This window comes from Schistocerca gregaria, chromosome 1, assembly GCF_023897955.1.
Source record: "Schistocerca gregaria isolate iqSchGreg1 chromosome 1, iqSchGreg1.2, whole genome shotgun sequence".
NCBI classification, from domain to species: Eukaryota; Metazoa; Arthropoda; class Insecta; order Orthoptera; family Acrididae; genus Schistocerca; species Schistocerca gregaria.
Window position 1 is genome coordinate 742,705,630 of NC_064920.1, and position 72,089 is coordinate 742,777,718.

Genomic DNA, 72,089 nt, shown 5'->3' on the forward strand with positions numbered 1-72,089 from the left:
GAGAGAGAGTTGCTATCGAGATGGCGAGGTGTGTGGAGCTGCGCTGCCCGCCGCCCCCTGACGCTGCCTAACCACCGACAAGGTAATGAACGCACGCGATGCCGCATTTTTGAGCGCAAAAGCCTTCACTCAGAACTGCAGAAGTCTCATCTGTTACATCCCCTTTTTACGTAATACTAGTGTCTATCGTCAATTAAATCTCATGGTGTTCACATTTGCTACTTGAAATTAAAATCTGAAACGCGATGATTTTTCTGTTATATAATTATTGAGAATCCACATAAGCCACTGTAATTTACGACAAGTTAAATAAGTAATTAAAGATAATTCAGGGTCACTGTAGACCATTTTTGATAGTTTTCTCCTTTATGAAACTCAATTTAAACCTAGATTATAGACGTGATATGGCATAGGTCATCTTTCGATCCATTACAGAACTTGAAAACCCATTCAAGGAATATTCGTTCACATTTTTGTTGAACGCAGTTGGTTTTTATTATCCTGTATTAAAATATTTCCTTTCATCAATAGAGCAATTTATAAACAATGTTTTGTGAGAAGAATAAAAATTCCAATGGTAAACTTGACTGCTTCTTTGGCGTTATTTTATCAGCTAACTAAAAATAGGAAAGATTTGAACCCCTTCCACTAAATTTAGTTAGTATTAAGATTCTTTTACAGGGAGTGCAGTGGAGCCGACGCTGAAATCATTAAGTATTTGATTGTATCATCGCTAGTCTCACTGAACTCTTCTGAACTCTACATGTCATGTGTGGTCTGGCGTCTCCTTACCAGCAACAGGTCCTAGGTTCAGACTAACAATATGTTGTTTTTTTTATACAATAAAACCCACCACCTTATGAATTAGTGGGTCATGATATAATACATTAGTTTGGTACAGCATATACATTTCTAGTTCTAATCTACACACAGTATTATTAGCTGAATGGGCAGACCTACTAATTAACAATCTACTACTACCTAATATTACTGCTTACACTAGTCTCTACTGCCTGCAGCGTTACAAACATGCCAGTAAATATACAATCCTACTTGTGTGCCTTGCTCACCGAGCTAACCCCGGTGAACGCGCCCTGGCACAGGGCAGGCCAATACTTTTGTCCGCTGCAGGTTTCTATCTTAATTCCTATTCTAATTTCCTAACCTAATGAACTATTCTAAGTCAGAATCGGTGCGTTGTCAAGTCCGGTATAATCGCCCCTCTCCCCCTATCCCGCACGTGGCGGATTCCAACTTTACCAGTCGACCAGTCCACGCACAGGCGGTACGGGATTGGGGTATTGACTTAGTATGTGATTTCTTTAAGTCTTAAAGCTCTCTCAGATATTGTGTTAGGACCTTTCGTGATACCTCATTTGCCAACTGATTTAGCAGTCGAAAGGTCTCGTCTTGTCTTAATAACATATAAGTGTCATGGTTGGGTAGTTGTTGTCTAAGTGTAGCTGCTACATCATCGAAAAGGGGGCACTCGTAGACCACATGGTCGGGAGTTCCCTCCGATGCACCACAGTCACACGTAGGCGTTGCCCTCTTCCCAAACCGACATAGATACGTCGGGTAAGGCCCATGTCCAGTGAGAAAGTGGAACAAACCCCTAGTTGGTTCAAAATAACCCATGCTCATTCTTTCCCTCACATTCGGCAGGAAGCTGAAAGTTCTTCTGCCGGATTCCTCTGCCTCCCAAACTTCTTGCCATAGCTCTTCACCCCTCTTCCGTATCTCGCCCTTATCCCTAACCCTTACTCCCAAGATTTCTTCTACTTTCTCTATGTCCCCTTTCTTTGCCCAATACCAAGCACCCTGTTCCCTGATTTTGATGTCCAGAGGACAAAGCCCCATTATTACTAATAGGCCCCCCCCCCCCCCGGAGATGTTCTGTATGCCCCCACAGATCTTAATATCATGTTCCTTTGAACCCTTCTCACCGACATGGCGGGCACAACCCTCGTGAGCCTGTGTGCCCAGACTCCCACGCCGTAACCCACTATTGATGTTAATATGCTATTGTGATACAATTTGGTGAGGTGAGGGGGGAGATGAAATCTTTTGTGACCTATGGTGATGAGGTTATTGAGGATTTGCAGAGCTCTTTGTGTCACGGTTTCAATGTGCTTTCCGAAGTTCCACCTTTCATCGATGATGATCCCTAAGTAACGTCCCTCTCGTCGTCGGAGTACTGGTGTGCCCTCAATTCTTACAGTCGGGTTTCTTATTAGCTGTCCCTTTAGTAATAGATAGGTTGATTTGGTCGGTGAGATGGTTATCTTGGTGTTACGGCACCATGATAATAGTTGTGTCATGGCTCTGTCTATTTTAGGTTCAATATCCTCGCGACTTCGGCCGCCAACCAGTAGAAGGAGGTCATCAGCGTAGGCTATCACCTCTAGCACATCTTCATTCTGTTGTAATGTATTTAAAAGTGGCTCCATGTGGATATCCCAAAATAGGGGACCTAAGACGGAACCCTGGGGACATCCCTTTGTTATGGGTTTTCCAATCCTCCCGCTAGGGGATGATAGCCAGACCTCCCGATCGACACAATAGCTCCTAAGGCAACCGTATAGCGGCCCTGGGCACTCTTTCTCCCGCAAGCAGGAGAAGAGCGAAGGCCACCACAGGTTGTCAAAGGCGCCACTAATGTCCACCATGATGCCGACGATGTACTTGCACGGGGCCGAACCACAGATCTCGGCTGCCAGGGCGATCGCATCAGATGCGGAACGCCCAGGCCTGAAGCCAAACTGTCTGTCGCTCATCCCGTGCAGCACTCGGTGGGCAGTCAGCCTATCAGCAAGCAGCTTTTCAAGGATTTTCCCGAACACATCCAGAAGGCAGATGGGTCTGTAAGACTTTGCCTCAGCTGGATCTTTATCAGGGCCTTTCTTAATGATTACAACGTTTGCTGCTTTCCAGGTCCTCGGGAATTTACCTTGCCGAAGGCACTCGTTGTACAGCTGGGTTAATGGAGCGACCAGTTGTGGGGCCAAGAACTGCACCACCTCCACCACAATGCCGTCTGGCCCGGGGGCTTTCCCTCTCTTTATTGTCTTTATGAGGGCAGCGACCTCCTCCTCCGAGAAAGGGAGGACTGCCTCATCATTTGTATAGTCGTCCAGATCCAAATCCCGCAACCGTCGCTGTTCCTCAGTATCCTCTGTTCTGTCGTCGTCAGGCAACAGGGATCGGAGTAGGACCTCAGCAGTCTCCTGCCATGAGTCCGTCATCCCATCCCCATGCCTGACTGTGGACAGCATCATCGGGCAGCGGATCTTTTCTCTTACTAGTTTGTACGGAATCCCCCACGGATCCAAGGCCAGCTGATTGGTCACGAAAGTCTCCCAACTTCTGACTCGGACCGCTTTTAGTTCTTTCTGAAATCTTTCCTTTGCCTCCCGGTATAGCAGTAACCATCTCTGCTTCTCCCACCAGACGACACTGCGCTGGTAGTGCCTCCGCAGCCTCCTGACAGACTGACGCAGCTCCTGCAGCTCAGCAGACCATGGTGTCGGCGAGGCCGCCATGGCCCTCCTCCTAGTTGGCACGGCCGCCTTCATCGCTCTAGTCACTGCACACACCAGTTCCTCAGCTCTGTTGTCAATGTCAATTTGTCTGTCACCTTCCGGTAATGGAGGAATGTCACACTCTCTGGCTAAGCGTTCCCAGTTGGCTTTTCTGAAGTTTAACTGCACTTCCCACCCCATGGCGCAGTGGCACTCCCTGCTCCCTAAGGTAAAAGTGATAAGGTTATGATCGCTTGTGGTGGCACTGTCTATCACCTTCCAGTTCTGTATTAGGTTTGCCGCATTTGGCGTGACCAAGGTCACATCGATGTTCATGCCTTGCCCCCCTCCCGCCGCATAGGTGGGAGAGTTTCCCGGTTTGTTTGCCACCACAAGCTGCAACGACATAATCACTTCTTCCACCTTTCCACGATTTTCGTCCCTTGTGCCACTGTACCATAGGGGGGACTTCGCATTTATGTCCGCAGTTATGACAACTCTCCGTCCCTGCAACGCCATAGCTACTCTTGTTAGATGGTCTAAATGTATGTCAATATCATCTCCATATTGGAAATACATGTTGATGAGTATTATAGTGCCTGCTGGAGATTGCAGTTCTATGACGTTGCAGTGACTGTTTGAGTACTGCGAAAGTAAGGTTGCCTGTAGTTTTTTATTGGTGATTACCACAGCTGCTTTGGGGGCATCCCCACAGCTGATGACTTGCCATGTGGTGGCCACAAAAGCAATTTTGCCAGCCAGAGAGTAAGGCTCCTGCAAACAGAGTACATCCAGTCTCCTCTCCTCCACTTCCCTACGGAGTTCCTGCATCACAAGTCGACTGTTGTGCGTATTTAGTTGGCCAACAGATGTCCTAGTCGTCATGGGTAATATGTGTGTACTCGGTCATATGGCCAGGTCTTGTTCGGATCGAAAGTTATTCTTCCATTTTCCAACACTGGTTGCACGTAAATATCCTCTAAGTCAAATTTCTCTCCTCGTCTTTCAAACAGTTTCTTTAGCAGGTCACGCAGGGCTCCGAAGTCCGTGGGGAGATTCACCGACTTTAGCTGTATTCTATCTACAGCCTCCATCACCGAGAAGGTTACCTTTCTACCGTTCTCATGTCCAATTCGGACCACATGTCTCAAGGCAGTGGTCAGGGTTGCCGGCTGCTCCAGTGTTGCCAGTTGCATCGTAAATTCGAGGTTTGGGTACACCCTCACCGGATCAACAGGCGGAAGCCTGACAATTGATGTATCAGTGGTGCAACTTACACTCGAACTTGTGACTACATTTTCTTGTATAGGTGGTTTTTCAGTTTTCTCCTTGGGGATTGCCCTTGCCGTGGATGGTCTGTTTTCGGCTCAGATCCCCGGCTTCGAGGGGAGGGAGCCATGAGTGGCATGGGAAATTCAGTTTGCTGCCCTTTGTCTACCATGTATGCCTCTGTCTGGACAGCAGTGTCTGCTGTTTCGACTTCTGAGCTCGAAAGCGATCTCAAAAATTCCCTGAACTTGTGAGCCCTCATAGCATCCCTCCTTCTCTTGCTCGGGGATTTTCGCTTTGGCATCCTGTAGGTTGGGTCAGACTCAGCCATAATCAATTCTAGATATTAGGCGTTGTTCTAACATCCTGTATGTAGGGCAACTCCGTCCTGTAGCTCCACATGGTTTTTTCCCTCTACTCTTACAGGGAATACAAACACTGGCAGCCTTGCAGTCCTTTCGTACATGTCCGTTTGCACCGCACTTGGAGCACGCCGACCCCCTGGTGCAGTGCCTGAGAATGTGGTCCAAGTCCCCACAATTGTGGCAACGAGGTACCACGATGTAATCTCTTACATTAATTGCATGAAACCCGACATATAGTCTGCCCATTCCAGTGATTTGCTTCCACATTTGCGGATTTACCTCGGCCATGATGGACAACGTCCCGATCACGGGGTCCTGTTTTGAATTTGAGTTTAAATTTATTATTGAATTCGTCAGCATTCATACTTTCAAAATTTTGTCCCCTTATTGTCTCGCTTAACTCGTCGTTAGTCATGATAGTTGGCACATCGTACAATATCACCAAAGGATTCCTTTTCCGTGGAGGTTCACATTTCATTACTGCATTTAGTTTTTGGTTTTTTAGTAGTTTTTCTTTATCTTCCTCTGAGGCTACTTCTACTATTACAGAGTTCTTGCTGGGTTTAACTTTCTTGATTCTTATTTTATCCTTTACAGGATCTATTGTGGTAGTTAAAAGTTCTTGTAACTTTTTTACACTTGTGTCCTGTCCTGGCAGCGTCCGAAGAAAAACTGCCGTGTCTTGTCTCTTGGCTACCCTGTCGATTGTATCTTTTGTGGTAGTTGGCTTGATGGACGCTTGCGCAGCCACTGCCGCCCAGGATTTGGCTGGTTGTTTTCGCAGCGTGCTGTTTTCTTTCTCTAATTCCTCTAAACGGCCTTCTAATTTTGCATGGGCAACAGCCCAGGCCGAGAGTTCATTCTTAATAATGGTCAAGGCCGCCTGACTGATCTTACCATTTTTTACATTCTGATCAATCAGCAGGGCGATTCTATTATGCCTCTGTGCGACGGTTTCAATATCAACATCTGCCTGTCCCACCTCGTCTTGTGGAGAGGGATCAGGCACAGCGGAAGCCCTCGAAGGAGCACCCGAATCACTCGTTATAGTTGTCGCCATGATTAACGAGTGATAAAGAAGAAAGTGGGAGCCCGTCTCTTGCCCCGGACCGGCTCCTCTGGCATGGGGGGGGGGGGGGGGGGGGGGGGGGGGACTTCTTGCAGCTCGCCCACCGACCTCGCCCCAAGGTCAAGGGCCCTATCGAACTGCCGGGTTCAGCGCGCCGTTGCCAGCGCACTGGTCCCCATCGATGGCTCCGTCATCGGCGATTTCACGCGACGCTCCTCGGCAACTGCACCCCGCACTCCGGAGAGACGGATGCACCTCTCGCCCTTCGCCGCCTACTAGCCCGAGTTTCCACCTTACGGCCAGGGACCCACTCCTACTCAGGTGGCGGGCCGGTCCCCCAGACGTTCGGCGGTCTGGACCCAGTTAACCTGGCCCAGGCGATGTCACCACCTCCTGGGTTTGGCAGAACACGCCCTGGTTACCCAGGGGCGCGGCGAAGCACCCTTGCCGACTCGCGCCGCGATCCCACGCCGACAAACGAAGTCGCCGGCATGCAGAGCTCCTGCTGGTCTGGGCCCTGCGAACAGAAAGGGACAGATGTTCGTCCCTCGACACAGCTCCCCCAGTGCCACGCACCCTTCGCTTTCGCATCGGGTTGGGTCGCAGCTCTCCCTTTTGTCGCAAGGCAGAATGCCGAGCTTAACGTCTGGCACCACGGGAAGGCGGAAAGAGCCACTTGGGAAGGAGAGGCTATAAGAGACACATCACTTCCCCTGTGAGGACTGCCGCGGCACGCCCGTCTGGAAGCGATACGCCCCAGTGCGAGCCTCCGTGCCTTACGGCGCGCCGGCTACGGGCGGGCCCGCGCCGAACGCGCCGTCGAGCGACCGACCTCACGCCAGACTACTCAATTCCCTAAAAAACACGCTCTGAGCGTCGTTGCGCGAAAGTGGTGGTCTAAAACTTCAAAGCCAAAACTGTCCAATAAATCGCGGGTCTGACCTGGAGTGTGAGGTCTTGCATTGTCATGGAGAAGGACAATTCCCTTTGTCAGCATGTCGCGTCTTTTGTTTTGAATCGCTCTTTGTATGCTTCTGCATTGATAATGGTTCTTCGTTGCATGAAGTCCACCAACAAAATACCATGCCTATCCTGAAACACCGACGCCATGATTTTGCTTTGAGACAGAATCTGTTTGGCCTTCACCTTTACAGGCGAATGTGTGTGTGTCTCCATTCCATTCTCTGTTGCTTCGATTCGGGCGTGATATGCGAAACCCATGTTTTGTCTCCAGTTACGATCTGACTCAAGAAGCCGTCACCTTCTTCGTGATAACGAGTCAAGAACTTCATCGCACACTCAAAACTTTGGTTTTCGTGGTCCTCTGTTAGGAGCACAGTTTCCTAAACTGTAGGTGTTCAGAAACAATGCTGTAAAGCACTGATCTCGACACGTCAGGAAATCTGTTTGAGGGACATGTTATTGTGAAGCGCCTGTTCTCACGAATCCTCGCTTCAACTGAAGCCACCAAACCGTCTGTAATCAAAGAAGGGTGACCGGAGCGGCCCTCATCATGGACGTTGTCACGGCCATCTTTGAATTCTCGTACCCACCTATGCACTTTGCTTTCACTCATAACAGTAGCACCGTACACTTCGCAAATCTGTCGACGAATTTCTGCAGCAGACAGCTTCATTGCTGACAAAACCGTATCACTGAGCGAACCTCACAAGCGGCGGGCGAGTTGATAGTCTTAAACATTTTGAAAGCACAGAACAGAACTGTACAGGTTAGCTACAGAGCTGAAACTGAGCACAGTTGTTTCCGAGGCATGCCGGTACACGATGCACACCCTCGTTGCGGTACGCGGCGGGAACTACAGGTGTCTGTAACAAAACGTACCTTACTTAAAAAAACACGCTTCCTACATTGTAGCATCAAAGAAATTGGTATGGGCATGCGTGTTCAAATACAGAGATATGTAAACAGGTAGAATACGGGACTGGGCTCGCCAAGGCCTAAGACAACAAGCGTCTGGTGTAGTGTTAAACCGGTTACTGCTGTTACAATGGCAGGTTATCAACATTTAAGAGAGTTTGAACGTGATGTTACAGTCGGCGCACGAGCGATGGGCCACAGCTCCTTCGAGGTAGCAACGAAGTGGGGATTTTGCCGTAAGACAATTTCACGAGTGTACAAGGAATCCGGTAATACATCGCCGAGGCTGGATAAAGATCCTGCAAGAATGGGACCAACGACGGCTGAAGAAATTTGTTCAACGTGACAGAAGTGCAATCCTTCCGCATATTAAACTTCCTGGCAGATTAAAACTATGCGCCCGACCGAGACTCGAACTCGGGACCTTTGCCTTTCGTGGGCAAGTGCTCTACCGTCTGAGCTACCGAAGCACGACTCACGACCGCTCCTCACAGCCTTACATCTGCCAGTATCACGTCTCCTACCTTCCAAACTTTACAGAAGGTCTCCTGTAAAAATCTCATTCTGGAAACTTCCGCATATTGCTGCAGATTTCCATGCTGGGCCGTCAACAAGTGTCAACGTGCGAACCATTCAACGAAACATCATTAATATGGGCTTTCGGAGCTGAAGATCTACTCATGGACCCGTGATGACTGCACAACACAAAGCCTTACGCCTCGCCTGGGCCCTTCAACACCGACATTGGACTGTTGATGACTGGAAAGATCGTGCCTGGTCGGACGAGTCTCATTTAAAACTTTATTGAGGTGATGTATGTGAACGGGTATGGAGACAACCTGATGAATCCACGGACCCTGCGTGTCAATAGGGGACTCTTCAAGCTGGTGGAGGCTCTGTAATGGTGTGGGGCGCGTGCAGTTGGAGTGATATGGGACCCCAGAAACGTCTCGATAGAACACTGCCAGGTGACATGCGCATAAGTATCCTGTCTGGTCTGCATCCATTCATGTCCATTGTGCACTCCCGCGGACCTGGGCAATTCCAACAGGACAACGCGACGCCCCACATATCCAGAATTGCTACAGAATGGCTCCAGCATCACTCTTCTGAGTTTAAACACTTCCGATGGCCACCAAATTCCCCAGACATGAACATTATTGAGCATATCTGGGATGCCTCGAACCGTGCTGTTCATAAGAGATCTCAACCCTCTCGTACTCTTACAGATTTATGGGCTACCGTGCAGGATTCGTGGTGTCAATTCCTTCTAGCACTACTTGAGACGTAAGTCGAGTCCATGCCACGTTGTGTTGCGGCACTTCTTCGTGTTCGCGGGGGCCCTACACGATATCAGGCAGCTGCATCAATTTCTTTTCCTTTTCAGTGTAGACATAGCCAAACCGTCTGCAGTGGCTGAGTTTTGCTTAAGATCAGAGAGGGCTAAGAATTCGCCATGGGCAGAGTTTACTGGCTCACGTGCTATAGCTATCTCGCCTGACTGCACGCTACCCCGCCGCCAAACCACACTGTCTGTCTGGGAGGAGGGGGAAGAGGGAACCTGGGAAAGTGCTGCTTTTAAATGTCAATGCAGCCACACTGCATAAGACCTGATTTGAAATTTCATATTTCTCAACAATATTATGTCACTGTTGTTGTCTTCAGTCCTGAGATTGGTTTGATGCAGCCCTCCATGCTACTCTATCCTGTGCAAGCTTCTTCATCTCCCAGTACCTACTGCAGACTACATCCGTCTGAATCTGCTTAGTGTATTCATCTCTTGGTCTCCCTCTACTATTTTTACCCTCCACGCTGCACTCCAGTACTAAATTGGTGATCCCTTGATGCCTCAGAACATGTCCCACCAACCGATCCCTTCTTCTAGTCAAGCTGTGCCAAAAATTCCTCTTCTCCCCAATTCGATTCAATACCTCCTCATTAGTTATGTGATCTACCCTTCTAATCTTCAGCATTCTTCTGTAACACCACATTTCGAAAGCTTCTATTCTCTTCTTGTCTAAAATATTTATTGTCCATGCTACACTTCCATACATGGCTACACTCCATACAAATACTTTCAGAAACGATTTCCTGACACTTAAATCTATACTCGATGTTAACAAATTTCTCTTCTTCAGAAACGCTTTCCTTGCCATTGCCAGTCGACATTTTATATCCTCTCTACTTCGACCATCATCAGTTATTTTGCTCCCCAAATAGCAAAACTCCTTCACTACTTTAAGTGACTCATTTCCTAATCTAATTCCCTCAGCGTCCCCGACTTAATTCGACTACATTCCATTATCCTCGTTTTGCTTTTGTTGATGTTCATCTTATACCCTCCTTTCAAGACACTGTCCATTCCGTTCAACTGCTCTTCCAAGTCGTTTTCTGCCTCTGACAGAATTACAATGTAATCGCCAAACCTTAATGTTTTTATTTCTACTCCATGGATTTTAATGCCTACTCCGAATTTTTCTTTCGTTTCCTTTACTGTTTGCTCAATATATACATTGAATAGGATCGGGGAGAGGATATAACCCTGTCTCACTCCCTTCCCAACCACTGCTTCCCTTTCATATCCATCGACTCTTATAACTACCATTTGGTTTCTGTACAAATTGTAAATAGCCTTTCGCTCCCTGTATTTTACGCCTGCCACCTTCAGAATTTGAAAGAGACCATTCCAGTCAACATTGTTAAAAGCTTTCTCTAAGTCTACAAATGCTAGGAACGTAGGTTTGCCTTTCCTTAATCTTTCTTCTAAGGTAAGTCGTAGGGTCAGTATTGCCTCACGTGTTCCAACATTTCTACGGAATCCAAACCGATCTTCCCCGAGGTCCGCTTCTACCAGTTTTTCCATTAGTCTGTAAAGTATTCGCATTAGTATTTTTCAGCTGTGACTTATTAAACTGATAGTTAGGTAATTTTCACATCTGTCAACGCCTGCTTTCTTTGGGATTGGAATTATTATATTCTTCTTGAAGTCTGAGGGTATTTCGCCTGTCTCACACATCTTGCTCACCAGATGGTAGAGTTTTGTCAGGAATGGCTCTCCCGGGCCATCAGTAGTTCTAATGGAATGTGGTCTACTCCGGGGGCCTTGTTTCGACTCAGGTCTTTCACTGCTCTGCCAAACTCTTCACGCAGTATCCTATCTCCCATTTCGTCTTCATCTACATCCTCTTCCATTTCCATAATATTGTCCTCGAGAACATCGCTCCTGTATAGACCCTCTATATACTCCTTCCACCTTTCTGCTTTCCTTTCTTTGCTTAGAGCTGATTTTCCATCTTAGCTCTTGATATTCATGCAAATGGTTCTTTTTCTCCAAAGGTCTCTTTTAATCTCTTACCCCTGTTGAGATAAGCCTCTACATGCTTACATTTGTCCTCTAGCCATCCCTGTTTAGACATTTTCCACTTCCTGCCGATCTCATTTTTGAGACGTTTGTATTCATTTTTGCCTGCTTCATTTGCTGCATTCTTCTCCTGTCATCAATTAAATTCAGTATCTCTTCTGTTACCCACGGATTTCTACTAGCCCTCGATTTTTTACCTACTTGATGCTCTGCTGCCTTCGCTATTTCATCCCTCAAAGCCACCCATTCTTCTTCTCGAGTATTTCATTCCTCCATTCCTGTCAATTGTTCCCTTACACTCTCCCTGAAACTCTGTATAACCTCTAGTTTAGTCAGTTTATCCAGGTCCCATCTCCTTACATCCCCACCTTTTTGCAGTTTCTTCAGTTTTAATCTACACTTCATAACCAATGGATTGTGGTCAGAGTCCACATCTGCCCCTGGAAATGTCTTACAATTTAAAACCTGGTTCCTAAATCTCTGTCTTACCATATATTTGAAACCTTTTAGTATCTCCAGGGTTCTTCCATGTATACGACCTTCGTTCATGATTCTTGAAGCAAGTGTTAGCTACGATCAAGTTATGCTCTGCGCAAATTTCTACCAGGCGGCTACCTCTTTCATTTCTTAGCCCTAATCCATATTCACCTACTACGTTTCCTTCTCTTCCTTTTCCTACTGTCGAATTCCAGTCACCCATTAGTAGTAAATTTTCGTCTCCCTTCACTACCTGAATAATTTCTTTTATCTCATCATACATTTCATCAATTTCTTCGTCATCTGCACAGCTAGTTGGCATATAAACTTGTACTACTGTAGTAGGTGTGAGCTTTGTGTCTATCTTGGCCACAATAATGCGTTCACTATGCTGTTTGTAGTAGCTTACCGCACTCCTATTTTTTTAATCATTATTAAACCTACTCCTGCATTACCCCTATTTGATTTTGTATTTATAACCCTGTATTCACCTGACCAGAAGTCTTGTTCGTCCTGCCGCCGAACTTCACTAATTCCCACTATATCTAACTTTAACATATGCATTTCCCTTTTTAAATTTTCTTACCTACCTGCCCGATTAAGGGATCTGACATTTCACGCTCCGATCCGTAGAATGCCAGTTTTCTTTCTCCTGATAACGACATCCTCTTGAGTAGTCCCCACCCAGAGATTCAAATGGGGGACTATTTTACCTCCGGAATAATTTACCCAAGAGGATGCCATCACCATTTAACCATACAGTAAAGCTGCATGCCTCGGGAAAAATTACGGTTGTAGTTTCCCCTTGCTTTCAGCCGTTCGCAATACCACAACAGTAAGGCCGTTTTGGTTAGTGTTACAAGGCCAGATCAATCAATCATTCAGACTAGAATGAGATTTTCACTCTGCAGCGGAGTGTGCGCTGATATGAAACTTCCTGGCAGATTAAAACTGTGTGCCCGACCGAGACTCGAACTCGGGACCTTTGCCTTTCGCGGGCAAGTGCTCTACCAACTGAGCTACCGAAGCACGACTCACAGCCGGTACTAGGTACTGGCAGAAGTAAAGCTGTGAGTACCGGGCGTGAGTCGTGCTTCGGTAGCTCAGTTGGTAGAGCACTTGCCCGCGAAAGGCAAAGGTCCCGAGTTCGAGTCTCGGTCGGGCACACAGTTTTAATCTGCCAGGAACTTTCATATCAGCGCACACTTCACTGCAGAGTGAAAATCTCATTCTGGAAACATCCCCCAGGCTGTGGCTAAGCCATGTCTCCGCAATATCCTTTCTTTCAGGAGTGCTAGTTCTGCATGTCTCGCAGGAGAGCTTCTGCAAAGTTTGGAAGGTAAGAGACGAGGTACTGGCAGAAGTAAAGCTGTGAGTACCGGGCGTGAGTCGTGCTTCAGTAACTCAGTTGGTAGAGCACTTGCCCGTGAAAGGCAAAGGTCCCGAGTTCGAGTCTCGGTCGGGCACACAGTTTTAATCTGCCAGGAAGTTTCATATCAGCGCACACTCCGCTGCAGAGTGAAAATCTCATTCTGGAAACATCCGCCAGGCTGTGGCTAAGCCATGTCTCCGCAATATCCTTTCTTTCAGGAGTGCTAGTTCTGCATGTCTCGCAGGAGAGCTTCTGTAGAGTTTGGAATGTAGGAGACGAGGTACTGGCAGAAGTAAAGCTGTGAGTACCGGGCGTGAGTCGTGCTTCGGTAGCTCAGTTGGTAGAGCACTTGCCCGCGAAAGGCAAAGGTCCCGAGTTAGAGTCTCGGTCGGGCACACAGTTTTAATCTGCCAGGAAGTTTCAATCATTCAGTCTGTTGTCCCTGCAACTACTGAAATGGCTGCTGCCGGTCTTCAGGAACAACACGTTTGTCTGGCCTCTCAACAGATACTCCTCCGTTGTGGTTGCACCTACGGTACGGCTATCTGTGTCGCTGAGGCACGCAAGCCTCCCCACCAACGGCAAGGTCCATGGTTCAGAGGGGGGCAACAATATTAATCATAATAAAATACAAAATTTCAGTATTACATAATTTTTTTGGCCCACTGAAGATGTAATACACTCCTGGAAATGGAAAAAAGAACAGATTGACACCGGTGTGTCAGACCCACCATACTTGCTCCGGACACTGCGAGAGGGCTGTACAAGCAATGATCACACGCACGGCATAGCGGACACACCAGGAACCGCGGTGTTGGCCGTGGAATGGCGCTAGCTGCGCAGCATTTGTGCACCGCCGCCGTCAGTGTCAGCCAGTTTGCCGTGGCATACGGAGCTCCATTGCAGTCTTTAACACTGGTAGCATGCCGCGACAGCGTGGACGTGAACCGTATGTGCAGTTGACGGACTTTGAGCGAGGGCGTATAGTGGGCATGCGGGAGGCCGGGTGGACGTACTGCCGAATTGCTCAACACGTGGGGCGTGAGGTCTCCACAGTACATCGATGTTGTCGCCAATGGTCGGCGGAAGGTGCACGTGCCCGTTGACCTGGGACCGGACCGCAGCGACGCACGGATGCACGCCAAGACCGTAGGATCCTACGCAGTGCCGTAGGGGACCGCACCGCCACTTCCCAGCAAATTAGGGACACTGTTGCTCCTGGGGTATCGGCGAGGACCATTCGCAACCGTCTCCATGAAGCTGGGCTACGGTCCCGCACACCGTTAGGCCGTCTTCCGCTCACGCCCCAACATCGTGCAGCCCGCCTCCATTGGTGTCGCGACAGGAGTGAATGGAGGGACGAATGGAGACGTGTCGTCTTCAGCGATGAGAGTCGCTTCTGCCTTGGTGCTAATGATGGTCGTATGCGTGTTTGGCGCTGTGCAGGTGAGCGCCACAATCAGGACTGCATACGACCGAGGCACACAGGGCCAACACCCGGCATCATGGTGTGGGGAGCGATCTCCTACACTGGCCGTACACCTCTGGTGATCGTCGAGGGGACACTGAATAGTGCACGGTGCATCCAAACCGTCATCGAACCCATCGTTCTACCATTCCTAGACCGGCAAGGGAACTTGCTGTTCCAACAGGACAATGCACGTCCGCATGTATCCCGTGCCACCCAACGTGCTCTAGAAGGTGTAAGTCAACTACCCTGGCCAGCAAGATCTCCGGATCTGTCCCCCATTGAGCATGTTTGGGACTGGATGAAGCGTCGTCTCACGCGGTCTGCACGTCCAGCACGAACGCTGGTCCAACTGAGGCGCCAGGTGGAAATGGCATGGCAGGCCGTTCCACAGGACTACATCCAGCATCTCTACGATCGTCTCCATGGGAGAATAGCAGCGTGCATTGCTGCGAAAGGTGGATATACACTGTACTAGTGCCAACATTGTGCATGCTCTGTTGCCTGTGTCTATGTGCCTGTGGTTCTGTCAGTGTGATCATGTGATGTATCTGACCCCAGGAATGTGTCAATAAATTTTCCCCTTCCTGGGACAATGAATTCACGGTGTTCTTATTTCAATTTCCGGGAGTGTATAATTATTATCTCGTACAAATTGTGAGCATACAGGCAGACGCAGACAATTTCGCAGATTTTCGTACTCAGGTTGGCTCATAATCGTGAGTTATTTCGTCTCGTTAATTGGAAAAACTCTTTCACACACACATTTTGATCTAAATATATTGGCGCGTTTGTAACCTTTTTATATGGATGTGGAAACTCTTCCTGAGGAAGACAACAGTGAGCCATGGACAGTTTTAATATAAAAGAATTTGTCTTTTAAATGGGAAGTACACAGAAGATCAATCAGTTGCAGTTTAAATGAAACGTCATAAGGTCTCGGAAACAAATGAAAGACTAGCAGTGTTCTTATAAAGCTTAGAAAACTATGCTTGAAATTCTTTGAAGCCCATAATGCCGTCTTCAAACCAAGCACTCTAACGCCAGTAAACTTAGGGAAATAGTGTTTTTTATCAGAATTTGTCTCTTCCACAATTCGACCTTCGATTTAATTTCAGCGCCATCAGATATGAAATAAGTTGTTTCTCTCCTTGAAGTGTCATCCTGTGGCCACTGTGCAGTCAACTCCACTTAAAATGGGTGGTGTAGGTCCATTCCAGGTATTCTAAGTTTCATTCCTACTTTACTTTTTCCTTCATATATTCAACAGTGTCAGGTTTTAAACCTTAGTCAATCCAGGCATACTCGTTATTTTAGCCAAAATACTTTGCAGTAATATATAAAGTCTCTACACCGGTACTCTTAGTTCAGTTCCATCAAAAGGTTTTGCAGCTGAGCATGCAATTTCAGAGAATTCACTGTTCATACCCCCAGTTTCATCATGTGCTCCATGACTGCAAATTTAGCATAAAGTGCTTCTTGATGTGCAGAACAATGAATCCCATCTGTTGGTCGTTGTAATTTTTTGTTCTTTCATCGTCAACTAATTCTTTTAATTTCTCTCTGCATTGTTGTGCAATGTCATTCCATAAGAAACCTGTGGTACCCATCGATTACGCGACTGTATAACTTTATCGTATAATGGGTAAAGAAAATTCTTAACCTTATCATCTGTCATTCTCATTCAATTTGAAGGCTCGTAACGATAGATCGCTAGGCTGCCTCTTTTTGTGCAAACAGCCATTGGATATGCGAACTTCTTTTATTCCACGAACAAGTACGGTAGCGAAAGGTAAACAGCGTAGACATCACGATTCTGCCGAAATGGAAAAAGTCGTGTGGAACGAAAAATGCCGCACTGCAGTACTAAATTAAATGTCGCGGAGTACCAAGTACTTCGGAGAATTACTTACCAAAGCGAAGACAGGTCTAGACTAGGTCCGCATACGCCCCGCACATCGTGCTTGCAGTTCGGTGCGCTGTGGTTGACACTGCTTGAGCCAGCTTAGTGCATGGAAGGTAGAATAATTTTTTATCGAACAAGCATTCGCACATGTCCGTGAGAAGTTATGGCCTCGTGGGGAAAAGGAGGTTATGCTCACCATGACGTACGAGTAGACTACGAAGGGGATGTAAATGACGTGCGTTTGCTGTGTTCAGCGGTACTGACTTTTCGGGTTTGGGCAAAAAAATTTCTGAGCTCAAAAGCTCAAGCCGATGCGGATATCTGCCGCTTTTTCTTCGGATATGGACAATAATATCTGCAACATATCATTTCCGTGCCGCCCCTGTGCCCTCGTCCTGTTCACTATTGTAGATGGTAGTCCACATCTGGTATCCGCGAGAAAGGACCGTTGTTCGGCCTGGATATGGTAAGCTGGTCTCTGCACAACCTTTCTAAATGGGTGGTGGCCAAGGCGTACGAGGTTAATTTTAGGGCTTGTGACTTTCCCAAAATAGTATGTTGAAAGACTTGCGGTTTGGTTTGAAAGAATACAGGCGACTGTAAGTTTACACCCTGACAACTGTCACTTTAACTTGTAAGCTTTCCACTTGTCTACCTGCCTTCTGCCAGTGGTTGTTGTTGCTAGCCTGCAATGGAGGTTATCACTTTTACCAGAATATCAAATAAAACTTGAATGCTGAGAAAAATTAATGAAACAGTGGTCCTGTCATTATTTTAGTAAACTATTGATGGGTGATTAATATATCAAGATGGGATTAGTCTTTTGTACAAATGGCAAGAGTTTATTAATCATAAAAAAGGAAAAACAACACCAGCTAAACGAGATGACAAATAAATCATGAACTGTTAGCAACATAAGTAGAAGCAAAAATAATTAGCACTCCACTGGGTGGCTCTTGGTTGGCAAGGACTAGGGTTTATCTGTTTATTTACCCTGGGTCAAAACATGGCTAATGCAATCTGAAATTGTCTAACACTGAATAGACTCTGATGGATTTATTCGACACAGAGTTTATACTGCGTTGGTGCAGTTGAGAACAAGTGGCCAGACTGTGACTCTGTTTGCCCTAACAAGCTGTACTACACCCCTTTTTTCTATGTGTAGCGCTGTCTCACCTGACAATCGTAGCGCAAGAGTCTGCAGAGTAGCGATATGCAGCGCCTGTAATTCATAATCGCGGGCACGAAATAGTCCTGGGCGGCTATCTATTAGACGGATCGCAATTACTCTCTAATAATCTGAAAACTCTCTAATAATCTAAAACATCGGCAGATTGGAGTGTGTGACACGCCAGTTCGCCTGTCATGCCATGGACCAGTTTGACTCACGTATGCGGTAGTGTGCACAAAGAGATCTAAAGTCAAGGTAGCAGACTTGATCCAAGTAAGACTGTCCTCGATACAGCGCACTGTCGGTACTGCTAAGACTTCACCACAGGTTCACCACTCAAGACCAGCGCCAGTGCGAATTCACGCTCAGGACGAGTGTCCCAAGTGTAAGCCACTCATAACAAGAATCAATACCGGAATCCCCTGTCCAGACGAGAGTTTTTCCATTCGTCCCCTTCCATTGAAACTTGATAACTTCAAAACTGCACCAACGCAACTCCCCTACACGGCTTTCATGCCAATCACAAGACTCCATGAGCGCCACGTCTCCCCTCTGGCTCACTTGATCTACCTCCCAGCCAATTTCCGACTCGTAAATTTCCACAAGGGAGGAGGAGGCGTTATATTCCTGAATCGTGTTTCCCGCGTGTTTTGAGAGTTTTTATTTAGGCCTAAATTGAACAACACATTTATCACGTTACAGCCTGGCCGACCAGGGGTCTCGGCTAAAATAAGAGGACTGCTTTCGTGTCCTAACATAGACCATCTCAGAGCCACGATAAATGTTACGTTCCGTCGCAAAAATCTTCTAAATGCCCGAAACTGCCAAAAAAAAAAAAAAAACCTGGCAGGCAGAGGGATAACACCACCTGAATGGCTCCATAGCGCCCAGTCCAAGGCGAAATTGGATCTCGCGGATTTTTATGAAATCCAGCTCTTTACACAATGGGTGTTTAGAACTCTGTCGAAAAGGCTGGGTGACCCACTTTCTCTCCTGCACCCCTGTCCCTGCCACAGCCAGAAACGCCTAGCAGGTATATCCAGGTAGGCAGTATTTCGCCTCTTCGACGAAAATCATTGTCTGCACACCAGTGCAAGAAATTCATGGGACCACCATTCTCTCCCCTGTAACTGCTTTAAGATGTTCCTCTCCCTAGCAGCTGCACGGATTTACTGTTTAATAACCAAACCACCTGCATGTTCTCAACTCCAGAAGATGTTATTCCAAGGAGAGCAACCATAAAGATCCCATTTGCATCAACAGTGTACGTGCTCCCATCCAGGCCTGCTCATGTTGATGACTGGGGTATAACAACATTAAAGAATAGCCTAGAATATAAAAATAAGTGAGAGATTGACTTGTCCTCTCACAATGTGTTTCCCACCGCTCTCTAGAAGCTCTGGAAGGAGGATGGTCTTTACAAAAGAGCACAGTTAGTAGGAGCAGGTAATGGCCAATGAAATAGCTCCATAATCCGACTGATACAGCAAAACGATAAACGATTTCGTGGAGCGGTTTGTAGAGCGTGAACTCGAAGAGTCGGTCGACAGCTCGCTCGGATGCAAAGCAGTTCGGAAGCCCCGAGGAGCGGAATTCGGATTTTAAAAAGTGGTCATTTCGGAAGTTCGGAGTCGGTGATCCTTTTTCCAGTACAGAAACCCTACAAATATTCAAAATTCCGGCTTTGTAGGCGAGTATTGTAGCTCGTGTTTCGAACACAGAATCCTTACATCATATCGAAGAGACAGTAGCTAACCAGTAGGTGGAGTCTGATAAAAGTGACATATCTCTGAGGTACAACTGAAGCCAATAAATTATATTCGTTTTATGGCGTTTTTGCGCAGCTTAAGAAAGGTGACTGAACAATTCCTGTTCTGTTTATGTGGAGAATATCGAGAAAGTGGTAGGGGACGCTGTGTGATTGTTATCGCTGGCATTCGCCAGTCCACTGATCACATCACAGAATATTTCTGATACTAGTTAGAGACCTACAGGGTTTTAATTTTCGACTTTGGAGTAGTGAAAGTTTACGGACTTTATTTAGGCTGATTTAAGCCTGTGTTGAATCCGAGCTAATGCAATGATCTATTGCCATCAGTTTGGTGTTGAAATGTTTCTTTTTTACCTATTTACGTACTCCCTTCTTCTACAGAAACTGTGGATTCTTAATATTATCAGGCGATGAAGTGAGTGGGAGGTTTCTACTCTGGTAATGAAGTAAACTGTAAAGACTACCTTTTGAAGTGAGAAAATAAAATTCAAAACTGAGTAGGTTGATTACATGTTTTATGCTCCAAAGATTGGCGAGCGTTCAGATGTCGACCATATAACCTAACACTCCTCTGTTACTACTCACCAAAAGCCTCCAAACCAGTGGCGGATACACATGGGGGACAGGTGGGGGGCAGGTGGGGGGCAGGTGGGCGCCCCCCTCCCCCTGCGGGTCCGCCCTCATTGCCACCCGCGCCACCCCCGCCAGTTTCTTCCGTCAGTCGACTCGAGTGAATAGCGTTACCGAGTAGTCGTACTTTCTTATCTAGCACGCGCATGCGCGTCGTCGTATTTTATACTTTTCTGTCTAACACATACCTACGAGAATTCATCATTTAAGGAAGAGAACCACAATTATAACTTTTTTATATCATAAGATGGCATTGTCTTGTATATGTGTATACTCAATTTAAATAAAACTTTCTCAAACTTTGTTGATTATTTTTTAATACGTTAAAAGTAAAGAAGCTCAAGATATCTTTAGCGCCCCCTCCTCCAGGTCTTTCTGTATCCCCCACTGCTCCAAACTATATGAAAAATTAAGCACTGCTTTTCTCATATGCTTAGCATTCCTCGCACTTACTGTGAACTGTCAGAGACATACGCTTGTTGATTTCCACAAAAAATTACCAAGAGCCGTATAGAAAAGTACGCTTTTCTCCATTTCTAGTCTGCCGCTAAGTGGAAAGCAGTGGCCCTGCACCAAATAAGATGATTTCATCCATCGCAAAGATAACATTTAGCTTTTGTGGAACGCAAGCGCGATTCTGCTTAAGACGGTCTTGTAAAAAGCAAAACAATGACTGGCAGATACTGTGTGAGTCTTCTAGACCAACTACCTATAAAGTACAAAATAATTCACAAGTGTTCCTGTTATACACCGAGACTCGGCTACACATCCGTGAGCTATTTTATTTAAACTGTTACAAGTGCATTTCGTCAGGGTCATGTATTTACTGCTGCACTAGCGGCGCGTTCCGATCTTATATGATGTAATATCATCCTGCTCGTAGAGTCAGTTTATCAGGAACATCGGTGAACTCCATTTTAATTGGATGACTGGAGTGAGGAGGTGTAGACACAAAACTTTTATTGATGGCAGTTTTTATTTTAATTCCTGTCGGCTGGCATCGGCGAATGAGGCGCAAACCAGTACGGTGACGCAGTATTTTGCTGCTGCTGTATGTTTACTGGCGCTCCTGACGGGACAGCTTCGCCAACGCCGTCGGAGCGTAGGCCGCCTGATGCTGCCGGCCTGGACGATCGCAGTCTGCAGCCGCCGTCAATATCCACGTTGTCAGGCAGCTTCACGATCTCAACTGCCTCTCGTATCTTCCGCTTGCAGGTAAGAATAATGAACCTGGAGTGATGCAAATTCGGAAGCAGCAACCGTACATTTTCATACTGGGTTCTATCAAGCAGCTGTCATTTACGATAGCTTTTGGTTTGAAAGTAGACTTGGCTTTATATCAGTGTTGCTGTTCTCTTAAGTCCAAAGCCTAGTTTGATGCAGCTATCCACGCTAGTCTATCCCGGGGAAAATCTCTTCAGCTCTTCACAACTATTGCAGCCTACAGCCACTTGAACCTCCACTATCCAGTTAACTAATCCTCGATGCCTCAGTGTGTGCATCATCAAATTCTGCCTTCTTTTAGTCTTTATAAATTTCTTTTCTCTCCAGTTCGATTCAGTACCTTCTCATCAGTTCCATCGGTCTAACCTTCAACATTCTGCTGCAGTAATATATTTCAAAAGCTTTGTTCTCTTCTTGACTGAATTGTTTACCACCAACGCTTCACTTCCGCACAAGGCTACAATATAGACAGATACCTTCAGAAAAAGCTTTATATTTGTATTTGATGTCTACTTTGAAAATAGTCATTTATTATGATGCCCAAATAACAGTTCCCAATCTAATTTCCTCATAATCAACCGATTTAATTCGAACTCATACCATTACCCTTGATTTATTTTTATTGACATACATCTTATAATTTTTTTCAAGATATTATCCATTTCTTTCAGTTGATCTTTCAAGTCCTTTGCTGTCTCCAGTAGGAAGGTGTGCTGAAAGTAATGCCTCCAAATTTTTTATGTGAAAATTATTAAACCTTTTAAAATAAAACAAACTCTTTAACATTCTTCATTTTTATTCTTTATGTCTACATATCTTTTTGTCAATATGGTCACCCTGGTGACGCACACATTTCTCCTAACAAGAGCCCAGTTTGTTGATACCGTCACTGTAGCAAGTTTGACTTGTTGACGGAACCACAACCTCACCTCTATTTGCTTCGCTTCATCACTATTATAGTGAAGTACTCTAAGGTGTTCTTTAAGATTTGTAAACAGATGAAAATCGGATGCGCCCGAGTCAGGGCTGTAGGGAGGATGTTCGATGACTGTGAACCCAAGGCGTCGGATTATCGTAGATGTCGCAGCCCTCGTGGGTGATCTGGCACCGTCGTGTTGAAGCAGAGGGTCTTCCTCGTGTGGATGAACTCTTCGAATGCGCTCTTTGCGAAACTCGATTAAAGCACCGACATACAGGTGCGTTACACACCGCCATGTTACACGCTGCGGTTCGGAAGCCCCTAGCGGCAGAGTGTTGCAACTTGAGTCAGCAAATCGGGGAAGCCGACCGAGAAATAGGCATGACAATTAATGCCTCAACCAATAATGAGAACAGAATAGAAAATTTGAAGGCATTACTTTTCGGCACTCCCTCGCACAATTATAACGTCACCGCCAAGTATCGATGTTTTTATTTGCCTTTGTTCAGCCTGTTTTCCAAGGTAAGTCGTAGGGTCAGCATCGTCTCGTATATTCCTACATTTCTCTAGAACCCAGACTTATCTTACCTGAGGTATCTGCATTCTTCCGTAAATAATTCAAGTCAGTATACAGCAACCATGGCTTATTAAACCGATGGTTCGGCAGAATTCACTGTTGTGGTTGGCAGGAGAGCCAACACCGTGTTACTAGAGAAGGCCGAAATGCACGCGATTTAGCTCACGCAGGCTGGAGTGAGGTCTGGAACAAGACAAGGAAATTAGAATTTAGAAACAACGGACGTAGCTGGTGGAATACTTAACTTTAATCCATTAATGATGAACTTCGCTCTTGACGTTACATAGTTCACAATATCAATAGCAGCTGATAATGGCGCCTTGCTAGGTCGTAGCAAATGACGTACCTGAAGGCTATGCTAAACTATCTTCTCGGCAAATGAGAACGTAAGTAGGCAGTGAACCATCGCTAGCAAAGTCAGCTGTACAACTGGGGCGAGTGCTAGGAAGTCTCTCTAGACCTGCCTTGTGGCGGCGCTCGGTCTGCAATCACTGATAGTGGCGACACGCGGGTCCGACGTATACTAACGGACCGCGGCCGATTTAAAGGCTACCACCTGGCAAGTGTGGTGTCTGGCGGTGACACCACTGTAATTACCAATGTTATTTTTGATGTGTACAACTGACACGTAGAGCAGTTAAAATACCCAGTGTTCTGAACAGATCTTTACAATGAGCTCGAATAGTATTTTTGGTTATTATTCTTATAGCTCTTTTCTGGAGTTTGAAAATTGTGTTCATATGTTGTGCATTTGTTCCCCAAAAAATAACTGCATAGTTAGGAATTGAATATACATGTGAATAATAAGTAACTAAAAGATACTGCATGTTACAAACTGATGATAGGATTCGAAGGGCACAATATGCTGATGACATTCTGTTTGCAAGTACCTTTGTTTGTTCACGCCACTTCAACTGAGAATCAATATTCATTCCTAGAATTTTTGCATTTGTTACACAGTCTATAAAGAGGCCATCTACATTTAATTTAACATTGTCATTTTTCCTCTTCAAACTGAAATTCATGGCATTAGTTTTCTTTACGTTCAATGTCACTTTATTACTTATTGACCAGTCATAAACATCCTTGAGAGTTTCAACATATTGTTGAGCAACATGTTGCCAGACCATTGTGTGAGAGACAGGATAGATAGCGTAGGTTACAGCTCAGCACTTCAGTACGTGGCAACGCAGCAGCCACGCAAAAGAACGCCATTATCGTAGCTTGGCTGCAATATATATATAGTCAAACAAAATTGCTGACTGACAGGAAAACAAGGAAGCAGCTCGCTGTCAGTGGGGCAGAGGAGGCCATCATGAGCGGCGGCGTGTCGGTCGTAGCTCCCGCTCATTTCGTTAATAATATTATTTATAGTAAACCACAGAGTCAATATCGGTGACCTCCATAATCAACATGTAGAAAGTGTTTATCAGAGATTTCGCTTTTCGTTTGCATGTTAAGTTCGCGGTCCGTGAGTGTAAGGCTGCCATTGTAAAGTGCTCTCTTGATATTCTGGCTACATAGCAGACTGGTTAGAACGGCGTAAATTGCAGTGTATGTATTGACACCACTGGATAACTGGAACTACATGGCATCCTCGTTTAAATCATGTGCACTCTTTACTGAACAAAAAAAAATGTCAGAGAAATCCTTTCACAATTCACCATTGCAGCTATACCTCTGCTTTCAGATCCGGCGAATCCACGACCTGCACTTTCACTGAACCGAAAGGGACATCATCTGGAAGAAGCAGGTTGGCAGATTGCAGACCAACTACTACCAAGATGTGACGGACTTGCATATCTGCAACGCCGACGTCACCATGTACAGTTGTTCCAGCAGAACACAACGACCCAGCAGCACCAGTTTTGTTTTTTCTGACGACTACCTCCTGAACAGTCCTCGCCCAGAGTTGCGAGTCAGTGACTATTTTAACGCTGACATATTTCATGAAAGAGGATGACATCATCATAGGCTATACGTTAGAGATGCATGCTATTGGGGAACATCAGACCATAGTTCCCCCCCCCCCCCTCCCCCTGAAAAGAAAAGAATGCTTTCCCTCCTCCGGCCTCTCCACAAATACAATTCCGTTGTGGTTGCCACTATGGTATGGCTATCTGTATTGTAGAGGCATGCAAACGACCCCACATCGTCAAGTACAAGATTCGTAGGATGGGAGTGGAGAGCTCGTTACTTCGATACATATCGCGAGATCGTAGATACTAGAATGCACAACTAATATTATTTATTACCCCACGCAAAGAGCTAAAACGACTTTGTCACTGGAATGAAATTTTCAATCTGCAGCGGAGTATGCGCTGATATGAAGCTTTCTGGCGGATTAGAACTGTTTGCGGGACCGAGACTCGAACTCGGATCCTTTACATTTTACAGGCAAGTGCTCTACCAACCGAGCTACCCTAGCATGACTCAGGCTCCTCCATCATACCTGTACTTTTGTCAGTACGTCGTCTCCGACCTTCCAAACTTCACAAAGTCCTCCTGCAAACCTTGCGGAACTAGCACGCCGGGATGAAAAAATATTGCGAAGATGAGGCTTTGCCACAGCCTGGAGGATGTTTCCAGAATGAAATTTTCACTCTGCAGCGAAGTGTGCACTGATATAAAATTTCCTGACAGATTAAAACCATCTGCAGTTTCAATCTGCCAGGAATTTTGAGCTTTGTCGCTGCTCTTGGTACTCGTCACCGTTTTTAATAATAAACAGGTGGTAGACAGGCGACTGAAGAGTGATAATGTAGTGTCAGTCGACCGACAATTTACAGTAGAAGAGGCATGTATACTGGGTATTCCGCATACTGAAGACACTCACAAATGGTCACTCCGAAAGAAATGCACACAATTTTTTTAAAAAATCCATCTTTCATTCTACAAGTCTGAAAGTTTTACACTGTGTAAATACATCCTTTAGGAACAATATTTTCATTTCTCCACATAATTTCCATCCCTCTCAACTGACTTACGCCATCTTGGAACTAGCGCCTATATACCTGCACTGTAAAATTCTGGACCAACCATTTGGAGCCACTGTTTGGCAGCGTGCATCTTCAAACTTTGTTCCACGAAGAGAGTCTTTCAGTCTCCCAAAGAGATGATAGTCACATGGAGCCAGGTTAGGACTGTAAGGCGGGTGTTTCAGTGTTGTCCATCCCAGTTTTGTGAACGCTTCCGTCGTTTTCTGACTGACATGTGGCCGTGCATTGTCATGCAACAGCAAAACATCTGGCTTTTGCCGGTGTGGTCGAACACGACTCAGTCGAGCTTGAAGTTTCTTCAGTGTCGTCACATATGCATCAGAATTTATGATGGTTCCACTTGGCATGATGTCCACAAGCAAGAGTCCTTCGGAAGCGAAAAACACCGTAGCCATAACTTTTCCAGCAGGAGGCGTGATTCTGAATATTTTTTTCTTGGGTGAATTTGCATGATGCCACTCGATTGATTGCCTCTTCGTCTCTGGTGAAAAATGATGGAGCCATGTTTCATGACCTGTCACAATTCTTCCAAGAAATTCATCTCCACCATTCTCGTACTGTTCCAAAAGTTCGCTGCATACCGTTTTTCTTGTTTCTTTGTGAGCCACTGTCAACATCCTGGGAACCCACCTGGCACAAACCTTTTTTAACGCCAACACTTTCAGTATTCTGCAAACACTTCCTTCCCTTATCCCAACGTAGCGTGACAATTCGTTCACTGTGATGCGTCTGTCAGCGGTCACCAGTTCGTTAACTCTGTGCACATTGTCTGGAGGGTGTGCAGAACGGGCCCGCTTTCATCACGTAACCTGCTTGCCTACGGACTAACTGTACTGCGATCGACAGCAGCACCTCCATACAGCATTTCAACCTCTTGTCGATGTTTCTCACTGTCACGTTTTCATAACACAGGAATTCTATGACAGCACGTTGCTTCTGACGAACGTCAAGTGTAGCAGCCGTCTTGAAGACATGCTGTGACGGCGCCACTCACGGGAACAGGTTGAACTAAGTTTTAAAACAAGCGGGAAGGATGTATCTACACGCTGTAAAACTTTCACATATGCAGAATGAAAACTGTATTTTTACGAAAATAATGTGCATTTCTTTTGGAGTGACCCTCGTAGAAATAATACTTTCGGCAGTGACAGTTTTCTGCACCTATGATTCATTTTTAAATAGCTATCGATGAACTTTTCCTACTTTGTGAGCAAAACTGCGATAAAACACATGTAAATGTTAGCAGTCATACTTTTCACGAAATATCATGTATTAGGAGGTGAAGTCCGCCTTAAATAGACCATTTTCATCAAGCTTATGGTTGATTTTTATAACTTTAGAGGGGAAAGTACTTGGCTTCGGCAGATTTGAGCCTCAAATTTGTAACACACCGCGGGTATTTTGCGAATTGTAAAAATCGATATTTGTAGTCCTTCTTCCCACCAATTATCAGCTCCGTCTCTAAAGACAAAATGCTCCAATAAGTCGGTAAACAAAAAGCAAAGACTGTTAATTACTTATATACGACGAAATGAGTAAACAAGACAGTGCCAGTATCAGGTGGTATTCAAATTACCGGGCTGGAGCTGACGTGTTTTCTCGAAGTCGCCAAGGGCGCTCTTTGCCACCCTACCTGTCCTGTTGCGTCTGTTGCTCATCAACTAAATGTCAAACGCCAGCGGGGACAGGCATGCCGTCCTGTCACGAACGGTCCTATTTTACAAGTGGGCGGTGCGTGACACCAGAGTAGCACACAGCACCGTCAGGCTCGCATGTGGAATATCGCGACTGCAGTGCCGTCACTTGTGCTGTTAATTAAATGCTACCCGAGCTACGTACTGCCCGCCTCTTTAGGAGCCCGCGATCTATTAGCATATTCTGTAACGACGGCTGCGCGGAGTAATTTTTTAAAACTGAATATCTCGCAGTCTTTTCTTCCTTTTCGTCACAACAAGTAGGATGGTCCATACAGAGTAATAATTATAGACAAATGACTACTCTCGTCTGTGCTAAGTTCCAAAAATCCAAACTACAAATAATGAAGAAAATACAATAAAGGATATCGAAAATCCGAAGAAGAGCTGCTCGATTCTTTATATTATCGTGAAATGGGGGAGAGAGTGCCACTGATGTAATAAGCGAGTTGAGATGGCAATCATTTTTCGTTACGGCGAGATCTTGTCACCAACTTTCTCTCTGAAAGCTAAAACATTTTCTTGGTGCCAACCTACATAGAAAGAAACGATCGTCATAACAAAATAAGACAAATCAGACGTAGTACGGAAATATTTCAGTGTGCATTTTTCCTCCGTACTATTAGACAGTGGAACAGTAGGTAAATAGTCTGAAGGTGATGGGATAAACCCTCTGCCAGGCCCTTAAATGTCAATTTCAGAGTAATCAGGTGGATGTAGATGTAGATATTCTGCCAAATCTTTTGTTGTAGAAAGAAACAGAGACGATGAGATGGTGTCCAGTTACTTTCTTTATCGGTTGCGTGTACTGTATGTTATTGTGTTGATACACGAAGCTATCAGCACTAGCTTATGTTACAATCAACTGCCGAATACAATAAAGACAATCACCAGAATGGCCAGGAGTGATTTGACAGGTATCTGGTGAAGTGGAGGGTATCAGGAGATGTGGCAGGTGTCAGGTATCTGGGCTTTTTGCAAGTATCTGGAGATTTTGCTGGTATCTGCGGTTTTCTCAGTTATCCGGAGGTGTAATCTGTATCTGGAGATGTATTTATATAGATATGTGGCAGGCATTTGGGACAAAGGATATCTTGTTATGCGGCAGATGCTATCCAGATGGCGAACGCAACTTTACAGCTGCTCACACAGATCCTGATTGGGACAATTTAAGACAAACAGGATACCACACGCTACTGCTTGGAAGTATTTCGCGTGGTTTTCCAACACCTACTGAAATTTTCAGCCATTGTTTATATTATGACATCAGGCTGAGAGATCACTTTGCTCCAAAATACTGAATAAGCACAAATAATACTATCTGGTAATTATGCAAGCATCCTAATTAAGTTTTACAAAGAAGTAATCGATACAGTTTTATAAAAGGCACTCAACTTACCAAAACATAGCTCATTGCATTCCGTACACGCTAAAATGTAAGTTCGCCATCAGTAACAGAACTTGAGGGAAGCTTGATATTTAAGTTGAATGTTAAAATCTTTTATGTATGTGTATCAATAAGAAACTGAATTGAAAAAATAGCTTGTCTTCTTAAGCGCTTAAAATCTACAATGTTTCTTCTGTACACATCACTTGATTTCTTTTAAAAAATAGTATGTTTATTCGTTTGGAATTAACTACTTCCAACACTGTCAATCCCACACCATCAATGTAACTATGCATACCACTTTAAAAGATTAGAATTAAGCCCATTGATGTACGACCCTCTCAGTATTCGCAGAAGTGCAGCCCCCAACCAGAAACGCAGTGTGCCGTGTCTCCTGGTGCTCGCCTCGCACAGGCCACCCAGAGAAGTAACCCAACATGCATAGGAATCAAGTGAAAAGTATTCTGAGATCTCAGTACAAATACTCTCATTACGATTACCTTATTCGACCTGTTACCACCGTGCACTGACATAAAACATTAATAAAATTGATGAAAATGAGAAGCGACATGCAAAAGAGGACATGGAACCTCTCAACCCCACTGACATCGAAAGCGATCTACACATCCTGAAGCACAGCAACAGCCTGTACTGACAACTAACAATAGAAGAAATTACTACATACAAAAGACAATAGTGGAAGGGAGAAACGTAATAAACGAAATCACAACACTTTGCAACAACAGACTTTTTACCACTCTGAGAGGACTTACCCAGGACACAGAACAGAAAGCACACACAAGCAAAAGAGCCACTTTCCCATCACACACAGTGACATAAATAAGGAACAGAAGTGGTCATAACTCCCGTTACAGTTTTCATAGCCTTCTCGCAACATGCGATACATTTCTCACGGCCGGCCCGAGTGGCCAAGCGGTTCTAGGCGCTTCAGTCTGGAACCGCGCGACCGCTACGGTCGCAGGTTCGAATCCTACCTCGGGCATGGATGTGTGTGATGTCCTTAGGTTAGTTAGGTTTAACTAGTTCTAAGTTCTAGGGGACTGGTGACCTCAGATGTTAAGTCCCATAGTGCTCAGAGGCTCAAATGGTTCAAATGGCTCTGAGCACTATGGGACTTAACATCTGAGGTCATCAGTCCCCTTGAACTTAGAATTACTTAAACCTAACTAACCTAAGGACATCACACACATCCATACCTCAGGCAGGATTCGAACCTGCGACCGTAGCGGTCACGCAGTTCCAGGTTGAAGCGCCTAGAAACGCTCGGCCACACCGGCCGGCAGTGCTCAGAGCCAATTGAACAATTCTCGCGACACACACGAACTGTAAGATGGCGTAGTGTTTTGGATCATAAAAGAAGTGCGAAAGTTTTGCTTTTCTCCGTATAAAATTAGCTACATGCCGTCCAACGAACGTGAATTTACGACAAACTAAGTAGCAGCCTCGTACACACCAAAACTGTATACACAACACTACCGCAACCCCTAGTGTATAACACTGACATACGTAAGTTTACCTTTTAGTATTTGTTTACTAATTGCCGCCCATACAGTTTTAGATGACATCATTTACACCGAGAAAAAGGGGAACAGACAAAGGACTGAAAATATGCAGCAAACAGCGACAATAATTTTTAAAAACATGCTATAACGTACTATAAATAATGTTGTATGAGACTATCCACAGAAAATTATGTTCAAAAAACAAACAGTAAAAATGTAATAATGCGTATCAGTGTTTGTATAACTATACTATTTTCTGCATGTTTTAGATTTAAAGAAACCACTGTTGACGATATTTGTTGCTGAAACCAGTTTGGGGAATAAATAAGTAAAGAAATAACAAAAATTGTTTGCATCGAGACGGACTCACAATTACCATATTGTTGCTTTTCTTTGCGAACATGGACCAAGTGGAAAAGTTCCAAGATAAAGATGTCTGAAAACTTTAGTCTGCTATATCTAGGCATGGAAATTACTTCGAACGGTGTGTTTCTTCACCCGTGAGATCTCTCTTTTACCTTGCCTGTTGAATCACCTTCGTATTTTAAGACAACTTGTTCCAAAGATCATCTCATTTTCGCGCGCGCAGTTAAAAACATGAGAGCGGAATTTAGGAGTTGCCTGGAAAGCTAAAGAGCTCATGATTATACATGAGCGCGAAACGGCGGCATTCCTGCCGACGCGAGACACAGACACGGACACAGGCAGAGCCGCAGCCCCGGGCCTCCCGCCACCCGCCACCAGGTCTGCGGCCAGGGCGCCAGGAATTCGCTAATTACGCCACCCCGCGCCACCTGCCGGAGCCGTCCCCACGTCACGCCACGCCGCTGGCGCGCCACTGACCAGGCCTCCAAGCTGAGAGCCAACAATATCTTTTGGGCACGATTCGTAAATTTTCATTTCTGTTTCAAATGGCAGGCGTATCCCACTGGTGACATCGTTTCTTGGATGATGATGACGATTTTGGTTTGTGCTGTGCTAAACGGAGTGGTTATCGGCGCCCGTAGAAATTCCCAATATTTGCACTGTCCAGTCTCGCCATTTTCCTGTATGATGATGAAATGATGAGGACAACACAAATACCTAGTCCCCGCGGAGAAAATCCCGGATCCGGCCGGGAATCGAACCTGCGATCCTGGGTCCCAGAGGCTTCAATACCAACCACAGATGTCAATAATTACCGGCCAGTATCCTTGAATACAGCATCTTCAAAAATCTTTGAGAAAGTAATGTACTCAGGAGTGGTTAGCCATCTCAACAGTAATGGGATACTTAGTCTATCAGAGACAGCAAAGGACTTGGAAGAGTAGTTGACCGGAATGGACAGTGTCTTGAAAGGAGGATATAAGATGAACATCAACAAAAGCAAAACGAGGATAATGGAATGTAGTCGAATTAAATAGGGAAACGCTGAGGGTATTAGATTAGGAAATGAGACACTTAAAGTAGTAAACGAGTTTTGCTATTTTTGGAGCAAAATAACTGATGATGGTCGAAGTAGAGAGGTTCTAAAATGTAGACTGGCAATGGCAAGGAAAGCGTTTCTGAAGAAGAGAAATTTGTTAACATCGAGTATAGATTTAAGTGTCAGGAAATCGTTTCTGAAAGTATTTGTATAGAGTGTAGCCATGTATGGAAGTGAAACATGGATGATAAATAGTTTGGACAAGAAGAGAATAGAAGCCTTGGAAATGTGGTGCTACAGAAGAATGCTGAAGATTAGACGGGTAGGTCACATAACTAATGAGGAGGTATGGAACAGAATTGGGGACAAGAGGAGTTTGTGGCACAACTTGACAAGAAGTAGGGACCGGTTGGTAGGACATGTTCTGAGGCATCAAGGGGATCACAAATTTAGCATTAGAGAACAGCGGGGAGGGTAAAAATCGTAGAGGGAGACCAAGAGATGAATACACTAAGCAGATTCAGAAGGCTGTAGGTTGCAGTAAGTACTGGCAGATGAAACTTGCACAGGGTAGGGTACCATGGAGTGCTGCATCAAACCAGTCTCAGGACTCGAGACCACAACAAAAACAGTAAATCACAGTTCGGATTTCAGTAATGCTGTTCCACTGAGACAGCAATATACAATTTCACTGTCCACATAAGTAGTAAAATGTCACCAGTAGGAATAATCTGTGACTTATCCAAAGCATTTGATTGTGTGAACCATGACATTATGTTAGAGAAATTACAATTCTATGGTGTAAATGGAACACCATATGAGTGGTTTAAGTCCTATTTATAGAACAGGAAGTAAAAAGTCTCTCTATATGCTTAAGTGATTCAAAGTAGTTTGCTACTTCATCTAACTGGGGTGAAATTACACTCCTGGAAATTGAAATAAGAGCACCGTGAATTCATTGTCCCAGGAAGGGGAAACTTTATTGACACATTCCTGGGGTCAGATACATCAAATGATCACACTGACAGAACCACAGGCACATAGACACAGGCAACAGAGCATGCACAATGTCGGCACTAGTACAGTGTATATCCACCTTTCGCAGCAATGCAGGCTGCTATTCTCCCATGGAGACGATCGTAGAGATGCTGGACGTAGTCCTGTGGAACGGCTTGCCATGCTATTTCCACCTGGCGCCTCAGTTGGACCAGCGTTCGTGCTGGACGTGCAGACTGCGTGAGACGACGCTTCATCCAGTCTCAAACATGCTCAATGGGGGACAGATCCGGAGATGTTGCTGGCCAGGGTAGTTGACTTACACCTTCTAGAGCACGTTGGGTGGCACGGGATACATGCAGACGAGCATTGTCCTGTTGGAACAGCAAGTTCCCTTGCCGGTTTAGGAATGGTAGAACGATGGGTTCGATGACGGTTTGGATGTACCGTGCACTATTCAGTGTCCCCTCGACGATCACCAGAGGTGTACGGCCAGTGTAGGAGATCGCTCCCCACACCATGATGCCGGGTGTTGGCCCTGTGTGCCTCGGTTGTATGCAGTCCTGATTGTGGCGCTCACCTGCACGGCGCCAAACACGCATACGACCATCATTGGCACCAAGGCAGAAGCAACTCTCATCGCTGAAGACGACACGTCTCCATTCGTCCCTCCATTCACGCCTGTCGCGACACCACTGGAGGCGGGCTGCACGATGTTGGGGCGTGAGCGGAAGACGGCCTAACGGTGTGCGGGACCGTAGCCCAGCTTCATGGAGACGGTTGCGAATGGTCCTCGCCGATACCCCAGGAGCAACAGTGTCCCTAATTTGCTGGGAAGTGGCGGTGCGGTCCCCTACGGCACTGCGTAGGATCCTACGGTCTTGGCGTGCATCCGTGCGTCGCTGCGGTCCGGTCCCAGGTCGACGGGCACGTGCACCTTCCGCCGACCACTGGCGACAACATCGATGTACTGTGGAGACCTCACGCCCCACGTGTTGAGCAATTCGGCGGTACGTCCACCCGGCCTCCCGCATGCCCACTATACGCCCTCGCTCAAAGTCCGTCAACTGCACATACGGTTCACGTCCACGCTGTCGCGGCATGCTACCAGTGTTAAAGACTGCGATGGAGCTCCGTATGCTATGGCAAACTGGCTGACACTGACGGCGGCGGTGTACAAATGCTGCGCAGCTAGCGCCAGTCGACGGCCAACACCGCGGTTCCTGGTGTGTCCGCTGTGCCGTGCGTGTGATCATTGTTTGTACAGCCCTCTCGCAGTGTCCGGAGCAAGTATGGTGGGTCTGACACACCGGTGTCAATGTGTTCTTTTTTCCATTTCCAGGAGTGTACATTAGGTGTTCCACAGAGTTCGATCATGGGTCCCCTCCTGTCCTTGATATATGTAAGTGACCTCTCTTCTTATGTGAAACAAGATGCTGAACTGACACTGTTTGCTGATGATACAAGCATAATTATTAATCCAGTAAAAGAATGTCCGATAGAAAATTATACAAATAAGGTATTTGGAAAAGTTATTAATTGGTTTTCTGCAATGGGCTTTCTCTGAACTTTGAAAAAACACAGTACATCCAATTTTCTGGTGCAATAAGTATAATTCCTTTAATAAACATAACACATCAAAAGAAGTCAGTAGCCAGGGTACAGCATACTAAGTTTTTGGGTGTACATACAGATGAGAATCTTAATAGGAAAAGTTATGTTTTGGATCTCCTAAAGCGACTAGGTTCAGCAACTTTTGCAATCAGAATAATTGCCAATTTTCAGTATGTAGAAATTAGTAAGCTAACATACTTTGCATACTTCCTCTCTCTGATGTCATACGGAATAATATTCTGGAGCAACTCAACACTTAGAAAGAAGGTATTCACTGCTCGAAAGCAGGTAGTTAGAATAATGTGTGGGGTTCATAATCGCACATCTTGTAGGCATCTGTTTAAAAGGTTAGGAATTCTTACATCTGCTTCACAGTACATTTACTCAGTAAAGAAATTTTTTCTCCACAACATGGACCAGTTTCAAATCAACAGCAATATTCATGATTACAATCCCAGAAAAAAGAAAGTGTTACACTATCCTTTACTTAACCTATCTTTGGCACGGAAAGGGGTAAAATACGCTGCAATAAACTTTTTGATAAATAACCAGGTGAAATAAAATGTCTGACAAACAGCCGTAATAGTTTCAAAAACAAATTGAAATCATACCTCCTTAACGACTCCTTCTATACCATAGATGAATTCTTGAATATGAGTAAATAAATCTGGAGATATAATATATTCATTCTGTGCCATTTAAGGGAATGGGACAGATAATACAAATATTCAGGTATAACAATGTAATGTAAAAAAAAACTTGTTTCCTGTACGCATTTCTTATGCATTTGACACGTTCCACATCATAAGGTTCAAAGGTTAGGAATTCTTACATCTGCTCCACAGTACATTTACTGAGTAACGAAATTTTTTCACCACAACATGGACCAGTTTCAAATCAACAGCGATATTCATGATTACAATCCCAGAAAAAAAAAGTATTACACTATCCTTTACTTAACCTATCTTTGGTACAGAAAGGGGTAAAATATGCTGCAATAAACTTTTTGATAAACAACCAGGGGAAATAAAATGTCTGACAAACAGCAGTAATAGTTTCAAAAACAAATTGAAATCATACCTCCTTAACGACTCCTTCTATACCATAGATGAATTCTTGAATGTGAGTAAATAAATCTGGAGATATAATATATGCATTTTGTGCCATTTAAGGGAATGGGACAGATAATACAAATATTCAGGTATAACAATGTCATGTAAAAAAAACTTGTTTCCTGTACCCATTTCTATCCATTTGACACGTTCCACATCATAACGGTTTTTCCGCGCTATTGATCAGTGGAACAAGTAACTAAGTAACTAACTAACTAAATAACAAGACCTCGAGCTGAGAACCGTTCTTTGGTAGTATCGTCTAGAACGTGGCTACCTTTATTGACCAATATCTTGATATCGGTTTGCTGCAGAATTCTTGAGTATATCTTGAGTTCGAATATAATAAATTTCCTTGAGACAGAGAAACTTCAGACCACAAACCCGCCTGAGCTTAGAAGGCATCGCTCGTGCGAAACTCATTTTGTTATTTCTCTCACACGATACCTAGCGAACCATGGATGAAGAGCGACAGGCAGCTTCCACATTCCTAGATTTCCGGAATGTGTATGACACGGAGCCTTAGGGCTGTTGGCGAAGATACGAGTACATGGAATAGGTTCCCAGATATCTGAATGTCTCGAACACTAGTTACGTAATAAAACCCAGCACGTTGTCCTGGACGGCTCGTGTTCATCAGAGAGAGAGGTATCGTAAGGAAGTGCCGCAGGGAAGTGCCGCAGGGAAGTGTGACAGGACGGATCTTGTTCCCTACATTTGATTTAACGGAGGAGCAGCAATCTATGACTCTTTGCTGATGTTGCTATAGTGCATGGTAAAGTGTCGCCGTGGAGTCACTGTAGAAGAAAACAGGATGACGTAGGCAGAATTTCTATTTGGTGTAAGGTATGCCAGCTTGCACTTAACGTAGAAAAATATAAATTGATACAGATGGCTGGCGGTGGTTCGAGTCCTCCCTCCGGCATGGGTGTGTGTGTTTGTCCTTAGGATAATTTAGGTTAAATAGTGTGTAAGCTTAGGGACTGATGACCTTAGCAGTTAAGTCCCATAAGATTTCACACACATTTTTGAACAGATGGCTGGGAAAAACAATCCTGTAATATTCGAATGTAATATTAGTAGTACACTGCTTGTCACACCTAATTGCAGATTACGTTTCAAAGCGATACGAAATGGATAGAGGACGTAAGATCGATAGTAGAGTAGGCGAATAGTCGATTTCGAATTATTGGGAGAATTTTAGTAAAGTGTAGCTACTCTATGAAGGAGACCGCGTATACAACACCAAAGAGACCCTTTCTTGAGTACTGTTCGAATATTCGGAATCCGCACTGGTCAAACTAAAGGAAGACATCAGAGCGATTCAGAGGTGGCCTGCCAGGTTTGTTACCATGAATAATTGGCTTGGCTCTGACACTATGCGACTTAACTTTGAGGTCATCAGTCGCCTAGAACTTAGAACTAATTAAACCTAACTAACCTAAGGACATCACACACATCCATGCCTGAGGCAGGATTCGAACTTGCGACGGTAGCGGTCACGCGGTTCCACACTGAGGCGCCTTGATCCGCACGGTCACACCGGCTGGCCATGAATAATTCTCGCCACACTCAGTGCTTACATGTTTCGTTTACACAGCTTGCCACAACTACACAACTCTCACACTGCTGCAAACAATCAATAAATATGTACCGTCTGGTGGTGAATCGCTAGGCGGTTCTAAAGCGGTAGCTGGGTAATAAAAACTGAAGAACAAAACGAAAGGCGACTTGTTGCAGTAATTTCAAGAAACTTTTATTCATCACAGTCGCAATGATCCTTAACCATAATGGATAAAGGCTTTACATAGATGGTCGTTTTACCCTCATTCCATCTGCGAGTCGAACAGGAAAGAGAATAACTAGTAGTGGTATAAGCGCCTTCGACCATGCACCGTATGATAGCTTACTGAGTGTATATATAGTTGTAGTAGATTGCCTAACATCGAGGACCTGGCTGCTAACACCTTGCGTTCTCTAAACACTTGTAGCTTCATCCACATACATCGAAAACTGCTGTTGAGTGCAACGCAGTGCATACTTAGTACGGTACGACATGTTACGCTTGTTTCCCGTTCAGATCGCAAGAAGAACGGCTACTTAATTGCCATTGCGCGCTCTATGATCAGTGTAATTGTATCCCTGAAAAAGTGATGCGTGGAGGCGGGGGGAGGGGGGGGGGGGAGAGGTTAAGCATATTTCTAGATTATTCAATTAATATTGCTTCTTGAAATTTCGTAAGAAGGCTTTCGCAGGATAATAAGCGTTCACCGTTCATCTTCAAGAGTCCGCAGATTCAAGTTTTCCGGCATGTCCGTGTAGCTCTTTATGCTGAATATCCCCTGGTAGTCCTTTGCGGGATGGGTCCCTCATACTTGAACAATATTTTGAAATGGGACGCATTAACGTTATGTAAGCAATTCCAGTTGTAATGTAATCGCATTTTCCCACTATCCTACCCATGAAACGAAGTCCACCACATATTTTGCCTACGAAAGAAACAAAATGATCATGTCCGTACAAATCGTTACACCCAAGTCTTTGCCCCGAGGCAGGCCTGAAGTTTCCTCAGTCGCACTCTTTCAATTCAAGGTAACTTGCTGCGTCCGTACCAACAAACACTCAATCCAGTAACAAATCTTGTTTGATGTCCAATACGGTCGTACTTTTGTTAGTACACGTTAACATGACACACAGCCAAATCAGTAAGTGCCTACATAACACGACAAATTTTGCACTGCTCCGGGTTTCATAAAGTAAGTGTTATGTGCTAGTTGCAAATATGACTACCATAGGTATTGCGAAACTGCACACGGTTGCGATAAGCGTGAGAAAGCAAAATTTAGCTACGACTGGTTTGTTAACTCTTTTGTTCCACATTCTGCTGATTGAGTCTCTTGTGTTTTGTCGACTATTATGTGGAATTTCAAAGTGTCTTTGCTGCGAAACACTGGATGCCAATGATAACTTTGTTGTGAGAATTTCCATATGGAAAGCATCTGTTCCTTTAAACTTGGAAATGTCTTAGTCGAATATTTTCTGCCTAGTTCATATATTTCCTTGCATTTTTCAGTCAGCTAAAGATTTTTTTACAGAAGATAATGTAACCCTGTTGTAAACGCAACGAGCTATACGCATTCGATTTGTTGAATGTACTGGAGTTGCACTGAAGTTCAAAGTTACACCTTCCAGGTCTTTGTGAAATTGGTGTCAAATGACAAGATAATATTTTTAAAAGCCTATTACTGAAATATCAGTCTGTTCAAAAATATTCAAATGTGTGTGAAATCTCATGGGACTTAACTGCTAAGGTCATCAGTCGCTAAGCTTAAGCACTACTTAACCTAAATTATCCTGAGGACAAACACACACATCCATGCCCGAGGGAGGACTCGAACCTCCGCCGGGATCAGCCGCACAGTCCATCAGTCTGTTTTCAGTAATAGTATTTAGATAAATGGTTTATATTAAGGAAACTGCAAATACTTTTTTCATCTGAGAAAAACGTGTGGTGGCTGAAAGGGATAAAAAAAATGAAGTGAGAAATTCCTGATCTCGTCTCTCACTGCCAGTGTAAGCGCAGATGCCCTTCTCCCCTTAACGATTATTACATTCAGTATACAATTAATGTTTACAATAGTATGAATGTGTTTGTTAATCAGCTCAGTTGTCATGAGGGTAGTTTCAGAGATGGAGTCTATAACAACAAATGTTTTCATTGTTATATAGCAGTCAATACCTCTTCAGGAGACAGCGTGAGATCTGATGTGTCTGCCAATCAATACGTCTCTATGTGACTCCATCTTGACTTGTAAATTTCATTATGACTTGCGTTGTGTATCAGAAACCGTGATTCTGCTTCGACATCGACCAGAGAGTTTTGATGAAGTATTGACAATCGCTGTTTCGCACAGGCGTATACACCGACTTGATTCGGAGTATCTGTGAATAAACAGTGCAAGATGAGAAGCACCGTCTTCGATTCTGTGCAAAACAAAGTCCAAGACCGAGATGCCAGACTGGTTTTCCATACTCCGCAAGTCACCTGACGGTGTGTGGCGGAGGGTACCTGAGTACTTCTATCGGTTCTCACTTCTATTCCAGTCTCGTATTGTTCGTGGAAAGAAGGATTGTCGGTATGCCTCTGTGTGGTCTCTAATCTCTCTGATTTTATCCTCATGGTCTCTTCGCGAGATATACGTATGAGGGAGCAGTTTCCAAAAGAGTCTGAAAGCGCAGGATTCCATTCCGCGCAGCAGAACGAAGCATGTCCGGAGGTATGCTGGCTACCTATCTTGATACGCTGCGCTTCAGATCAGCACATGTGTGAATGTTCCCCTGGTAAACCCTGTCCTTCAGGTGGCTCCACGACCAGAATTCACAGGGAGTGAGATGAGGTGTTCATGATGGCCAATTATCGGCTGATAATTCGATCGTTTCCACATGTGTTTCGGAGAAGCAGGTGGACTCGTTGAGGTCCCATCTTGCATGAAAACCGTTGAGTACAATGTGTCTCTCTCCTGTAGGGCGGGTACGACATGCTGGTGAAGCATATCGCAGTAACGCTGGCCAGTCACATTTCACGTCTTTGGTCCTTGGGCGCCAACCTGTTCATAAAAGAATGGGCCAATGATCAACGTAGCCGCGAAGCCACACCTTACTGTGAGACGTTCACCACACAGAGGAACTTCGTCCACAGTGATTAAAGGTGAAGATCCCCACACAAGCAATTCTGTGTGTTCACCTCACCCATCAGAGGGAAATAAGCTACGTCTGTCCATTGGATGGTCCAGAGCTAGCCCTCATCAAGTTCAGCCCTTGCGAGAAAGTGGAGGGCGAAGTCATCATATCGCTGTGCGTCCTGTGATGCAAACTGCTGTACGATATGGATCTTGTACGCTTACCCTTTGAGAATGGCTCGAAGCACCTTCCTACAGTGGACCGCGGGATGTTCAACTGTCGTGACACAGCACGCCTACTGCCTGACTATCGGGAACTGCACGAATTGCCATAGCAACAGCGATTTCATCAACCACCTGTGTTGCAACCGATCGTCGGCCTTTTCCCGGAGCGACGCCGAGTTCTCCAGTTGATTCGAACTTCTTCATGATACTGCGCACAGCATGTGGAGAAAGAGGACCCATCCGTAATCCTTTCAGTCGGCGATATTCTCGAAGTGCTGCTACAGCATTCCTGTTGTTTTCATAATAGAGCTTCACCAGTAATGCCCTGCTCCTTTCGTCCAAGCTCATGTCGACACGTCAACAAGTGCACTGCGACTTCAGGTGCGTGAGACTACGAATCACGATGACTGATCACGTCACCTCGCGGCCATAGTTGGAACTGGACGGTAGAGCTGTAACACGCGAAATCATGCACGCCATGCTCGGGACATTTATGCTACAAAGTTTGGTACTAGTACGGTAATTAGTTTCCGCGTTATAATGAGTTAAATAGGGAAAATTTAATTATAACCAGATACGCAATAAGTACCGTTTGTACATAGTTATATAAATATGCGTAGCGCCTTGCAATGCTTTATATTAACCTTAATATTTTTTCACCAAAACGAGACAAGACATAACCTGAAACTTCATGGTACATTAAAACTGTGTGCCCGACCAGGACTCGAACTCAGGACCTTTGCCTTTCGCGGGCAAATGCTCTACCATCTTTTTTTTTTTTTTTTTTTTTTTTTTTTTTTTTTTTTTTTTTTTTTAAATCTCATTTTGTTCGTTTTCGTTCGTTGTATTTGCTCGGTGCGGACGTCGCGAGACATCCGTTTATGTCCGTTATTGCTCGATTAACTCAGTTTTTTTATTACAGAGGGCAGCTAACCCTCTGACCGAACACGCTGAGCTACCGTGCCGGCATCCATCTGAGCTACCGAAGCACGACTCACGTCCGGTCCTCACAGCTTTACTTCTGCCAGTGTCTCCTACCTTCCAAACTTTACAGAAGCTCTCCTGCGAGCCTTGCAGAACTAGCACTCCTGAAAGAAAGGAAATTGCGGAGACATGGCTTAGCCACAGCCTGGGGGATGTTTCCAGAATGAGATTTTCACTCTGCAGCGGAGTCCAGAATGAGATTTTCACTCTGCAGCGGAGATCCCGAGTTCGAGTCTCGGTCGCGCACACAGTTTTAATCTGCCAGGAAGTTTCGTATCAGCGCACACTCCGCTGCAGAGTGAAGAAAATCTCATTCTGGAAGACATAACCTTCTTGCGACATCTCAGTATGCCAAATAAGAGGACACATGTACATGTCACAGGTAAATTTCACGATACAAAATCATTTAATCTGCCTGATGAGGAGGAGGATGGCGTAATGCTACCCTCATTTAAATGTGTAATGGTGTCTAAAAAATAATGGCGGACGCAGTAAAAGTTGACCTTTTGCATTTAGCGACTGATTTAATGTGTGAACTAAATTTGATACTTCACCAAATTTCCTTTCACATCTGATGTACTAATAAGTTTCGCCTCGCAGGTTTAAGGTCCGTAAATTCTCATTGCTAACAGTCACCATTAGCTTGCAATGCAGTGTTCTGCATCGTGACAGAAACACAAGAATGATTGCTTCTCGTGACACCACGAATGCAGGTTTAGGATTTCTCTGTATTTCCGACAACAAATAATACTTAGTCCACTAGGTCTTACAATGTTGCCTTTGGTGGCCAGTAATTTTTTTATTATAATCTGAATGTTGAAACCGGCCCCAGCGTCGTCGAAACTAGCAACGTGCGCCGCGCAGTCGCAGGAAATAACCAGTCTTTTCGCGCAGACCGTGGCGCCGAAGCGAATCCCCTTCTGGAGTATTTTACCGCCAAGAAAACACAGATAAAACTCAACCAGAGCGAATGCTGACCATCTTCCAGTACCGCTCTGATCTTCAAGCTGTAGAAATGTGAGAACACTTTAACCTCACTGCTAAAAACAACTGAACGAGAAGACAGTGAGCTTCCAATTTAGTAATTAAGTAAAGAAAAAAATGGTTCAAATGGCTCTGAGCACTATGGGACTTAACATCTGTGGTTATCAGTCCCCTAGAACTTAGAACTACTTAAACCTAACTAACCTAAGGACATCACACACATCCATGCCCGAGGCAGGATTCAAACCTGCGACCGTAGCAGTCGAGCGGTTCCGGACTGAGCGCCTAGAACCGCGAGACCACCGCGGCCGGCGATTATTAAGGGAAGAACAGTTGACTATCATCACTCCGTGGTGGAGAAAATATCCTATGTGTGCATCTATCATTTTGTAACATTTATTCTGCAATCTATATTACTGCTTGTAAAAGGGTGAACACTCAGAAGCAATGGTCTGCAACACACCACTACAAGAGGACGTGTAGGAAAGTGGAACTATAATAAGTGGTTTAAATGGCAGAGGGATGGCGTGCACGTAGGCTCAGTAGGCTTTTGTGAGAACGGACAGGTCAGAGTTACGCAACGCTCAGTCGGTGCGGAGCCGTCATACGAGTATGAAGCGTTTAACTAAGTGCCATTACGCCTCGCCGACAGCACAGGGTGGAATATCGGCATCTAAGGGCGAGCGAACGGGGCAGTATGATTGGTCTCCGCGAGGAGGGGCTGTCATCAGAGACGTTGCGGCTCCTACAGGGCACGCTGCTGTAACAATGAGGCATCTGTGGAACCAGTGGAGAGAAGAGGGCCGAACGCAGGGACGACAGCGTACTGGACGACACAATGTGACCACAGCGAGAGATGACCGCCATCTTCTCCGCTTGCCCTAACGAACAGAATAGCTTCGTTGGATCACTGCAACGGATATGGACATTGGGGTGTTTCAAAAGTCTAATCAGAAAACATCGAGTTTCTTTACCACTTGAACGACGCCAGGTAAGAAATGTTAATAGATATATTTATTTAATCGTAGTATTTTAAGTGGAGACTTGTTATTTAAAAAGATCTTGTTTCTTTTCTTTCATGTCGAGAGTGGCAGCAAGATGATCCAGTGGGGACTTCAGACCCGGCGGACGACGAGAGCTAACCACTATTGCATCGTAGTCGACGGCCGGCGTCTGGAAGAACCGTTGAAACATCATGCTGACCATTATTAAAATATGTTTTATGTTTTTTTATATATAAAATGAGGAGGAGTTCAATGTTAAATGTGGAATAATAAAGTTTGTAATTGGATGTCAGTTGGTTATCAACAGTTAAATAAACTTTGAGTTGGAAGTTAAAACAGTCAGTAGACTCTGTTGTTACGACATACATCATAAATATTACTTAAGTGTGAAATTTGTAAATTTTATTAAAATTCAGACTTCTTGAAGAGATTCTGGCAGAATTTTATCTGTAGTGTGGACGATCTTCAATAATTAACTAGTTTAAATTTTTATTTATGAGAAATCGACACGTATTGATGTTTTGAAAATAATCGATACTGTGAAGTGTATTAAAATTCTGTTTTAAAACTTTATCGGTGATTGTGGTCAAGAAGATCGGTTTTAAAGTGGAATATTTCGTTAAATGATAACAAGATTGATTCTTTAGTGACATTAATTAATTATTTAAAGAAAAATTAGGAGAATTTCAATTTATTCTGGCAAAGACATCAAGGAGTGTCAGACCGCACAACGAAGATATAGAAACTCTGTGACTTTGTTGAACTGTCAAATTTTTTTTTACGATAAAACTTTTCTACAACAGGGACTGGTGAATTTTGCTGCGTCTATCCTTATCTTCTAGGTTGAATCTGCTATAGCTTAACGTTTTTCTTTATGGTTTTTCAAGTAACTGGGAAAAGAACTTATAATTTGATCTGCGGCGGACCGTCGATATTGGGTAGCCGGTTAGGCTGTTGTGAAGCCTGTTGGTTTGCAGATTGCCTTTCTTTCCCCTGCTGCAGACATCGTTGCTGAGTTGCTGCGACAGGATCAGCGGTTCAGCGCAACATATCCGTGTCGACGGTTCGACACCTTCTTCTGGGGGCTGGAATTGTGCCATTTCGTCGGCTTCTATTGACCAGAACCCACCAACGCCGCAGACTGCAACGGGCACATAAACGCCAAGAGTGGCACGCTGAATGGCAACATGTAGGTCTTTCGGACGAGTCCTGCTTCACGTTGTCCTACAGTGATGGCCGTATACTCTTTCGAGGCCGCCAAGGCGAACGCAATTGGGCAAACTGTATTGATGAGCGACATAACGGACAAAACGCCAAATGTGATGGTTTGAGGCACCATTGCCTATCATGCGATCTGGCCTACTACGTCTTGAGGGCAACCTGAACAGCTACCGCCACATCAGGGAGGTTTCACAGCCAGAGGCACTGCGCCTCCTGCAGGCCGTTCCACAGGCCGTTTTTCAGCAGGACAACGCCCAGCCGCATGTGGCGAGGAATGTGCCAGCCTTCTTCGAAGAACGACGAGTACCACTGCTTCCCTGGCCTGCCCGTTTGCCTGACATGTAGCCAATCAAACATGTCTGGGATACGGTCGGTCGGCAACTTGTTCGTTCAGGTCCTCCTGCAACCACAGTTGATGCTTCGTACTTACAAATCGCGTGACACAATATTCTCCAGCAACATATTCAGGTGCTCTTTGATTCCCTGCCACGACGTCTAACGGCTCTGATTGCCGCATTTAATGGCGCTACTCCATACTGAATTTCCGGAGTCCCAGTACATGTACTGGTCTGTAAATCTAATAATTTGCCTAGTGTCATGTCCGTAATCGGTGGAATTAATTTCATTGTGATCACATCTCTCGGGCTGGGTAAAATACTGGTCATTAGAGTTACCGTTTTACGTGCTAATCCCCGTTCCTGCAAAATTGGCGCAACTACTCTATCTATTGTTCCATAACTCTTTCAATAAGAAAGGCAAGCTATATTTTCTCTACAGACCCATTAATATACCATTTGGGCTATTTTTAATATTTTTTATAGATTCAGTATTTATAATTTTTACTACATTCTTAACTTGGCTTGTACCCAGTAATTACTCATAATAGGAAAAGACCGTATGCTATTTTGTTTGTCACTTAATGTTAAATGTATTCTTTTATTATTATTTGGTGAAACCAGCTAGTCGACAATAGGTGCTAAAGCTAACCTACTTCTTTTCCTTTATTTTGAAATCAATCTCAATATATATTACTAAAGTACCTTCCCATTAACTGGTTCCCTGTTAGTTCAGAATTCAAAGTACATTTTCTGCCTCTTTCTTACATAATATTTTAATCTTTACCTGTTCAGTTCTGATACTTAACTGATCTTGGAATTACATCTTTGTGGCAAAATAAGTTGGGTGCCTTGGATTTAACTTTCTCACGTAAACAACAAACTTGTTCAAATGTGTGTGAAATATTATGGGACTTAACTGCTAAGGTCATCAGTCCCTGAGCTTACACACTACTTAACCGAAATTAACCTAAGGACAAACACGCACACCCATGCCCGAGGGAGGACTCGAACCTCCGCCGGGACCAGCCGCACAGTCCATGACTGCACCGCCTTAGACCGCTCGGTAAACAACATATCTCTTTCTTTTAGTTCCTGTACAGTCTTTCGTCTCTATGCATGAGTGTTCGTGTATTCCCAAAAAAATTAACCAAGATCTATACCAGGGCTGTGCAAACATTAAGCTCACCTGGACCACAGTGGAAGAAGAGAGTATTTCCGGGCCGCGCAAAAAATACTTATCACTAACAGTAACCGCTGAGGGGAAAAAAAGAAAAGAGGGCGGCTGGAGGTGAATATAGTTCGTGTAGCAGGAGTTTCAAATTTAAAATATTCAGTTTATCATACCTTTAAAAACACGGATTTTTTTACCGATAATACGATAGAAGCTCACATCTAGGATCGTATTGATACTTGATTTGGACCGCTGGTTGGATATCCCAGATCCAGACTATCAAAAAATCTCACCACCGCCACCTTACCCTTACACTTAACATAGGTAGGCAAAAATCTTTTCCTTTGCAGGGATTAGCTTCTGTCTTTCTATACAACTAACTATTACGTCGATTTGGACACGCGCCACAGATTTTCTTCCAAGCACACAGTGGATCTCTCATTCCCTAATCCAAATGAACACTGCAGGCCTTTAGCATAATATGCAAAAAAGTCGTCGTAGATGCGCACTTATTGAAATTTTCACACAACCAATCCCCACAGCCAAATCAGAAACAACTCTTCACTGTCTGGGCCCAACCAGTATTCCACTATAACGGAATTCTATGTCGCACTTCACACTGATTAATAAATTCACCTGTCTAATGCACATACAACAATTGATTCGTTAACGCACAGCAATCTCTCTAACGAAACCGCCTAAGATTCAACTATTTATGTGCACCCTGCAGTTACTACTGTACTGTACAAGATTCCGCCGACTGCTAAATATCGATTCATATTGGAATCCGAACAACGAAACCTATAATTTAAAAATGCGGCTAATCTCTGCAAAATTAACGCAAGACATTTCTGTCGCCACGATTATCACTGAAGTTCAGCATTCTCGCTTACTTACCCCTTTGAACCTCAAGTTCAGTCGTGGTGAGATAATGTCAGATAATCAAAAATGTACTGGGTATTAAATTGAAGAGGCAAAGAAACTGGCACACTCGCCTAATATCGCGTAGGGTCCGCGAGCACGCAGAAGTCCCACAAAACGACGTGGCATGGTCTGAAGTAGTGCTAGAGGGAGTTGACACCCTCAATCCTGCAGGGCTGGCCATAAATCCGTAAGAGTACGAAGGGGTACAGATTTCTTCTGAAGAGTACGTTGCAAAGAATCCCAGATAGGCTCCATAATGTTCATTTCTGGGGAGCTTAGTGGCCAGCGAAAGAGTTTAAACTCAGAAGAGTGTTCCTGGAGTCACTCTGTAGCAATTCTGGACGTATGGTGTGTCGCATTGTCCTGCTGGAATTGCCCAAGTCCGTCGCAATGCACAATGGACATGAATGGATGCAGGTGATCAGACAGGATGCTTGCGTACGTGTCACCTGCCAGAGTCGTATCTAGAAGTATCGGGTGTCCCATATCACTCCAAATGCACACACTCCACACCATTACAGAGCCTCCACCAGTTTGAAGAGTGCCCTGCTGACATGCAGGGTCCATGGCTTCCAGGGGTTTTTCCCGTACCCGTACACGTCAATCCGCTCGATACAATTTGAAATGATACTCGTCAGACGAGGCAACACGTTTCCAGCCCTCAACAGTCCAATGCCGGTGTTGACGCGCCCAGGAGAGGCGTAATGATTTGTGATGTGCCAAATGTTCAAATGTTTGTGAAATCTTATGGGACTTAACTGCTAAGGTCATCAGTCCCTAAGCGTACACACTACTTAACCTAAATTACCGTTAGGACAAACACACACACCCATGCCCGAGGGAGGACTCGAACCTCCGCCGGGACCAGAAGCACAGTCCATGACTGCAGTGCCTGAGACCGCTTGGCTAATCTCGCGCGGCTGTGTTGTGCCGTCATCGATGGTACTCGAGTGGGCCTTCGGCTCCGAAAGCCCATATCGATGATGTGTCGTTGAATGGTTCGCACGCTGACACTTGTTGATAGCCCAGCACTGAAATCTGCAGCAATTTGCAGAAGGGTTGCACTTCTGTCACGTTGAACGTCTCTCTTCAGTTGTCGTTGTTCCCGTTCTTGAAGAATCTTTTGCCGCAGCGATGTCGGAGATTTGATGTTTTACCGGAATCCTTATAATAACGATACACTCGTGAAATGGTCGTTCGGGAAAATTCCCACTTCACCGCTACTTCGGAGATGCTGTTTCCCATCGCTCGTGCGCCGTCTATAACACCACGTTTAAAGTCACTTAAATCTTGATAACCTGCCATTGTAGCAACTGCGCTAGACACTTGTCTTATAAAGGCGATGCTGACTGCAGCGCTGTATTCTGCCTGTTTACATATCTCTGTATTTGAATACGCATGCCTATACCAGTTTCTTTGGCGCTTCAATGTAAAACCATGTAAGATCACTGAGGAACCATTAAGAACGACTAAACGAACGGAGTTATTACTATTTTTAACAGTTCATAAATTGTAGTCCATCGTAACTTCGAACAGCAGCCAGGTATGGCATTTGCCGCTCAGGATGTTGCTTGGCTGGAACACTCGCCACAATAGAATAAGCAGCCTCCGTTTCTCTCCTTGTGCTTTCTACACCAGTACCCACACAACAACTTATAAACTTTACAAAATACTTAACAATAGCGACATTTTTAGTCCTACATCGGTCTGCAAATTATTTCCGGAATGAGTTGAGGCGACAAGTTTACACGTAATGTCTGCCACAAAATTTTGGCACGTCATATTGTGTGGCTGCAGCAAATTTTACAGTTCCTAGGGCTCTATTTGTACCATTCCTGAATATAATACACGAAGTTATCGAAGATGGAAGAGACAGTCTGTACTATTTAGTCCGATTTTAGACTCTAATGATGAGAGTATTGAATGTGGTACATCTCACACGCGAGACAGATTTCTGCTCGTCACATGCAAGCCTGGAGAGATGGCTCTGGCAATCTGCCTGGTCATTTATGGGGTCGAAGGCTATAAGCTTTGCCCTCTGCGGAACTTCACTGGCGGATATCACGTTTGAGAGATGCACCAAACTTAACACACGAGTAGAAAATGATGTCAGCAGACAATCTCGTCTATCTATCTATGAGGTCGCAATCTGTACTTTTTCTAAAAATGGTGGAGACCCATCTTGCTAGATACCCCCCTATGCCTCTTTTTGCGCCGTAGGTTCTGGTATTAAAATAACTTCGTTATTGACGTTTCGACCACTGTGTCTGACCTCACACAGGCAATCCTCCCGCCCCCTACCTCCCCGTTAACAGCAATCTGACAATAACAAAGTTTTTGTCTTACTCGATCTTTAACCGACACTCCAATATAATTGCCCAAACCATAGGTCTTTAGAAACGTCGCAAATTACGCTTTCAGTTGAGCTAAGACCTTGCATGTCAGTAAGAGCAAAAGAACTGTTCGGATTCCCTACGGGGAACTGTACTGACATTGCCCTCATGAACTTTTCCAGGTAAGTCAAATGTCTCTTCTCACTAGGTTGCAGTTTGTGTGCAGTTGCTCTTTCAGTGGGACTGACTTTAACTGCCAGCATTGAGCCGACTTTGCTGTCGACATTGCTTGACTAATTCTCTGATTTCGGCGACCTATCGTAAGAAACGTTCACGCACCTACAGCGTGGCTTTCGTTCATAGCATCTTCAGGTTGACGTCGCAAGAAAAGGAACCTCCACTCTCAAATCACGCATACTCTTAATTCAGTACAAATGAGCTGGAATCGGTCGGTAACGCAGTCGTATCGTCTTGCAGAAACAATGGACACGGTGCGCGCTACGTACCATATGCAATCGAATCCGAGAGTGAACGCTTCAGACTTATCTCCTCCAGACAGCGCTAACATCATCTGTGAATATTCAGTGGTTTCGAGACATCAACACCGAGCGTAAATAACCTGAACCACGCTCAAAATTCATTTCTCCAGGTGCATCATGTCTGTTGCTCAGTGATGAAGCTACAGTTACCAATTATGGCCACTTAAACCGCCGAAACAACACTACTGGTCTGCTGGCAATCCCCGTTGGCTTCTTCAGGTGGAACATCAGCGTCCATGGATTGTAAACGTGTGGTGTGGGATACTAAACCATCAGCTCATTGGCCCGTTTTTCATACACGGAGCACTGAATGTGCACGCAGCCTCCCAATAGACCATCTTCCACGGATGCTAGAAGACGTTCCTCTGCAGTTTATGTGGTACCAATATGACAGCTGTCCAGCCCTTACCGCACATAGTGCAAGAAGTTCTACAGCACGTCTCCACGAGTTGTTTTCAAATGGTTGGATTGGACGCAGAGGACTTGTACTTCGGAGTTGACGCCTGTACACATTTTTCGGTGGGGAAAACTGAAAGGCGTTGTCTACAAGGACACACCAACAACTCTGTCTATCGCTTGAGCCTTGTCCTGCAGTTGCGCAGGGTCAGCCATCGTTTATCGGATTTGGCATGTTATGGTTAAGGGTGGCCGGATGCCCTGCCTGCCGCCACCCCGTACCCCCAGGACGGAATTAGTGCACCCCAACTGTCTGCGTCGAGTGTAATCCATGGAATAGTGCGAATGTGTTAAGATGCCTGCGAGCCGTGCAACTGAGGCGGAACATGGGGAACAGCCCGGTATTCACCTAGCGGGATGTGGAAAACCGCCTAAAACCACATCCAGGCTGGCCGGCACACCGGCCGTCGTCGTTAATCCGCCGGGCGGATTCGATCCGAGGCCGGCACGGCTACCCGAGTCCAGGAAGCAGCGCGTTAGCGCTCTCGGCTACCCTGGCGGGTTAAGGACACACCAATAACACCCGATGATATATTCAGTCACTTTTACTGCAGCCTCTTCGGACCTATCCGCTGAAATGCTAGCACGCGTGCAACAGTCACTCCATACCAGAGTGGAAGCATGTATTAGTATTGCCGCTATCGGTGATCACTTTGAACACAACCTGTGGTGCTCAGTTGTCTCATTACTAGGTAGAATCCACATAACTAGAGTATGCACATGTGTTGTTCTTTAATGTGTACTGTCACAGGCACTGCACAAGTGTCGGTGTGGGAACTTTTCAAACTGCGATATCTCGTAAACGACTCGTGCTATAATCGTGCAAAGAACATCGCTGACATTCTAATTTATCCTACTTTTTGTTTCTAACGTCAATAGGCTTCATTCCATTTAAAAAAAGTGCATGTTTGCACAAAAAATACACTTTCTAAGTATTATTACAGTCTGTTTATTGGCTAACAATACAAGCCCCTGTCTATCGATCCACTTTCTCAAAACCGCGCATCAATAGCGCTTTCGATTTCCGCATCATTTGTGGTGCAAGTTTTAGGTGATTCACTCGACCGACCAAGTTTCAGAGGTTGTTTAGGGACGCGTCCCGAGTATTTTTGTACAAGGGACCGATGATTTTCAAATGGTTCTAATGGCTCTGAGCACTATGGGACTTAACTTTTGAGGTCATCAGTCCGTTAGAACTTAGAACTACTTAAACCTAACTAACCTAAAGACATCACACACATCCATGCCCGAGGCAGGATTCGAACCTGCGACCGTAGCGGTCTCGCGGTTCCAGACTGTAGCGCCTAGAACCGCACGGCCACGACGGCCGGCCCCGATGGTGGTGGTGGTGGTGATTAGTGTTTAACGTCCCGTCGACAACGAGGTCATTAGAGACGGAGCGCAAACTCGGGTTAGGGAAGGATTTGGAAGGAAATCGGCCGTGCCCTTTCAAAGGAACCATCCCGACATTTGCCTGAAACGATTTAGGGAAATCACGGAAAACCTAAATCAGGATGGCCGGAGACGGGATTGAACCGTCGTCCTCCCGAATGCGAGTCCAGTGTGCTAACCACTGCGCCACCTCGCTCGGTGGCCCCGATGGTTTTCGGCAGCTAGTTACGGAGTGATAATGTAATTATGATCTGTTCGGTTTGTTAGAGCAAACGCCCTCGTTTCTGTGGAAATAACTTCACCACAATAAAGAGACCTGTAACATGCAATGATGAAAACGTACAAAACCCAACACAGAGCAATGCGACAGCGCTCAGATGACACACTGTACTGCGGTGTGGCCGCCGTCGCTGCAGGAACGGCTCAGCACGGAGCCGTTTTGCCGCTCTTCCATTGCATTCAGTGAAATCGCACACGAAAAGGAGACCGACCAACTCTTAAACCGTATACCTATCCATACACTGCTGACGTACAACTAACACTGCCAGAAAAGAAAACTCTAGGTACAACGCTATCAGTAATGAATACAAACTCGAAGGCGAAGTGTAAAATGGGCACTGCTGTTGGCAATAGCAGGTGCCTCGATCGAATGGGAACAAAACACACAGCACATGCCGTCAACATTTGCACTGTTCTGCACTATTTTCATTGCAACACAGGTACGACCTAAGTGGAGCAAGAAACCAAACGAAATGCAATAGCTCTGTGTAATGGTACTTGAATTACGTAACCATTACGGCAGCTCACCTGAACCTCTCGTTACCAGCAATATTCTACTGTGTTTCTGTAAAGTAGTTAACATGTTCCTGGGACAACATTCAGATTTGATTTCATTAATGTAGAGGTACTTTGATACATCGGTATGTTTATGTTGCAATGATATTATTCTTCTGTGTATTCTTTCTTTTGTCACTATGATCTTTGACGTACTTGTAACTCTGATTTTTGGGCGCGTAAGCGATTATTAGCAATTGTTAGAGAGTCGGACCTTGAGAAGGTCAAGTCTTGGACGTCATGTTGGAAAGACGCATATTGCTGTCAGATTATAAAATGTGAACTTTAACAGTGAGGAAGATGTTTTCAAGTATGTTTTGTATTGTGAAGTGATGTTTTGTGTGTTACGTGATATTGCAACAAAAGCAATAAAAAGGAAGTGTAACTTAAATTCGGAGTGCTCATTAATTTTTTACATCACCATTATGCTAACTTTTTAAGGTTTAATCTTCAAGAATGGTTTGTGAAACACATCTATAAAACTCTTGAATCTCGCACAATAAAACCTAGGCCTCTTTGCATCCGAGCTTGGAATCACCACCACCTAGATTTTCGACGATTGAGCCATGATTTTACGAGACCAGCGTGGGAAACACGAAAAGATGAGTGCCTACTTTATTCATTATTACATGAAATGACTTTATTAACTGTGCTCTAATGACACCTGCCACATAATAACTTTGTTGTTGCCCGAAAATGCAGTATTTAGCAGCGTGACCAACACCACAATCATTATTAAATTTTGACCTTTGTTGTGGTAGGGTTGTTAGATCTGTAACCAGTGTAAGTAGCCCGTTTGTATGTGTGTATGTTGGCAGCGCTATGGATTGTATTAATATCGCTGACAGCGCTCTGCACTCTCGGCAAGAGATTCTGAGGTTGGTCGGACTAGCAGTTAGCGAGAGGATAGAGAAGGGTTTGGACATGATTTCTTAGTGGAGACTTAGTTTTGGTAGGACATACATTGTAAAATGAGGATGGATGTAGTTGGTAATGTTTGGGCAGTGGAATTATTGACAACTATATAATTTTTGGAACTGGGTGTCACATGAATAAGGCAAAATCTCCTAAATACATTGTTTGCCCTTCAACAAAATCTTTCTTTTGCTAACCATATGGCTCGTAGTAGTTAGAGTCTATAGTAGTTAGAATCTTTTTATTTACTTGGCTGTAGCTGCTGCTTGCTCTAATTGCTGTAGTTCGTGTTATGAAGATTTTATGTGAGGTAAGTGACTTATGAAAAAGTATGGGTTATTGTTAGGATTTCTTGCAATTCAGGGCCATTCCTTTGTGTTAATTATTTGAAGCCATGTTGTCACTGTATAACAGTCAGACAGCGTTGGGCTTGTATCTTGCCGGTAATAAAGGAATAGGTTAAGTTTGAGTTGTCTTTGTCAGGGAAACTTTTCTAGATGAGTGTTTGAAATGATAAAAATAAGTAAAGGGACAATAGTTTCACCTACCCAGTAGTTTCACCAGCAGCCAGAGACCGTGGATCCCTTGTACCAAAATACAGTGAGTATCAGAAAGAATCATCCAATTTTAAAAAATCGTAACTGTTATGTTATTCGACATACGTGCGTGAACAACGTACTGTTGGAAAGAGCAAACTCTCGATTTTTACATGGTTTCCGCTAGGTAGCAGCAGTGTGCTCCCACTACAGTTCCAGTAAAAATTGCGTCGGCAACAGAAAGCGTTTTGTGTTCTACGTTTTCTATTCTACGTTTTGAGTAGTGCGCGTCAATATTAACTGTTCAGCGTCACTTACGTACTAGATATGGTGTGGATCCTCCTACAGCACAGAGCATTAGACGATGGCATGAAGGGTTCCGAGAAACAGGTTGTTTGTGTAAAGGCAAATCGCGGGCCGTCCCCAAGTGTCTGATACACACGTCGAACGCATCCCCATAGTTTCACGTGTCCGCAGATATCCCTCCGCCGTGCAGTTCGGCAGCTCAACATGCCCCCGATGTCCGTCTGGCGGGTGTTGCATCGACGTTTACACATAAAACCATACAAAATTCAGCTGCTGCAAGCTCTTCGTGAAGATGACAACCAAGAACGTGTGGAGTTCTGTAATTTCGTTCTTGGCAAGATGAAGGATCACAGTTTTCTTCCACGCTTAGTGTTTAGTGACGAGGCTACATTCCGTTCGAATACAAAGGTGAACAGTCATAGTGTGAGAGTATGGGGTACGGAACAACCAGATGAAGTTGTACGTCATGAGAGGGACTCTCCAAGTTTCACGGGAAAAGATGTATGGTCCATTTTTCTTTGCCGAGAACACTGTTAGAGGAAGCACGTATCTCGATATGCTTGAGAACTTTCGTTTCCCATGGTTGTAGACTGATTTAATCGACGTCATTTAGCAACAGGGTGGGGCACCGCCACACTGGAATCTGGAAGCGCGGGAATTTTTAAATCAAAGGATTACCGAACGATGGATCGGTCGCACTGGGCCAGATGATTCAGTCTTCCATTACTGGCCTCCAAGGTCACCGGACCTGACTCTATGTGATTATTTCTTGTGCGGTTTATAAAAGACTGTTTATGTGCCTCCGTTGCCAAAAACAATGAATGGACTGAGACATCGCATAACAGCAGTTGCACAAGCTGTACCTCAAGATATGCTAGCTGCAGTGTGGGAACAATTTGAAAACTGCATTCGCATATGCCGTGAATCTCAAGGGAGGCATATTGAACTCCTATGAAAAAGTACGGAAAAAAAACTTTTTGAGTTACCCGTTCGTCAAAATCTAAAATTCATTGTGTATGTTTATTAGTTTCAGAAATATAGAATGCCAATGACTTTTTTGATACACCCTTTACTCCGAACGTATCCTTGAACTATCCAAGAAAATTTGTCGATGGAGTTCACCCTGTATACAGGGTGGTGGTATAATGATCGTGGCCGGGTCAAATATCTCACGAAATAAGCATCAAAAGAAAAAGTACAAAGAACGAAACTTGTCTAGCTTGAAGCGAGAAACCAGATGGCGCTATGGTTGGCACGCTAGATGGCGTTGCCATAGGTCAAACGTATATCAACTGCGTTTTTTGAAATAGGAACCCCCATTTTTATTACATATTCGTGTAGTACGTAAAGAAATATGAATGCTTTAGTTGGACCACTAGATGGCGATGTAATAGTCACAAACATATGGCTCACAATTTTAGACGAACAGGTGTTAACAGGTAGGTTTTTTAAATTAAAATACAGAACGAAGGTACGTTTGAACATTTTATTTTGGTTGTTCCAATGTGATACATGTACCTTTGTCAATTTATCATTCCTGAGAACGCACGCTGATACAGCGTGATTACCTGTAAATACGACATTAACGGAATAAATGCTCAAAATGATGTCCACCAACCTCAATGCATTTGGCAATACGTGTAACAACATTCCTCTCAACAGCGAGTAGTTCGCCTTCCGTAATGTTCGCCCATGCACTGACATTGCGCTGACGCATGGTGTCAGGCGTTGACGATGGATCACGACAGCAAATATCCTTCAACTTTCCCCAAGAAAGAAATCCGGAGACGTCAGATCTGGTGAACGTGCGGGCCATGGTATGGTGCTTCGACGACCAATCCACCTGCCATGAAATATGCTATTCAATACCGCTTCAACCGCACGTGAGCTATGTAGCGGAAATCCATCAAGTTGGAAGTGCATCGCCATTCTGCCATACAGTGAACAATCTTGTAGTAACATTGGTAAAACATTACGTAGGAAATCAGCACACATTGAACCATTTAGATTGAAGTCGATAAAATGGGGGCCAATTTTCCTTCCTCCCATAATGCCGCACCATACATTTACCCGTCAAGGTCGCTGATGTTCCATTTGTCGCAGCCATCGCGGATTTTCCGTTGCCCATTAGTATATATTATGCCGGTTTACGTTTCGTCGCTAAATAGCATGCGTGCAAAAAATCTGTCTTTGTCCTGTAATTTCTCTTGTGCCCATGGCAGAACTGTATACGACGTTCAGTGTCGTCGCCATGCAATTCCTGGTGCATAGAAATATGGAACGGGTGCAATCGATGTTGATGTAGCATTCTCAACACCGACGTTTTTGAGATTCTCGATTCTCGCGCAATTTGTCTGCTTCTGATGTGCAGACTAACCGCGACAGATGCTAAAACACCTACTTGGGCATCACCATTTGTTGCAGGACGTGGTTGACGTTTCACTTGTGGATGAACACTTCCTGTTTCCTTAAATAACGTAACTATCCGGCGAACGGTCCGCACACTAGGATGATGTCGTCCAGTATAGCGAGCAGCATACACAGCACACTTCCGTTGGGCATTTTGCTCACAATAGCCATACATCAACACGATATCGACCTTTTCGGCAATTGGTAAACGGTCCATTTTAACACGGGTAATGTATCACGAAGCAAATACCGTCCGCACTGGCGGAATGTTACGTGATACCACGTACTTATACGTTTGTGACCATTACAGCGCCATTTATCACAAAGCGAAAAAAGTGGTCCAACTAAAACATTCATATTTAGTTTCGTACTACACGAATATGTAATAAAACATGGGGCTCCAATTTTTAAAAAACGCAGTTGATATCCGTTTGACCTATGGCAGCGCCATCTAGCGGGCCAACCATAGCGCCATCTGGTTTCTCCCTTCGAGCTAGACGAGTTTCGTTCTTTGTAGTTTTTTCGTTTGATATTTGGCTCGGTCACTATCAATGGACCACCTGTATATGTTTGATTCTCTACCCCATCCACCCCATTATAGGTGTCAGTGAGATACCAGAACAGAGGGATTCCCAATTGGGAATTTCTGGGATCGGATATGGAGTTCCGGCATTTGCCTCACAAACAAGGGAAAAGAGTGATTACTTTTTCTTGTACTGTAAATCGGGAAGAACAGTGTCCGAACTCTGAGAGCTGAATTAACATTCGTTCTCTCTTTGTAGATCCATTTTAACTGTCTTTTGGTGTTGTTTGAAGTTCAGAAATTAAGAAAAGTTCGTTAATGAAGGAGAAAAATAATAATGCAATATTACTGATTAATGTCCCATTGGCGATGGGATCTTTAGACATGAAGCACAAGTTCTAATTGGCGATTTTTTTTGCGTAATCGATAATCCCTATTGTCTTGAGGGTGAACCTCTTGTAGGTCAAGATAGGATCTAACATTGGGTAGCCAGCAGGTACTCCGAATACAATCCCTAACGCAATGAACTGTAGCCGCCCAGGCCCAACTATGGACTCCCCGAGACTGGATTTTTTTTTCTCGAGAATGAAATCGACTGCTAATAGAGGTCTTGAACCAGCTCATAGAAAGAATGCCACGGCGATGTCATGTGTGTGCTGTAGTCAGGGCTTGAGAAGTATGTCGTCACTTTCATACATTTTGCAAGCAAATATTTTAGAGGCTGTTGCATACCATGTCTTGTTTTAAGTTTTACCTTATTCTGTGACGCTTTCGGATCCAGTTCTAGAAAAGCGCCCCTTGTTTCTTCATTGTGCTTTGGTTATGGACATCAGCGTCATTCGTAAAATCATTACGTACACCTAGCATTGAGGGACGTTGGTCCATTTAAACGGCGTTACTTTCATACACAAGATACACTGATTGTCAGAACAGCTATTACTCTCTGTTGATATCGTGCGGTACCTATAGAACAGTTAATTGCTTCGGTATCCAGCAGCGATACTTCACAGGAGCGCGTTAGGCCGAAGGAAGAAAGATAGCGATCACAATAGGGCCAAACGTGAGCGTAACATGGGCAGCGGCACTCAGGTAACACGTTATTGTTGTCGGCAATGGAGACCCTCACTGTACCTTACGAAAGGAGATAATTTTATGAGATACAGATACACGAAACGAACATCAAGGGTATTAAATTGAATATTATATCGCTAGTGGAGACATTCGACTAAAGCATGTGCTTGTAATCACATCTCGTGAACTCTGTGAAAAAGTATTGGCTCGCTTGCTTAACGTCTCTGTCAGTAGAGGTAAAAATCCCCGTACGACCACGCAGCTTCATGTTTTACTACCGTTCTCAAAAGGTCTAAGATAATATCCTGTATCGTTCGTTTGTGAAGAACGCAACCTATAACTTTTCTCATCAGAAGTCACTCTTGGTGTTGTGACACGTCATCTCTGGCAGTTAATAATTGTCTTCCAACTATAAACGAAGACGTGAAGCGTCTTACGAGCATCCAATATGGGTCGTCTACGATCTCAGTAGTTCGTATGATAGCAGATTCTGTCACTTCACTCCGCTCATTTTTGTCGCAGTGAAGGTAGAAAACTTACTGACAAGTGACTGTCAGATCATAATCGTAGTCTGCAGAACCATACAAATACACTGAACAGCCAAAGAAACTGGTACACCCGCCTAATATCGTGTAAGGCCCCCGCGAGCATGCAGAAGTGCCGAAACACGACGTGGCATGGACTGAACTAATGTCTGAAGTAGTGCTCGAGGGAACTGACTCAATGAATCTTGCAGGGCTGTCGATGAATCTGTAACAGTACGAGGGGGTGGGGATCCCTTCTGAACTGCACGTTGCAAGCCATTCCAGATACGTTCAATAATGTTCATGGCTGGGGAGTTTGGTGGCCAGCGGAAGTGTTAAAACTCAGAGAAGTGTTCCTGGAGCCACTATGTAGCAATTCTGGATGTGTGGGATGTCGCATTGTCCTGCTGGAATTGCCCAAGTCCGTCAGAATGCACAATGGACATGAATGGCTGCAGGTGATCAGACAGGATGCTTACGTACGTGTTACCTGTCGGAGTTTTTCCTAGACGTATTATGAAACGTCCCCTTTGAACAAGACTGTGCTTAAACTGACACATATTATTTTTAGCGCAACGCAATCTGACTTTCAGAAATCCCTACAAAAGAATGGCCCTGACTAGCATTAACCTATACATTTCACAAATCACTTACCTCACCAAAAATCTTCTTTACTCGAACTACTGCAATACAGCGAGCGCCACTACTGCCAGCTAAATAAAAGATTCAAACTACGGAGGGCACTAACTACTGAAAGATTTTAATAGAGAACAAACAATGTATTTACCTTACTAGTGTTCAAAAGTCATAATGTACACTCCTGGAAATGGAAAAAAGAACACATTGACACCGGTGTGTCAGACCCACCATACTTGCTCCGGACACTGCGAGAGAGCTGTACAAGCAATGATCACACACACGACACAGCGGACACACCAGGAACCGCGGTGTTGGCCGTCGAATGGCGCTAGCTGCGCAGCATTTGTGCACCGCCGCCGTCAGTGTCAGCCAGTTTGCCGTGGCATACGGAGCTCCATCGCAGTCTTTAACACTGGTAGCATGCCGCGACAGCGTGGACGTGAACCGTATGTGCAGTTGACGGACTTTGAGCGAGGGCGTATAGTGGGCATGCGGGAGGCCGGGTGGACGTACCGCCGAATTGCTCAACACGTGGGGCGTGAGGTCTCCACAGTACATCGATGTTGTCGCCAGTGGTCGGCGGAAGGTGTACGTGCCCGTCGACCTGGGACCGGACCGCAGCGACGCACGGATGCTCGCCAAGACCGTAGGATCCTACGCAAGGCCGTAGGGGACCGCACCGCCACTTCCCAGCAAATTAGGGACACTGTTGCTCCTTCGCAACCGTCTCCATGAAGCTGGGCTACGGTCCCGCACACCGTTAGGCTGTCTTCCGCTCACGCCCCAACATCGTGCAGCCCGCCTCCAGTGGTGTCGCGACAGGCGTGAATGGAGGGACGAATGGAGACGTGTCGTCTTCAGCGATGAGAGTCGCTTCTGCCTTGGTGCCAATGATGGTCGTATGCATGTTTGGCGCCGTGCAGGTGAGCGCCACAATCAGGACTGCATAGGACCGAGGCACACAGCGCCAACACCCGGCATCATGGTGTGGGGAGCGATCTCCTACACTGGCCGTACACCTCTGGTGATCGTCGAGGGGACACTGAATAGTGCACGGTACATCCAAACCGTCATCGAACCCATCGTTCTACCATTCCTAGACCGGCAAGGGAACTTGCTGTTCCAACAGGACAATGCACGTCCGCATGTATCCCGTGCCACCCAACGTGCTCTAGAAGGTGTAAGTCAACTACCCTGGCCAGCAAGATCTCCGGATCTGTCCCCCATTGAGCATGTTTGGGACTGGATGAAGCGTCGTCTCACGCGGTCTGCACGTCCAGCACGAACGCTGGTCCAACTGAGGCGCCAGGTGGAAATGGCATGGCAAGCCGTTCCACAGGACTACATCCAGCATCTCTACGATCGTCTCCATGGGAGAATAGCAGCCTGCATTGCTGCGAGAGGTGGATATACACTGTACTAGTGCCGACATTGTGCATGCTCTGTTGCCTGTGTCTATGTGCCTGTTGTTCTGTCCGTGTGATCATGTGATGTATCTGACCCCAGGAATGTGTCAATAAAGTTTCCCCTTCCTGGGACAATGAATTCACGGTGTTCTTATTTCAATTTCCAGGAGTGTAGATAGCAGTTCATGACACCCAGTGTTACAAATTTCAAAACTCCGCCATCTCTCTCCCCACATCCACCACTGCTGGTGGCTCACCTCCAACTGCGCAACGCTACGCGCTGTTAACATCCAGCTGCCCAACACTACAATGGCGAGTTTACAATAATGCCAACCAGCCACTGATTGCACACAGCACAGCCAGTGATTTTTCATACAGAGCGCTCTGTGGCGTTACCAATAAAACAATCTAAACAGCCTACTTACAGTCTCACTTCTCCCATAACACTACAGCTGCACACGCCCCACACCATTATCGAGCCTCCACCAGCCTGAACAGTCCCCTGCTGACATACAGGGTCCATGGACTCATGAGGCTGTCTCCATACCCGAAAATGTCCACCCGCTCGAAACAATTTGAAACGAGACTCGTCCGACCAGACAACATGTTTCGGTGTTGATGGGCCCAGGCGAGGCGTAAAGCTTTGTGTCGTGCAGACATCAAGGGTACACAAGTGGGCCTTCGGTTCCGAAAGCCGATATTCCGTTGAATGGATCACACGCTCACACTTGTTGATGCCCAGCATTGAACTCTGCAGCATCTGAGGAAGTTTGCGAGGGGAAAAACGAGCACTTAAATTTTTCTGTCCGAACCCTGATTTATTTTATCGTGATGAGCTTTTCTCCCTGTGTAGGTGGGTGCCAACAGAATGTTTTCGCAATCGGAAAAGAAAACTGGTGATTGACATTTCATGAGAAGATCCCGACGCAACGAAAAACCCCTTTGTTTTAATGAGTGCCACGCCAATTCACGTATCTCCCGTATTTCGCTATAACACAAAACGAGCTGCCTTCTTTGAACTTTTTCGATGTCATCCGTCAGTCCCACCTGATGAGGACCCCACACCGCACAGCAATACTCCAGAATAGGGCGGACAAGCGTGGTGTAAGCAGTCTATTTAGTAGACCCGTTGCACCTTCTAAGTGTTCTGCCAAATAATCGCAGTCTTTGGTTTGCTCTACCCAAAATATCAACTACGTGATCGTTCCAATTTAGGTTATTTGTATTTGTAATCCCTAAGTATTTAGTTGATTTACAGAATTGAGATTTATGTGACTTATCGCGTAACCGAAATTCAGCGACTTTCTATTAGTACTCATGTGAATAAACTCACACTTTTCTTTATTCTAAACCATTTTGATATTCGTTTTGGTCATCTGATGACTTTACAAGACGGTAAATGACAGCATCATCTGCAAACAATCCAAGACGGCTACTCAGATTGTTTCCCATGTCGTTAATATAGATCAGGAGCAATAGAGGCCCTATAACACTTCCTTGGGGAACGCCGGATATTATTTGTGTTTTACTCTATGACATTCCGTCTATTACTGCGAACTGTGACCTTCCTGACAGGAAATTACGAATCGAGTCGCACAACTGAAGCGATATTCCATAGGCACGCAGTTTGGTTAGAAAACGCTTGTGAGGAAAGGTGTCGAAAGCGTTCTGGAAATCTAAAAATATGGTCTCAATTTGACATCCCTGTCGACAGCACTCATTACTTCATGAGTATAATGTGCTAGTTGTGTTTCGGAAGAACGATATTTTCTGAATCCGTGCTGACGATGTGTCAATAAATCGTTTTCTTCTAGATACTTCACAATATTCGAATACAGTACATGTTCCAAAATCCTACCCAAATCGACGATAGTGACAAGGGACTGTAATTCAGCGGGTTACTCCTACTTCTCTTGACTTCTTGTGACTTGAGCAATTTTCCAGTCTTTAGGTACGGATCTTTCTGTGAGAGAGCGGTTGTGTATAATAGCTAAATATGAAGCTATTGTATCAGCATACTCTGCGAGGGCTCTGACTGGTATACAATCTGGACCGCAGGCCTTGACTTTATTAAATGATTTAAGCTGCTGTGGATAAGAAAGTGACAATTAAGAGTTTGAGGAACAGCAGGAATAAAAAGACAGCCGACCAACCAGGATAAATGGTGGTTTTTAAATAACGTTGACCACGGTTTCGACGGATATAAATCCGTCTTCTTCGGAGGCACAAACCTGCACACAATACGACAATTTATAATGAAATCGTCATGAACCAGTATTACGTCTGAAGGACAACCTGCATACAATGCGATAAGTTATAATGAAAACGCCATGGACCAATATTGAGTTTCTGTCAGAGGCTACTCTCTACAACAGGTGTAGGAATATCATGTAATACTGGTCCATGGGTTTTTCATGATCGCAATGTATGCATGTTTCTCCTTCTGAAGAAGACAGGTTTACATCCATTGAAACTGTGGTCAAGGTTATTTGAAACCCACCATTTACTGCAACTGGTTGACTGTCTTTTATTCCTGCTGTAGTGCATCCATATTCAAAATACTGAAATTTGAGGAATATGTTTTGTAAACCTGCCGAGATTCGCTTCGTCTTCACGGTAGGGCAACGTCGAAACAGCCGTCGAGGCAAAGGAAACAAAATAATTTGCGTGCAGGCGCTTATGGCTCCAGCAGGGTAAGACACACAGTAATTGCAGCGGCATATCTAAGGGAAAGTGTCACAGTGGTATAGGTTAGCGTTTTGCGGACGTGATCAAAGCATCCTGGCTCCTGTGTTCGATCCTAGCTACCGTTTAAATTTTCAATTAAATCATCTGTAGTGTAGACGGAGACTTCCGGTATAAAAAGTCACCCTCAGTCCACCTACGGTCTTGTCACAGATAAAGGCACAATTGGGGCAATTCCAACATTCATAGGATTTGTCGACCTAGAAAAAACGTTTGGCATTGTAAACAGGTCCCTCTTGTTCGAAATTCTCAGAAAAATAGGCGTAGGTAATAGAGAAAGATTAATGTACATACGTATATCAATCAAGAGGGAATAAGAACGGGACATCAAAAGTGAAGTGCTCACAGTAAAACGTGTGTGTAAGACGGGTATGCAATCTTTCACCTTTACTGTTCAGCCTATACATCGACGAAGCAATGACGAAAATAAAAGAAAGGTTCAAGAGGGGGTTTAAATCTCAGAGTGAAACGATACCAGAGATGTCGCTAATGAACGATGCCAGTGATACGATTCGCTAATGACATTGCTATCTTCTGTGAAAGTGAGGAGAAATTGCAAAATGTCTTGAATGGAAAGAGTAGTCTAATGAGCATACACTGCGGGTTGAGGGAAAACAGAAGATAGACGAAAGTAATGAGGAGTAGAAGATAAGAATTAGCGATAAAATAAACATACAAATTGTAGGCCACGTAGTGTAGGAATTCTCCTATCTTGGAAGCAAAATGGCCCATGAAGGACATAGCAAGGAGGATATAAGAAGCAGACTAGCACAGGAAAAAACGGCATTCCTGGACAAAGAAGTCCACTAGAATCAAAGAGTAACCATGAGAACGAAATTTAAGGATGCTTATTTGTAACAGAGCAGCGTGGAGGAGTGAATCATATGCTGCGGTAAACCGGAAAGGAATAGCCGGCCGGAGTGGCCGAGCGGTTCTAGGCGCTTAAGTCTGGAACCGCGCGACCGCTATGGTCGCAGATTCGAGTCCTGCCTCGGGCGTGGATGTGTGTGATGTCCTTAGGTTAGTTAGGTTTAAGTAGTTCTAAGTTCTAGGGGACTGATGACCTGAGCTGTTAAGTCCCATAGTGCTCAGAACCACTTTTTGAACCGGAAAGGAATAGAAGCGTTTGAGTTGCGGTGCTGTAAGAGGAAGTTAAATATTATGTGAACCGATAAGAAATGAAGATATTGTCCACAGAATCAGCAAAAAGTGGAATACACTCCAAGACAAGAAAACTACGCCATGTGAAGGAATTATCCGAATGGGACGGAAATCGGTATATTTTATGTGCAGGTACAGATAAATCACTGCAATTTTAGAAAAATTGGATGATTTACTCAAGAGAAAGAACTTTACAAACTGAGCAAGTCGATAACGCGTTGGCTACCTCTGGCCCTAATAAGAACGGTTATCGGCATGGCATTGGTTGGTTGTCATACAATGAAGGCTTTCACGACCGGATGTTTCAGCTGCCGACAATTCTTCCGGGTTGTATGGCCGTGGTCCATGGAACTCTTCTATCCCTGACGTTTCGTGCAAAGCTACGTTGGACATCTTCGGAGGTGCTCCTGGTTGTGCTGAGTCTTACCGGCTGACGGGTCGGACGTCAAAGATCGGCCTAAATACCGTGGAAAGTGGGCATGGTCTGGATTTCACGTGATAGCAGAGATAATCCTCGTCAAGGATAAAATATAACTATCGATCGTAGTACGCCAAAGATAAAACCTTCTCATTGATTCTGTAGAGCCACTGTCCATATATCGCTGAGTTTCATAGCTTCTTCTTTTCTGTTAAAATTAACCCCATGTTTATATATTTCGACTGCTTCTCTATATAGCCGTGGATAATGATTCGTCATAGTACACAAAACTTCAATTTCCGAAAATTTCACTACGTGATTACCCGACCGAAGAGCATGTTCCGCCACGGCTGCTTTGTCTGTTTTCCCTAGTCGGCAAGCGAGGTAGCGCAGTGGTTAGACACTGGACTCGCATTCGGGAGGACGACGGTTCAATCCCGCGTCCGGCCATCCTGATTTAGGTTTTCCGTGATTTCCCTAAATCGCTCCAGGCAAATGCCGGGATGGTTCCTTTCAAAGGGCACTGCTGACTTCCTTCCCTGTCCTTCCCTAATCCGATGAGACCGATGACCTCGCTGTCTGGTCTCCTTCCCCAAAAACAACCAACAACCAACCTAGTCGGCACAGACTTTTATGTTCCTTCAACCGTGTATTCACACTTCTCTTTGTAGTTTTAATGTAGACCCTACCACATGTACGCGGAATCTTGTATACATCACTTGCAGACAGCGGGGCCGGCCGCGGTGGTCTCGCGGTTCTAGGCGCGCAGTCCGGAACCGAGCGACTGCTACGGTCGCAGGTTCGAATCCTGCCTCGGGCATGGATGTGTGTGATGTCCTTAGTTCAGCTAGGTTTAAGTAGTTCTAAGTTCTAGGGGACTAATGACCACCGCAGTTGAGTCCCATAGTGCTCAGAGCCATTTGAACCATTTTTTTGACAGAGGGGGGCGTTTATCCTAAACGGAACGAAGTGCTTGGCTTATTTTCTTAGTTGGTCTGAAAATTGGTCGAACGTTATGTTTCCTTAAAATCTTGCCGATTTGATCCGTTACTTTTTTGATGGGTGGAGAAACCGTGTTATTCCATCGCTGTGTTAGTAGATTGTTGGACGTCCTCCTGACGGACATTGTCCAATTGGCGCGTCAGAACTCCGAGCTGTTGGAGGCCGCTGCCGTAATATTCTAAACGTTCTCAGCTGGGGAGAGATTCGGCGACCTTTCTGTCCAAGGCAGGATTAGCAAGCGCGAACACATGCAGGAGAAACTCTCGCCGTGTGCTGGCGGTCATTATCTTGCTCAAATGTAAGCCCAGGATGGCTTTCCATAAAGGGCAACAAAACGGGGGAAGAATATCGTCGACGTACCGCTGTTGTGTAAGGGTGCCGCAGATGACAACCAAAGGGATCCTGTTATGAAAAGAAATGAAACCCCAGACCATCACTCCTGGTTGTCACGCCCAGTTCTGGTGGACGGCATCTCCTGGAGGCCCAGGCACCTCTTTGGCTTAGTACTGACTGGAGTAGAACTGTCAAAAGTGGTGAGTCTCGCTTGGAATTGAGCTGGTGAGCCCCGGTGACAAGCGGAAACGGATTTGGTGACGCCCTAGACAGTGGTGGAGTGCCAACCCGACTGTCACCTGCCTTTTTGTTTTTTTTTTTTTTTTTTTTTTTTGAAATTGTAATCATTTGTGTGTCTGTGCATGCACATCGCATCTACCGATTTCCGTCCTCTTCGGATAATTCCTCCGCAGTGCGTCTTTTTTTTTTTTTCTCGGAGTGTGTATGGAACAGAATGACATTTGAAAAGGAGAATAACAAGAATAACTAGCACAAAACAACACGGTCTGCAGTTCACTACGGACAGTCCCCGTGTAAAACCAGTTACTTAACGCAACTGTTTTTCGCCTGATTTACGATTATGTACATGCGTCACGAGAAAAAGGCGAACATTTTCCTTTCTGACTCAAAAATAAGTTTTTTGGCTTAAAATACCAAATTTTTTTTTAATTTTGGAAAAGACTAGTAATTGAGTTTGTACTGTAATTTCTGAGACTCAGATAATACAGACCCTACAATGTAAACGCGTCGCGGCGCATTAACACTTACTTCTACAGGTTTTCACAACCTAACCTGACCAAGACTATTGAAATCATTTATTCTGAACAACAGATGAAACAATATTGCACTCAAAATAATGATTCAGTGCCAGAATAATACACGCTAAGCGAAAACAATATCGTACAGTAAAACAGCAGGTACGCTGAGTACTTTAAAAACGTCAAGATTTCGACTGCTGATAGTTGGGAACTGAATTGCTATGAAATATGGAGGATGCTCCTACCAAGGGTCAAACACATTTATCCTTCTAACTACTTCGATATTACGACAGCACGACGAAAAATTTTATAAAACATTTTGGGTCTCTTTTTGTGAGGGTGAAATCATGAGATTGTCTCTGGTACCGGACCTGAAGTATTTAAACGTGTTACGTGACATCGATGTAATTTGCTGGTGGAGAAGTCTTCTTAAGGGCTGACTGATTTACGTTCGTCAATATGAAATGGGTTGAATTTGATATCCAACACCCTCAAAAGGATGCACGTTGGTGATGTAGCACAAGGATTACCGAAAGCTAATTTCTGATAAATATAATTGCTAAAGAAATTATCTGATAACCCCGACAAAATATGTGAGCTGGGAAAGGAAGAAGACAATGTGCTATAACAAATAGATTTATTTCTGTGAGGACAAAATTAAAACTTGGATTTTGACTCAGAATATTAGAGTGGCAGATTGTATAAAACTCACGAATATGAACAACAATTGGTGCTAGTTTGCTAATAAATATGGCTGTATCCCTAGTTTAATTACAGCAAAGGTGCTGTAGAGTTTACTGTGAGTGTGGGTCCTTTAATAGTAACGTAGAGTTTGCCTAAATCAAGACGGCGGTTGACCGCACATAGAAAAAAACGTGGCTTTGCGTGCAGAGAGGCAACTGGGGCTACAGCAGATGGCAGTAAGGTAACGAACGGTGGTAATTTAGCTCATAATTCCCTGTCTGCTGCCGCTGCGACACTTACCAAACCCGCAGACGCGTGACGTGAAGCCGATGGATGTATAGCGATGTCGAAGCTGCAAGAGTCGAGAGCAACCCACCGTCCCGTCTGCTGTACTCCGGAGCAGAGCACGATTAATTCGCGGCCGTGTGAAAACTTAATTTTCAACCGGGTGTCCGGACGAGCACAACAGTCCGCGAGTCTCTCTATGGATACGGAAGAGATGACTTTACGACCGTCCAGAAGCAGATCCCCTATTTTCTATTTTTCGCACCACTACACGGACGCACATCCTGTTGCTCTCGGAAATTGCTAATCTTGGCATAGCAACAAAACCGGCATCAATCGTGATCCCAAAGCAGACGCTCTCGGCCCCCACTACAAAAACAGGAAAATGCCCTGCGCCAACCTGAAGGTTTAAAAATGGCTCTGAACACTATGGGACTTGACATCTGAGGTCATCAGTTCCCTAGAACTTAGAGCTACTTAAACTTAACTAACCCAAGGACATCACACACATCCATGCCCGAGGCAGATTTCGAACCTGCGACCGTAGCAGTAGCGCGGTTCCAGACTGAAGCGCCTAGAACCCCTTGGCCACTCCGGATGGCAAGCTGAAGGCATCCCGCCAAAATCAAAAGACGGCTTTGGACGCGGGCAGACGTCACAGTCCGCCCACCAATCACAGGCCCCGCGAAGTGACAACTCAGGCGTGGGGTGCGATAACCGAACACGTTAATTTTCAGATCTACGCGTGGTCCACTCCGGCGGGCGTCCTGCAGAGCCAGAGGGCAGTTTCTGCGAATTCTAACACACGGAGCAGTGCGGGCACCGCCGCCCAACACTCTGCGATATGGAAACAAAACGAGGTTCCCATCAACACAGAGAGCGGGCTCTAAAAAGAAATCTTCAGAACAGTCTGAACCACCAGGACAGAGCAGAACGCAACTGACCGGCAGACGACAGTAGATGTGAAGCCCTCTGCTGCCTGCCCCACTACACACGCCGGGTGTTCCCCACGACAGCCGGCACCGGGCCCCACGCAGTGGGGGCCGCCGGCATCCCACGGCATCTGCCCGGCTGTCGGCTGTCGTCCAGCCGGCCATGTAGTCTGTCGGGTAGACGTGAAACGTCCCGTAAGCTCTTCACCCCCACAGATTTCAGCCGCCCGCTGCCGGGTAGATCTGAAACAAGCCTAAGGTGATTTGGTAGGTGTCGAGCCGGGGCTACGCGCGGCAACTTCAGAGACGGACCGTGATGTGAAACCCTTCGCTGCCTTCACGTATTGTCCTCGCTTCCTTCCAGGACAGTCCCCGAGTCGCCATACTCAAGCGAACCCTGGACCCTGCATCGGCCGAGTGCAGTCGCCGCTTAAAGCAAGTGAAATATAGTAGTGGGAAAAGAAATCAACCCTCTAACCGGTGAAATTCTCCGGGCATGCAGGTACTGTGAACTCAATCACCGATTCGTGCTTCTAATTCCGCAATAAAAATAAAATAAAGTGTAAATTATGCCCTACTTGCAAGTTCAATCACGAAAAGAAAAAAATAAATAAATGGGAAAGGACCTGATGGGCCTGCCAACGAGAGTGAAGGGGACAGAACGGCCTCTCACCTCTCTGGTGTATTCCTGTAAGCTTCCACGGCCTGAGTCAGTTCCCATAAAAAAAGTTTTGGGAAGTAGACCACATTACACTGTAAAATGGTCGAACCTTTCGGTTACTATTGCTGACGGCTTTCATGACAGCACTGGAGTAACGCCACTTGAGCTATGATATACGAGTAAACATAGTACACACTGCCACTACAATGAATATCAGCAGCTGTTTCGCCTTACAAACATGTCCAGCCATGCTTGTTGCCCAATTATGTCTGTCTCGTTTCCTCTTTTGTTCCATACAGTTATCTCTTTCGTCCTTGACACTATCCGTTAGTTGATACTGTATCTTCCTCTTCCTCTCCCTGTCTCTCTCTTTACCATTCTTCCAGTATCTTGATGACATACGCACTGTTATCTCCAGATAAGGCTTAGCCAATTTTTCTAGTTCACCCTATGTGGTCAAATAAGTTTCAGTTCTTCCCAGTTCTTCTCAGAACTTCCTCGCCCTAAGCATATCTGCTCAACTTATATGCCCTAGTTTCCTCCATATCCACATTTCTAGTGCCTGCAGCCATCTTTTCTCCTTTTTTCATCTTGCCCAGGTCACTGCTCATATCATACTATGCCGCATGTAAAGCATTTAGCTAATCTTTTCATCTCACCTTTATTATTGGCCCTCATAGTAATTTCTGCTTTTCGTTGAACGGTTCCTTGGTAATCGTTATTCTTGACCCTACGTCTGTATCACATTAATGGTCTTCCATTATAATATTTTCCAAGTATTTGAATTTTGCAACTCGCTCTATTTGTCCGTCTGTAGTAATTTTGGTATTTTCAATTCCTATGCCCTCTGTTAGTTGTCACAAACTCTGACTTTTTTATTACAATATAGCACATTAATCTATTTCTTTATCTCCAGTCCTTACCGTGTTTCCTTAGGATAAGAATAAGTCTACTCCTTGTCTAGAAGGAAACACAATTGATCGTACAATCAAAAGGCTGTGTGCGGAGAAGGGAAGCTGAGATTCTCCATTGAATGTACTTTATATCAGTATTTTATTGGCCGTCATTGGAAAACAAGAACGGAGCAGCAGTACGTAGCAACAGCAGCTCCCCCCTTATTAGTAACTGCTAGTTAAGAGATCGGCGTGCTCCCAGCCACCGACTCTGGTAGCCGGCGGAGTGGCCTTTCTAATAAGGCGCCGGTAACACGACGTGTCAGCCGGTAGTCACGACTCGAGATCCGACAACCGGAGGGCAGCTTGGGGGGACGGGGAGGGGGCTAGGTTGCGTAGGCGGCGCTAGACCGCCAAGGAAGGCGCTGCTACAGCGCTCTCCCATAGCGTTGCGTGACGCGATTGGTAACGGTGCAACCAACAACCTTACGGAGAGGAAGTGCCTGTTACACACTGGTAGCTCATGCATGTCTAGAGGCTTCACAAGCCTGGAAACAAACATTTACGAGTATTCAAATTGAGATTTTCACTCAGCAGCGGAGTGTGCGCTGCTCTGAAACTTCCTGCCAGATTAAAACTGTGTGCCGGACCGAGACTCGAACTCGGGACCTTAGCCTTTCGCGGGCAAGTGCTCTACTCACTGAGCTACCCAAGCACGACTCACGCCCCGTTCTCACAGTTTTACTTCTGCCAGTACCTCGTCTCCTACCTTCCAAACTTTACAGAAGCTCTCCTGCGAACCTTGCAGAGTGCTAGTTCTGCAAGGTTCGCAGGAGAGAATCGGGAATCGGGAATCTACGAAACATCGGCGTTGAGAACGCTACATCAACATCGACTGCACCCGTACCATATTTCTATGCACCGGGAATTGCATGGCGACAACTTTGAACGTCGTGTACAGTTCTGCCACTGGGCGCAAGAGAAATTACGGGACGATGACAGATTTTTTGCACGCGTTCTATTTAGCGACGAAGCGTCATTAACCAACAGCGGTAACGTAAATCGGCATAATATGCACTATTGGGCAACGGAGAAT